Raw genomic sequence first — 72,089 nt, forward strand, 5'->3', positions numbered from 1 at the left:
TAAAGTGGAATTGTTATTCTAACATAGTTTGACACATCACTACAGCTGAATCTTAAATAGTGACATTCGCTGCATTAGACCGTCAAAATTGACGCTTTCAGAGCCAGAAAAACACATAATGAGACAATATGAACACGTGGTTGTTTTCACAGTAACTGCATACAGAATCAAAATAAACTATGTTGTCCTTCAATAATATGCATAAATGAATGTTTCTAAAGTGGAATTGTCATTCTAACATAGTTTGATACATCACCACAGCTGAATCTTAAATAGTGACTTTCGCTGCATTAGACCGTCAAAATTGACGCTTCAAAGCGAGAAAAACACATAATAAGATAATATGAACACATGTTCCTTTTTTCACAGTAAATACATAGGGAATCAAAATAAATTATGTTGTCCTTCAACACTATGCAAAATTGAATCTTTCTAAAGTGGAATTGTTATTCTAACATAGTTTGACACATCACTACAGCTGAATCTTAAATAATGACATTCGTTACATTAGACCGTCAAAATTGACGCTTCAAAGCGAGAAAAACACATAATAAGATAATATGAACACATGTTCTTTTTTCACAGTAAATGCATACGGAATCAAAATAAATTATGTTGTCCTTCAACACTATGCACAAGTGAATGTTTCTAAAGTGGAATTGTTATTCTAACATAATTTGATACATCACTACAGCTGAATCTTAAATAGTGACTTTCGTTACATTAGACCGTCAAAATTGACGCTACAAAGCGAGAAAAACACATAAACAGTAATATGAACACATGTTCCTTTTTTCACAGTAAATACATACAGAATCAAAATAAATTATGTTGTCCTTCAACACTATGCAAAATTGAATCTTTCTAAAGTGGAATTGTTATTCTAACATAGTTTGACACATCACTACAGCTGAATCTTAAACAATGACATTCGTTACATTAGACCGTCAAAATTGACGCTACAGAGCGAGAAAAACACATAATAGGATAATATGAACACATGTTCCTTTTTTCACAGTAAATGCATACGGAATCAAAATAAACTATGTTGTCCTTCAACACTATGCACAAGTGAATGTTTCTAAACTGGAATTGTCATTCTAACATAGTTTGACACATCACTAGAGCTGAATCTTAAATAATGACATTCGTTACATTAGACCGTCAAAATTGACGCTTTCAGAGGGAGAAATGCACATAAAGAGCAATATGAACACATATTCCTTTTTTCACAGTAAATGCAGACGGAATCAAAATAAATTATGTTGTCCTTCAATAATATGCATAAATGAATGTTTCTAAAGTGGAATTGTTATTCTAACATAGTTTGACACATCATTACAGCTGAATCTTAAATAATGACATTCGTTACATTAGACCGTCAAAATTGACGCTTCAAAGCAAGAAAAACACATAATAAGATAATATGAACACATGTTCCTTTTTTCACAGTAAATGCATACGGAATCAAAATAAATTATGTTGTCCTTCAACACTATGCAAAATTGAATGTTTCTAAAGTGGAATTGTTATTCTAACATAGTTTGATACATCACTACAGCTGAATCTTAAATAGCGACTTTCGTTACATTAGACCGTCAAAATTGACGCTACAGAGCAAGAAAAACACATAAACAGTAATAAGAACACATGTTCCTTTTTTCACAGTAAATACATACGGAATCAAAATAAATTATGTTGTCCTTCAACACTATGCACAATTGAATGTTTCTAAAGTGGAATTGTTATTCTAACATAGTTTGACACATCACTACAGCTGAATCTTAAATAATGACATTCGTTACATTAGACCGTCAAAATTGAGGCTTCAGAGCGAGAAATGCACATAATGAGACAATATGAACACATGTTCTTTTTTTCACAGTAAATGCAGACGGAATCAAAATAAATTATGTTGTCCTTCAATAATATGCATAAATGAATGTTTCTAAAGTGGAATTGTTATTCTAACATAGTTTGACACATCATTACAGCTGAATCTTAAATAATGACATTCGTTACATTAGACCGTCAAAATTGACGCTTCAAAGCAAGAAAAACACATAATAAGATAATATGAACACATGTTCCTTTTTTCACAGTAAATGCATACGGAATCAAAATAAATTATGTTGTCCTTCAACACTATGCAAAATTGAATGTTTCTAAAGTGGAATTGTTATTCTAACATAATTTGATACATCACTACAGCTGAATCTTAAATAGTGACTTTCGTTACATTAGACCGTCAAAATTGACGCTACAGAGCGAGAAAAACACATAAACAGTAATATGAACACATGTTCCTTTTTTCACAGTAAATACATACGGAATCAAAATAAATTATGTTGTCCTTCAACACTATGCACAATTGAATGTTTCTAAAGTGGAATTGTTATTCTAACATAGTTTGACACATCACTACAGCTGAATCTTAAATAGTGACATTCGCTGCATTAGACCGTCAAAATTGACGCTTTCAGAGCCAGAAAAACACATAATGAGACAATATGAACACGTGGTTGTTTTCACAGTAGCTGCATACAGAATCAAAATAAACTATGTTGTCCTTCAATAATATGCATAAATGAATGTTTCTAAAGTGGAATTGTCATTCTAACATAGTTTGATACATCACCACAGCTGAATCTTAAATAGTGACTTTCGCTGCATTAGACCGTCAAAATTGACGCTTCAAAGCGAGAAAAACACATAATAAGATAATACGAACACGTTCCTTTTTTCACAGTAAATACATACGGAATCAAAATAAATTATGTTGTCCTTCAACACTATGCAAAATTGAATCTTTCTAAAGTGGAATTGTTATTCTAACATAGTTTGACACATCACTACAGCTGAATCTTAAATAATGACATTCGTTACATTAGACCGTCAAAATTGACGCTTCAAAGCGAGAAAAACACATAATAAGATAATATGAACACATGTTCCTTTTTTCACAGTAAATACATACGGAATCAAAATAAATTATGTTGTCCTTCAACACTATGCAAAATTGAATGTTTCTAAAGTGGAATTGTTATTCTAACATAGTTTGACACATCACTACAGCTGAATCTTAAACAATGACATTCGTTACATTAGACCGTCAAAATTGACGCTACAGAGCGAGAAAAACACATAATAGGATAATATGAACACATGTTCCTTTTTTCACAGTAAATGCATACGGAATCAAAATAAACTATGTTGTCCTTCAACACTATGCACAAGTGAATGTTTCTAAAGTGGAATTGTTATTCTAACATAGTTTGACACATCACTACAGCTGAATCTTAAATAGTGACATTCGCTGCATTAGACCGTCAAAATTGACGCTTTCAGAGCCAGAAAAACACATAATGAGACAATATGAACACGTGGTTGTTTTCACAGTAACTGCATACAGAATCAAAATAAACTATGTTGTCCTTCAATAATATGCATAAATGAATGTTTCTAAAGTGGAATTGTCATTCTAACATAGTTTGATACATCACCACAGCTGAATCTTAAATAGTGACTTTCGCTGCATTAGACCGTCAAAATTGACGCTACAAAGCGAGAAAAACACATAATAAGATAATATGAACACATGTTCCTTTTTTCACAGTAAATACATACGGAATCAAAATAAATTATGTTGTCCTTCAACACTATGCACAATTGAATGTTTCTAAAGTGGAATTGTTATTCTAACATAGTTTGATACATCACCACAGCTGAATCTTAAATAGTGACTTTCGCTGCATTAGACCGTCAAAATTGACGCTTTCAAGGGGAGAAATGCACATAAAGAGCAATATGAACACATGTTCTTTTGTTCACAGTAAATGCATACGGAATCAAAATAAACTATGTTGTCCTTCAACACTATGCACAATTGAATGTTTCTAAAGTGGAATTGTTATTCTAACATAGTTTGACACATCACTACAGCTGAATCTTAAATAATGACATTCGTTAAATTAGACCGTCAAAATTGACGCTTTCAGAGGGAGAAATGCACATAAAGAGCAATATGAACACATGTTCCTTTTTTCACAGTAAATGCAGACAGAATCAAAATAAATTATGTTTTCCTTCAACACTATGCACAAGTGAATGTTTCTAAAGTGGAATTGTTATTCTAACATAATTTGATACATCACTACAGCTGAATCTTAAATAGTGACTTTCGTTACATTAGACCGTCAAAATTGACGCTACAGAGCGAGAAAAACACATAAACAGTAATATGAACACATGTTCCTTTTTTCACAGTAAATACATACGGAATCAAAATAAATTATGTTGTCCTTCAACACTATGCACAATTGAATGTTTCTAAAGTGGAATTGTTATTCTAACATAGTTTGACACATCACTACAGCTGAATCTTAAATAGTGACATTCGCTGCATTAGACCGTCAAAATTGACGCTTTCAGAGCCAGAAAAACACATAATGAGACAATATGAACACGTGGTTGTTTTCACAGTAGCTGCATACAGAATCAAAATAAACTATGTTGTCCTTCAATAATATGCATAAATGAATGTTTCTAAAGTGGAATTGTCATTCTAACATAGTTTGATACATCACCACAGCTGAATCTTAAATAGTGACTTTCGCTGCATTAGACCGTCAAAATTGACGCTTCAAAGCGAGAAAAACACATAATAAGATAATACGAACACGTTCCTTTTTTCACAGTAAATACATACGGAATCAAAATAAATTATGTTGTCCTTCAACACTATGCAAAATTGAATCTTTCTAAAGTGGAATTGTTATTCTAACATAGTTTGACACATCACTACAGCTGAATCTTAAATAATGACATTCGTTACATTAGACCGTCAAAATTGACGCTTCAAAGCGAGAAAAACACATAATAAGATAATATGAACACATGTTCCTTTTTTCACAGTAAATACATACGGAATCAAAATAAATTATGTTGTCCTTCAACACTATGCAAAATTGAATGTTTCTAAAGTGGAATTGTTATTCTAACATAGTTTGACACATCACTACAGCTGAATCTTAAACAATGACATTCGTTACATTAGACCGTCAAAATTGACGCTACAGAGCGAGAAAAACACATAATAGGATAATATGAACACATGTTCCTTTTTTCACAGTAAATGCATACGGAATCAAAATAAACTATGTTGTCCTTCAACACTATGCACAAGTGAATGTTTCTAAAGTGGAATTGTTATTCTAACATAGTTTGACACATCACTACAGCTGAATCTTAAATAGTGACATTCGCTGCATTAGACCGTCAAAATTGACGCTTTCAGAGCCAGAAAAACACATAATGAGACAATATGAACACGTGGTTGTTTTCACAGTAACTGCATACAGAATCAAAATAAACTATGTTGTCCTTCAATAATATGCATAAATGAATGTTTCTAAAGTGGAATTGTCATTCTAACATAGTTTGATACATCACCACAGCTGAATCTTAAATAGTGACTTTCGCTGCATTAGACCGTCAAAATTGACGCTACAAAGCGAGAAAAACACATAATAAGATAATATGAACACATGTTCCTTTTTTCACAGTAAATACATACGGAATCAAAATAAATTATGTTGTCCTTCAACACTATGCACAAGTGAATGTTTCTAAAGTGGAATTGTTATTTTAACATAATTTGATACATCACTACAGCTGAATCTTAAATAGTGACTTTCGTTACATTAGACCGTCAAAATTGACGCTACAGAGCAAGAAAAACACATAAACAGTAATATGAACACATGTTCCTTTTTTCACAGTAAATACATACAGAATCAAAATAAATTATGTTGTCCTTCAACACTATGCACAATTGAATGTTTCTAAAGTGGAATTGTTATTCTAACATAGTTTGACACATCACTACAGCTGAATCTTAAATAATGACATTCGTTACATTAGACCGTCAAAATTGAGGCTTCAGAGCGAGAAATGCACATAATGAGACAATATGAACACATGTTCTTTTTTTCACAGTAAATGCATACGGAATCAAAATAAACTATGTTGTCCTTCAACACTATGCACAAGTGAATGTTTCTAAAGTGGAATTGTCATTCTGACATAATTTGATACATCACTACAGCTGAATCTTAAATAGTGACTTTCGCTGCATTAGACCGTCAAAATTGACGCTACAGAGCGAGAAAAACACATAAACAGTAATATGAACACATGTTCCTTTTTTCACAGTAAATACATACGGAATCAAAATAAATTATGTTGTCCTTCAACACTATGCAAAATTGAATGTTTCTAAACTGGAATTGTCATTCTAACATAGTTTGACACATCACTACAGCTGAATCTTAAATAATGACATTGTTACATTAGACCGTCACAATTGACGCTTCAGAGCGAGAAATGCACATAATGAGACAATATGAACACATGTTCTGTTTTTTCACAGTAAATGCATACGGAATCAAAATAAACTATGTTGTCCTTCAACACTATGCACAAGTGAATGTTTCTAAAGTGGAATTGTTATTCTAACATAGTTTGACACATCACTACAGCTGAATCTTAAATAATGACATTCGTTACATTAGACCGTCAAAATTGAGGCTTCAGAGCGAGAAATGCACATAATAAGATAATATGAACACATGTTCCTTTTTTCACAGTAAATACATACGGAATCAAAATAAATTATGTTGTCCTTCAACACTATGCACAATTGAATGTTTCTAAAGTGGAATTGTTATTCTAACATAGTTTGACACATCACTACAGCTGAATCTTAAATAATGACATTGTTACATTAGACCGTCACAATTGACGCTTCAGAGCGAGAAATGCACATAATGAGACAATATGAACACATGTTCTGTTTTTTCACAGTAAATGCATACGGAATCAAAATAAACTATGTTGTCCTTCAACACTATGCACAAGTGAATGTTTCTAAAGTGGAATTGTCATTCTGACATAATTTGATACATCACTACAGCTGAATCTTAAATAGTGACTTTCGCTGCATTAGACCGTCAAAATTGACGCTACAGAGCGAGAAAAACACATAAACAGTAATATGAACACATGTTCCTTTTTTCACAGTAAATACATACGGAATCAAAATAAATTATGTTGTCCTTCAACACTATGCAAAATTGAATGTTTCTAAACTGGAATTGTCATTCTAACATAGTTTGACACATCACTACAGCTGAATCTTAAATAATGACATTCGTTACATTAGACCGTCAAAATTGACGCTTCAGAGCGAGAAATGCACATAAAGAGCAATATGAACACATGTACCTTTTTTCACAGTAAATGCAGACGGAATCAAAATAAATTATGTTGTCCTTCAACACTATGCACAAGTGAATGTTTCTAAAGTGGAATTGTTATTCTAACATAGTTTGATACATCACCACAGCTGAATCTTAAATAGTGACTTTCGCTGCATTAGACCGTCAAAATTGACGCTTTCAAGGGGAGAAATGCACATAAAGAGCAATATGAACACATGTTCTTTTGTTCACAGTAAATGCATACGGAATCAAAATAAACTATGTTGTCCTTCAACACTATGCACAATTGAATCTTTCTAAAGTGGAATTGTTATTCTAACATAGTTTGACACATCACTACAGCTGAATCTTAAATAATGACATTCGTTACATTAGACCGTCAAAATTGACGCTTTCAGAGGGAGAAATGCACATAAAGAGCAATATGAACACATGTTCCTTTTTTCACAGTAAATGCAGACGGAATCAAAATAAATTATGTTGTCCTTCAACACTATGCACAAGTGAATGTTTCTAAAGTGGAATTGTTATTCTAACATAGTTTGACACATCACTACAGCTGAATCTTAAATAGTGACTTTCGCTGCATTAGACCGTCAAAATTGACGCTTTCAGAGCCAGAAAAACACATAATGAGACAACATGAACACGTGGTTGTTTTCACAGTAACTGCATACAGAATCAAAATAAACTATGTTGTCCTTCAATAATATGCATAAATGAATGTTTCTAAAGTGGAATTGTTATTCTAACATAGTTTGACACATCATTACAGCTGAATCTTAAATAATGACATTCGTTACATTAGACCGTCAAAATTGACGCTTCAAAGCAAGAAAAACACATAATAAGATAATATGAACACATGTTCCTTTTTTCACAGTAAATGCATACGGAATCAAAATAAATTATGTTGTCCTTCAACACTATGCACAATTGAATGTTTCCAAAGTGGAATTGTCATTCTGACATAGTTTGATACATCACCACAGCTGAATCTTAAATAGTGACTTTCGCTGCATTAGGCCGTCAAAATTGACGCTTCAGAGCGAGAAAAACACATAAGATAATATGAACACATGTTCCTTTTTTCACAGTAAATGCATACGGAATCAAAATAAATTATGTTGTCCTTCAACACTATGCACAATTGAATGTTTCTAAAGTGGAATTGTCATTCTGACATAGTTTGATACATCACTACAGCTGAATCTTAAATAGTGACTTTCGCTGCATTAGGCCGTCAAAACTGACGCTACAGAGCGAGAAAAGCACATAAACAGTAATATGAACACATGTTCCTTTTTTCACAGTAAATGCATACGGAATCAAAATAGATTATGTTGTCCTTCAACACTATGCACAATTGAATGTTTCTAAAGTGGAATTGTCATTCTGACATAGTTTGATACATCACCACAGCTGAATCTTAAATAGTGACTTTCGCTGCATTAGGCCGTCAAAATTGACGCTTCAGAGCGAGAAAAACACATAAAAAGATAATATGAACACATGTTCCTTTTTTCACAGTAAATGCATACGGAATCAAAAGAAATTATGTTGTCCTTCAACACTATGCACAATTGAATGTTTCTAAAGTGGAATTGTCATTCTGCCATAGTTTGATACATCACTACAGCTGAATCTTAAATAGTGACTTTCGCTGCATTAGACCGTCAAAATTGACGCTACAAAGCGAGAAAAACACATAATAAGATAATATGAACACATGTTCTTTTTTCACAGTAAATGCATACGGAATCAAAATAAATTATGTTGTCCTTCAACACTATGCACAAGTGAATGTTTCTAAAGTGGAATTGTTATTCTAACATAATTTGATACATCACTACAGCTGAATCTTAAATAGTGACTTTCGTTACATTAGACCGTCAAAATTGACGCTACAAAGCGAGAAAAACACATAAACAGTAATATGAACACATGTTCCTTTTTTCACAGTAAATACATACAGAATCAAAATAAATTATGTTGTCCTTCAACACTATGCAAAATTGAATCTTTCTAAAGTGGAATTGTTATTCTAACATAGTTTGACACATCACTACAGCTGAATCTTAAACAATGACATTCGTTACATTAGACCGTCAAAATTGACGCTACAGAGCGAGAAAAACACATAATAGGATAATATGAACACATGTTCCTTTTTTCACAGTAAATGCATACGGAATCAAAATAAACTATGTTGTCCTTCAACACTATGCACAAGTGAATGTTTCTAAACTGGAATTGTCATTCTAACATAGTTTGACACATCACTACAGCTGAATCTTAAATAATGACATTCGTTAAATTAGACCGTCAAAATTGACGCTTTCAGAGGGAGAAATGCACATAAAGAGCAATATGAACACATGTTCCTTTTTTCACAGTAAATGCAGACAGAATCAAAATAAATTATGTTTTCCTTCAACACTATGCACAAGTGAATGTTTCTAAAGTGGAATTGTTATTCTAACATAATTTGATACATCACTACAGCTGAATCTTAAATAGTGACTTTCGTTACATTAGACCGTCAAAATTGACGCTACAGAGCGAGAAAAACACATAAACAGTAATATGAACACATGTTCCTTTTTTCACAGTAAATACATACGGAATCAAAATAAATTATGTTGTCCTTCAACACTATGCACAATTGAATGTTTCTAAAGTGGAATTGTTATTCTAACATAGTTTGACACATCACTACAGCTGAATCTTAAATAGTGACATTCGCTGCATTAGACCGTCAAAATTGACGCTTTCAGAGCCAGAAAAACACATAATGAGACAATATGAACACGTGGTTGTTTTCACAGTAGCTGCATACAGAATCAAAATAAACTATGTTGTCCTTCAATAATATGCATAAATGAATGTTTCTAAAGTGGAATTGTCATTCTAACATAGTTTGATACATCACCACAGCTGAATCTTAAATAGTGACTTTCGCTGCATTAGACCGTCAAAATTGACGCTTCAAAGCGAGAAAAACACATAATAAGATAATACGAACACGTTCCTTTTTTCACAGTAAATACATACGGAATCAAAATAAATTATGTTGTCCTTCAACACTATGCAAAATTGAATCTTTCTAAAGTGGAATTGTTATTCTAACATAGTTTGACACATCACTACAGCTGAATCTTAAATAATGACATTCGTTACATTAGACCGTCAAAATTGACGCTTCAAAGCGAGAAAAACACATAATAAGATAATATGAACACATGTTCCTTTTTTCACAGTAAATACATACGGAATCAAAATAAATTATGTTGTCCTTCAACACTATGCAAAATTGAATGTTTCTAAAGTGGAATTGTTATTCTAACATAGTTTGACACATCACTACAGCTGAATCTTAAACAATGACATTCGTTACATTAGACCGTCAAAATTGACGCTACAGAGCGAGAAAAACACATAATAGGATAATATGAACACATGTTCCTTTTTTCACAGTAAATGCATACGGAATCAAAATAAACTATGTTGTCCTTCAACACTATGCACAAGTGAATGTTTCTAAAGTGGAATTGTTATTCTAACATAGTTTGACACATCACTACAGCTGAATCTTAAATAGTGACATTCGCTGCATTAGACCGTCAAAATTGACGCTTTCAGAGCCAGAAAAACACATAATGAGACAATATGAACACGTGGTTGTTTTCACAGTAACTGCATACAGAATCAAAATAAACTATGTTGTCCTTCAATAATATGCATAAATGAATGTTTCTAAAGTGGAATTGTCATTCTAACATAGTTTGATACATCACCACAGCTGAATCTTAAATAGTGACTTTCGCTGCATTAGACCGTCAAAATTGACGCTACAAAGCGAGAAAAACACATAATAAGATAATATGAACACATGTTCCTTTTTTCACAGTAAATACATACGGAATCAAAATAAATTATGTTGTCCTTCAACACTATGCACAATTGAATGTTTCTAAAGTGGAATTGTTATTCTAACATAGTTTGATACATCACCACAGCTGAATCTTAAATAGTGACTTTCGCTGCATTAGACCGTCAAAATTGACGCTTTCAAGGGGAGAAATGCACATAAAGAGCAATATGAACACATGTTCTTTTGTTCACAGTAAATGCATACGGAATCAAAATAAACTATGTTGTCCTTCAACACTATGCACAATTGAATGTTTCTAAAGTGGAATTGTTATTCTAACATAGTTTGACACATCACTACAGCTGAATCTTAAATAATGACATTCGTTAAATTAGACCGTCAAAATTGACGCTTTCAGAGGGAGAAATGCACATAAAGAGCAATATGAACACATGTTCCTTTTTTCACAGTAAATGCAGACAGAATCAAAATAAATTATGTTTTCCTTCAACACTATGCACAAGTGAATGTTTCTAAAGTGGAATTGTTATTCTAACATAATTTGATACATCACTACAGCTGAATCTTAAATAGTGACTTTCGTTACATTAGACCGTCAAAATTGACGCTACAGAGCGAGAAAAACACATAAACAGTAATATGAACACATGTTCCTTTTTTCACAGTAAATACATACGGAATCAAAATAAATTATGTTGTCCTTCAACACTATGCACAATTGAATGTTTCTAAAGTGGAATTGTTATTCTAACATAGTTTGACACATCACTACAGCTGAATCTTAAATAGTGACATTCGCTGCATTAGACCGTCAAAATTGACGCTTTCAGAGCCAGAAAAACACATAATGAGACAATATGAACACGTGGTTGTTTTCACAGTAGCTGCATACAGAATCAAAATAAACTATGTTGTCCTTCAATAATATGCATAAATGAATGTTTCTAAAGTGGAATTGTCATTCTAACATAGTTTGATACATCACCACAGCTGAATCTTAAATAGTGACTTTCGCTGCATTAGACCGTCAAAATTGACGCTTCAAAGCGAGAAAAACACATAATAAGATAATACGAACACGTTCCTTTTTTCACAGTAAATACATACGGAATCAAAATAAATTATGTTGTCCTTCAACACTATGCAAAATTGAATCTTTCTAAAGTGGAATTGTTATTCTAACATAGTTTGACACATCACTACAGCTGAATCTTAAATAATGACATTCGTTACATTAGACCGTCAAAATTGACGCTTCAAAGCGAGAAAAACACATAATAAGATAATATGAACACATGTTCCTTTTTTCACAGTAAATACATACGGAATCAAAATAAATTATGTTGTCCTTCAACACTATGCAAAATTGAATGTTTCTAAAGTGGAATTGTTATTCTAACATAGTTTGACACATCACTACAGCTGAATCTTAAACAATGACATTCGTTACATTAGACCGTCAAAATTGACGCTACAGAGCGAGAAAAACACATAATAGGATAATATGAACACATGTTCCTTTTTTCACAGTAAATGCATACGGAATCAAAATAAACTATGTTGTCCTTCAACACTATGCACAAGTGAATGTTTCTAAAGTGGAATTGTTATTCTAACATAGTTTGACACATCACTACAGCTGAATCTTAAATAGTGACATTCGCTGCATTAGACCGTCAAAATTGACGCTTTCAGAGCCAGAAAAACACATAATGAGACAATATGAACACGTGGTTGTTTTCACAGTAACTGCATACAGAATCAAAATAAACTATGTTGTCCTTCAATAATATGCATAAATGAATGTTTCTAAAGTGGAATTGTCATTCTAACATAGTTTGATACATCACCACAGCTGAATCTTAAATAGTGACTTTCGCTGCATTAGACCGTCAAAATTGACGCTACAAAGCGAGAAAAACACATAATAAGATAATATGAACACATGTTCCTTTTTTCACAGTAAATACATACGGAATCAAAATAAATTATGTTGTCCTTCAACACTATGCACAAGTGAATGTTTCTAAAGTGGAATTGTTATTTTAACATAATTTGATACATCACTACAGCTGAATCTTAAATAGTGACTTTCGTTACATTAGACCGTCAAAATTGACGCTACAGAGCAAGAAAAACACATAAACAGTAATATGAACACATGTTCCTTTTTTCACAGTAAATACATACAGAATCAAAATAAATTATGTTGTCCTTCAACACTATGCACAATTGAATGTTTCTAAAGTGGAATTGTTATTCTAACATAGTTTGACACATCACTACAGCTGAATCTTAAATAATGACATTCGTTACATTAGACCGTCAAAATTGAGGCTTCAGAGCGAGAAATGCACATAATGAGACAATATGAACACATGTTCTTTTTTTCACAGTAAATGCATACGGAATCAAAATAAACTATGTTGTCCTTCAACACTATGCACAAGTGAATGTTTCTAAAGTGGAATTGTCATTCTGACATAATTTGATACATCACTACAGCTGAATCTTAAATAGTGACTTTCGCTGCATTAGACCGTCAAAATTGACGCTACAGAGCGAGAAAAACACATAAACAGTAATATGAACACATGTTCCTTTTTTCACAGTAAATACATACGGAATCAAAATAAATTATGTTGTCCTTCAACACTATGCAAAATTGAATGTTTCTAAACTGGAATTGTCATTCTAACATAGTTTGACACATCACTACAGCTGAATCTTAAATAATGACATTGTTACATTAGACCGTCACAATTGACGCTTCAGAGCGAGAAATGCACATAATGAGACAATATGAACACATGTTCTGTTTTTTCACAGTAAATGCATACGGAATCAAAATAAACTATGTTGTCCTTCAACACTATGCACAAGTGAATGTTTCTAAAGTGGAATTGTTATTCTAACATAGTTTGACACATCACTACAGCTGAATCTTAAATAATGACATTCGTTACATTAGACCGTCAAAATTGAGGCTTCAGAGCGAGAAATGCACATAATAAGATAATATGAACACATGTTCCTTTTTTCACAGTAAATACATACGGAATCAAAATAAATTATGTTGTCCTTCAACACTATGCACAATTGAATGTTTCTAAAGTGGAATTGTTATTCTAACATAGTTTGACACATCACTACAGCTGAATCTTAAATAATGACATTGTTACATTAGACCGTCACAATTGACGCTTCAGAGCGAGAAATGCACATAATGAGACAATATGAACACATGTTCTGTTTTTTCACAGTAAATGCATACGGAATCAAAATAAACTATGTTGTCCTTCAACACTATGCACAAGTGAATGTTTCTAAAGTGGAATTGTCATTCTGACATAATTTGATACATCACTACAGCTGAATCTTAAATAGTGACTTTCGCTGCATTAGACCGTCAAAATTGACGCTACAGAGCGAGAAAAACACATAAACAGTAATATGAACACATGTTCCTTTTTTCACAGTAAATACATACGGAATCAAAATAAATTATGTTGTCCTTCAACACTATGCAAAATTGAATGTTTCTAAACTGGAATTGTCATTCTAACATAGTTTGACACATCACTACAGCTGAATCTTAAATAATGACATTCGTTACATTAGACCGTCAAAATTGACGCTTCAGAGCGAGAAATGCACATAAAGAGCAATATGAACACATGTACCTTTTTTCACAGTAAATGCAGACGGAATCAAAATAAATTATGTTGTCCTTCAACACTATGCACAAGTGAATGTTTCTAAAGTGGAATTGTTATTCTAACATAGTTTGATACATCACCACAGCTGAATCTTAAATAGTGACTTTCGCTGCATTAGACCGTCAAAATTGACGCTTTCAAGGGGAGAAATGCACATAAAGAGCAATATGAACACATGTTCTTTTGTTCACAGTAAATGCATACGGAATCAAAATAAACTATGTTGTCCTTCAACACTATGCACAATTGAATCTTTCTAAAGTGGAATTGTTATTCTAACATAGTTTGACACATCACTACAGCTGAATCTTAAATAATGACATTCGTTACATTAGACCGTCAAAATTGACGCTTTCAGAGGGAGAAATGCACATAAAGAGCAATATGAACACATGTTCCTTTTTTCACAGTAAATGCAGACGGAATCAAAATAAATTATGTTGTCCTTCAACACTATGCACAAGTGAATGTTTCTAAAGTGGAATTGTTATTCTAACATAGTTTGACACATCACTACAGCTGAATCTTAAATAGTGACTTTCGCTGCATTAGACCGTCAAAATTGACGCTTTCAGAGCCAGAAAAACACATAATGAGACAACATGAACACGTGGTTGTTTTCACAGTAACTGCATACAGAATCAAAATAAACTATGTTGTCCTTCAATAATATGCATAAATGAATGTTTCTAAAGTGGAATTGTTATTCTAACATAGTTTGACACATCATTACAGCTGAATCTTAAATAATGACATTCGTTACATTAGACCGTCAAAATTGACGCTTCAAAGCAAGAAAAACACATAATAAGATAATATGAACACATGTTCCTTTTTTCACAGTAAATGCATACGGAATCAAAATAAATTATGTTGTCCTTCAACACTATGCACAATTGAATGTTTCCAAAGTGGAATTGTCATTCTGACATAGTTTGATACATCACCACAGCTGAATCTTAAATAGTGACTTTCGCTGCATTAGGCCGTCAAAATTGACGCTTCAGAGCGAGAAAAACACATAAGATAATATGAACACATGTTCCTTTTTTCACAGTAAATGCATACGGAATCAAAATAAATTATGTTGTCCTTCAACACTATGCACAATTGAATGTTTCTAAAGTGGAATTGTCATTCTGACATAGTTTGATACATCACTACAGCTGAATCTTAAATAGTGACTTTCGCTGCATTAGGCCGTCAAAACTGACGCTACAGAGCGAGAAAAGCACATAAACAGTAATATGAACACATGTTCCTTTTTTCACAGTAAATGCATACGGAATCAAAATAGATTATGTTGTCCTTCAACACTATGCACAATTGAATGTTTCTAAAGTGGAATTGTCATTCTGACATAGTTTGATACATCACCACAGCTGAATCTTAAATAGTGACTTTCGCTGCATTAGGCCGTCAAAATTGACGCTTCAGAGCGAGAAAAACACATAAAAAGATAATATGAACACATGTTCCTTTTTTCACAGTAAATGCATACGGAATCAAAAGAAATTATGTTGTCCTTCAACACTATGCACAATTGAATGTTTCTAAAGTGGAATTGTCATTCTGCCATAGTTTGATACATCACTACAGCTGAATCTTAAATAGTGACTTTCGCTGCATTAGACCGTCAAAATTGACGCTTCAGAGCGAGAAAAACACATAATCAGATAATATGTACAGAGTGAGAAAAATACATAATCAGATAATATGAACACATGTTCCTTTTTTCACAGTAAATACATACGGAATCAAAATAAATTATGTTGTCCTTCAACACTATGCAAAATTGAATGTTTCTAAACTGGGATTGTCATTCTAACATAGTTTGACACATCACTAGAGCTGAATCTTAAATAATGACATTGTTACATTAGACCGTCAAAATTGACGCTTTCAGAGGGAGAAATGCACATAAAGAGCAATATGAACACATGTTCCTTTTTCCACAGTAAATGCAGACGGAATCAAAATAAATTATGTTGTCCTTCAATAATATGCATAAATGAATGTTTCTAAAGTGGAATTGTCATTCTAACATAGTTTGATACATCACCACAGCTGAATCTTAAATAGTGACATTCGCTGCATTAGACCGTCAAAATTGACGCTTTCAAGGGGAGAAATGCACATAAAGAGCAATATGAACACATGTTCTTTTGTTCACAGTAAATGCATACGGAATCAAAATAAACTATGTTGTCCTTCAACACTATGCACAATTGAATCTTTCTAAAGTGGAATTGTTATTCTAACATAGTTTGACACATCACTACAGCTGAATCTTAAATAATGACATTCGTTACATTAGACCGTCAAAATTGACGCTTTCAGAGGGAGAAATGCACATAAAGAGCAATATGAACACATGTTCCTTTTTTCACAGTAAATGCAGACGGAATCAAAATAAATTATGTTGTCCTTCAACACTATGCACAAGTGAATGTTTCTAAAGTGGAATTGTTATTCTAACATAGTTTGACACATCACTACAGCTGAATCTTAAATAGTGACATTCGCTGCATTAGACCGTCAAAATTGACGCTTTCAGAGCCAGAAAAACACATAATGAGACAATATGAACACGTGGTTGTTTTCACAGTAACTGCATACAGAATCAAAATAAACTATGTTGTCCTTCAATAATATGCATAAATGAATGTTTCTAAAGTGGAATTGTCATTCTAACATAGTTTGACACATCACTACAGCTGAATCTTAAATAATGACATTCGTTACATTAGACCGTCAAAATTGACGCTTCAAAGCGAGAAAAACACATAATAAGATAATATGAACACATGTTCTTTTTTCACAGTAAATGCATACGGAATCAAAATAAATTATGTTGTCCTTCAACACTATGCACAAGTGAATGTTTCTAAAGTGGAATTGTTATTCTAACATAATTTGATACATCACTACAGCTGAATCTTAAATAGTGACTTTCGTTACATTAGACCGTCAAAATTGACGCTACAAAGCAAGAAAAACACATAAACAGTAATATGAACACATGTTCCTTTTTTCACAGTAAATACATACAGAATCAAAATAAATTATGTTGTCCTTCAACACTATGCACAATTGAATGTTTCTAAAGTGGAATTGTTATTCTAACATAGTTTGACACATCACTACAGCTGAATCTTAAACAATGACATTCGTTACATTAGACCGTCAAAATTGACGCTAAAGAGCGAGAAAAACACATAATAGGATAATATGAACACATGTTCCTTTTTTCACAGTAAATGCATACGGAATCAAAATAAACTATGTTGTCCTTCAACACTATGCACAAGTGAATGTTTCTAAACTGGAATTGTCATTCTAACATAGTTTGACACATCACTAGAGCTGAATCTTAAATAATGACATTCGTTACATTAGACCGTCAAAATTGACGCTTTCAGAGGGAGAAATGCACATAAAGAGCAATATGAACACATATTCCTTTTTTCACAGTAAATGCAGACGGAATCAAAATAAATTATGTTGTCCTTCAATAATATGCATAAATGAATGTTTCTAAAGTGGAATTGTTATTCTAACATAGTTTGACACATCATTACAGCTGAATCTTAAATAATGACATTCGTTACATTAGACCGTCAAAATTGACGCTTCAAAGCAAGAAAAACACATAATAAGATAATATGAACACATGTTCCTTTTTTCACAGTAAATGCATACGGAATCAAAATAAATTATGTTGTCCTTCAACACTATGCAAAATTGAATGTTTCTAAAGTGGAATTGTTATTCTAACATAGTTTGATACATCACTACAGCTGAATCTTAAATAGCGACTTTCGTTACATTAGACCGTCAAAATTGACGCTACAGAGCAAGAAAAACACATAAACAGTAATAAGAACACATGTTCCTTTTTTCACAGTAAATACATACGGAATCAAAATAAATTATGTTGTCCTTCAACACTATGCACAATTGAATGTTTCTAAAGTGGAATTGTTATTCTAACATAGTTTGACACATCACTACAGCTGAATCTTAAATAATGACATTCGTTACATTAGACCGTCAAAATTGAGGCTTCAGAGCGAGAAATGCACATAATGAGACAATATGAACACATGTTCTTTTTTTCACAATAAATACATACGGAATCAAAATAAATTATGTTGTCCTTCAACACTATGCACAAGTGAATGTTTCTAAACTGGAATTGTTATTCTAACATAGTTTGATACATCACCACAGCTGAATCTTAAATAGTGACTTTCGCTGCATTAGACCGTCAAAATTGACGCTTTCAAGGGGAGAAATGCACATAAAGAGCAATATGAACACATGTTCTTTTGTTCACAGTAAATGCATACGGAATCAAAATAAACTATGTTGTCCTTCAACACTATGCACAATTGAATGTTTCTAAAGTGGAATTGTTATTCTAACATAATTTGATACATCACTACAGCTGAATCTTAAATAATGACATTCGTTAAATTAGACCGTCAAAATTGACGCTTTCAGAGGGAGAAATGCACATAAAGAGCAATATGAACACATGTTCCTTTTTTCACAGTAAATGCAGACAGAATCAAAATAAATTATGTTTTCCTTCAACACTATGCACAAGTGAATGTTTCTAAAGTGGAATTGTTATTCTAACATAATTTGATACATCACTACAGCTGAATCTTAAATAGTGACTTTCGTTACATTAGACCGTCAAAATTGACGCTACAGAGCGAGAAAAACACATAAACAGTAATATGAACACATGTTCCTTTTTTCACAGTAAATACATACGGAATCAAAATAAATTATGTTGTCCTTCAACACTATGCACAATTGAATGTTTCTAAAGTGGAATTGTTATTCTAACATAGTTTGACACATCACTACAGCTGAATCTTAAATAGTGACATTCGCTGCATTAGACCGTCAAAATTGACGCTTTCAGAGCCAGAAAAACACATAATGAGACAATATGAACACGTGGTTGTTTTCACAGTAGCTGCATACAGAATCAAAATAAACTATGTTGTCCTTCAATAATATGCATAAATGAATGTTTCTAAAGTGGAATTGTCATTCTAACATAGTTTGATACATCACCACAGCTGAATCTTAAATAGTGACTTTCGCTGCATTAGACCGTCAAAATTGACGCTTCAAAGCGAGAAAAACACATAATAAGATAATACGAACACGTTCCTTTTTTCACAGTAAATACATACGGAATCAAAATAAATTATGTTGTCCTTCAACACTATGCAAAATTGAATCTTTCTAAAGTGGAATTGTTATTCTAACATAGTTTGACACATCACTACAGCTGAATCTTAAATAATGACATTCGTTACATTAGACCGTCAAAATTGACGCTTCAAAGCGAGAAAAACACATAATAAGATAATATGAACACATGTTCCTTTTTTCACAGTAAATACATACGGAATCAAAATAAATTATGTTGTCCTTCAACACTATGCAAAATTGAATGTTTCTAAAGTGGAATTGTTATTCTAACATAGTTTGACACATCACTACAGCTGAATCTTAAACAATGACATTCGTTACATTAGACCGTCAAAATTGACGCTACAGAGCGAGAAAAACACATAATAGGATAATATGAACACATGTTCCTTTTTTCACAGTAAATGCATACGGAATCAAAATAAACTATGTTGTCCTTCAACACTATGCACAAGTGAATGTTTCTAAAGTGGAATTGTTATTCTAACATAGTTTGACACATCACTACAGCTGAATCTTAAATAGTGACATTCGCTGCATTAGACCGTCAAAATTGACGCTTTCAGAGCCAGAAAAACACATAATGAGACAATATGAACACGTGGTTGTTTTCACAGTAACTGCATACAGAATCAAAATAAACTATGTTGTCCTTCAATAATATGCATAAATGAATGTTTCTAAAGTGGAATTGTCATTCTAACATAGTTTGATACATCACCACAGCTGAATCTTAAATAGTGACTTTCGCTGCATTAGACCGTCAAAATTGACGCTACAAAGCGAGAAAAACACATAATAAGATAATATGAACACATGTTCCTTTTTTCACAGTAAATACATACGGAATCAAAATAAATTATGTTGTCCTTCAACACTATGCACAAGTGAATGTTTCTAAAGTGGAATTGTTATTTTAACATAATTTGATACATCACTACAGCTGAATCTTAAATAGTGACTTTCGTTACATTAGACCGTCAAAATTGACGCTACAGAGCAAGAAAAACACATAAACAGTAATATGAACACATGTTCCTTTTTTCACAGTAAATACATACAGAATCAAAATAAATTATGTTGTCCTTCAACACTATGCACAATTGAATGTTTCTAAAGTGGAATTGTTATTCTAACATAGTTTGACACATCACTACAGCTGAATCTTAAATAATGACATTCGTTACATTAGACCGTCAAAATTGAGGCTTCAGAGCGAGAAATGCACATAATGAGACAATATGAACACATGTTCTTTTTTTCACAGTAAATGCATACGGAATCAAAATAAACTATGTTGTCCTTCAACACTATGCACAAGTGAATGTTTCTAAAGTGGAATTGTCATTCTGACATAATTTGATACATCACTACAGCTGAATCTTAAATAGTGACTTTCGCTGCATTAGACCGTCAAAATTGACGCTACAGAGCGAGAAAAACACATAAACAGTAATATGAACACATGTTCCTTTTTTCACAGTAAATACATACGGAATCAAAATAAATTATGTTGTCCTTCAACACTATGCAAAATTGAATGTTTCTAAACTGGAATTGTCATTCTAACATAGTTTGACACATCACTACAGCTGAATCTTAAATAATGACATTGTTACATTAGACCGTCACAATTGACGCTTCAGAGCGAGAAATGCACATAATGAGACAATATGAACACATGTTCTGTTTTTTCACAGTAAATGCATACGGAATCAAAATAAACTATGTTGTCCTTCAACACTATGCACAAGTGAATGTTTCTAAAGTGGAATTGTTATTCTAACATAGTTTGACACATCACTACAGCTGAATCTTAAATAATGACATTCGTTACATTAGACCGTCAAAATTGAGGCTTCAGAGCGAGAAATGCACATAATAAGATAATATGAACACATGTTCCTTTTTTCACAGTAAATACATACGGAATCAAAATAAATTATGTTGTCCTTCAACACTATGCACAATTGAATGTTTCTAAAGTGGAATTGTTATTCTAACATAGTTTGACACATCACTACAGCTGAATCTTAAATAATGACATTGTTACATTAGACCGTCACAATTGACGCTTCAGAGCGAGAAATGCACATAATGAGACAATATGAACACATGTTCTGTTTTTTCACAGTAAATGCATACGGAATCAAAATAAACTATGTTGTCCTTCAACACTATGCACAAGTGAATGTTTCTAAAGTGGAATTGTCATTCTGACATAATTTGATACATCACTACAGCTGAATCTTAAATAGTGACTTTCGCTGCATTAGACCGTCAAAATTGACGCTACAGAGCGAGAAAAACACATAAACAGTAATATGAACACATGTTCCTTTTTTCACAGTAAATACATACGGAATCAAAATAAATTATGTTGTCCTTCAACACTATGCAAAATTGAATGTTTCTAAACTGGAATTGTCATTCTAACATAGTTTGACACATCACTACAGCTGAATCTTAAATAATGACATTCGTTACATTAGACCGTCAAAATTGACGCTTCAGAGCGAGAAATGCACATAAAGAGCAATATGAACACATGTACCTTTTTTCACAGTAAATGCAGACGGAATCAAAATAAATTATGTTGTCCTTCAACACTATGCACAAGTGAATGTTTCTAAAGTGGAATTGTTATTCTAACATAGTTTGATACATCACCACAGCTGAATCTTAAATAGTGACTTTCGCTGCATTAGACCGTCAAAATTGACGCTTTCAAGGGGAGAAATGCACATAAAGAGCAATATGAACACATGTTCTTTTGTTCACAGTAAATGCATACGGAATCAAAATAAACTATGTTGTCCTTCAACACTATGCACAATTGAATCTTTCTAAAGTGGAATTGTTATTCTAACATAGTTTGACACATCACTACAGCTGAATCTTAAATAATGACATTCGTTACATTAGACCGTCAAAATTGACGCTTTCAGAGGGAGAAATGCACATAAAGAGCAATATGAACACATGTTCCTTTTTTCACAGTAAATGCAGACGGAATCAAAATAAATTATGTTGTCCTTCAACACTATGCACAAGTGAATGTTTCTAAAGTGGAATTGTTATTCTAACATAGTTTGACACATCACTACAGCTGAATCTTAAATAGTGACTTTCGCTGCATTAGACCGTCAAAATTGACGCTTTCAGAGCCAGAAAAACACATAATGAGACAACATGAACACGTGGTTGTTTTCACAGTAACTGCATACAGAATCAAAATAAACTATGTTGTCCTTCAATAATATGCATAAATGAATGTTTCTAAAGTGGAATTGTTATTCTAACATAGTTTGACACATCATTACAGCTGAATCTTAAATAATGACATTCGTTACATTAGACCGTCAAAATTGACGCTTCAAAGCAAGAAAAACACATAATAAGATAATATGAACACATGTTCCTTTTTTCACAGTAAATGCATACGGAATCAAAATAAATTATGTTGTCCTTCAACACTATGCACAATTGAATGTTTCCAAAGTGGAATTGTCATTCTGACATAGTTTGATACATCACCACAGCTGAATCTTAAATAGTGACTTTCGCTGCATTAGGCCGTCAAAATTGACGCTTCAGAGCGAGAAAAACACATAAGATAATATGAACACATGTTCCTTTTTTCACAGTAAATGCATACGGAATCAAAATAAATTATGTTGTCCTTCAACACTATGCACAATTGAATGTTTCTAAAGTGGAATTGTCATTCTGACATAGTTTGATACATCACTACAGCTGAATCTTAAATAGTGACTTTCGCTGCATTAGGCCGTCAAAACTGACGCTACAGAGCGAGAAAAGCACATAAACAGTAATATGAACACATGTTCCTTTTTTCACAGTAAATGCATACGGAATCAAAATAGATTATGTTGTCCTTCAACACTATGCACAATTGAATGTTTCTAAAGTGGAATTGTCATTCTGACATAGTTTGATACATCACCACAGCTGAATCTTAAATAGTGACTTTCGCTGCATTAGGCCGTCAAAATTGACGCTTCAGAGCGAGAAAAACACATAAAAAGATAATATGAACACATGTTCCTTTTTTCACAGTAAATGCATACGGAATCAAAAGAAATTATGTTGTCCTTCAACACTATGCACAATTGAATGTTTCTAAAGTGGAATTGTCATTCTGCCATAGTTTGATACATCACTACAGCTGAATCTTAAATAGTGACTTTCGCTGCATTAGACCGTCAAAATTGACGCTTCAGAGCGAGAAAAACACATAATCAGATAATATGTACAGAGTGAGAAAAATACATAATCAGATAATATGAACACATGTTCCTTTTTTCACAGTAAATACATACGGAATCAAAATAAATTATGTTGTCCTTCAACACTATGCAAAATTGAATGTTTCTAAACTGGGATTGTCATTCTAACATAGTTTGACACATCACTAGAGCTGAATCTTAAATAATGACATTGTTACATTAGACCGTCAAAATTGACGCTTTCAGAGGGAGAAATGCACATAAAGAGCAATATGAACACATGTTCCTTTTTCCACAGTAAATGCAGACGGAATCAAAATAAATTATGTTGTCCTTCAATAATATGCATAAATGAATGTTTCTAAAGTGGAATTGTCATTCTAACATAGTTTGATACATCACCACAGCTGAATCTTAAATAGTGACATTCGCTGCATTAGACCGTCAAAATTGACGCTTTCAAGGGGAGAAATGCACATAAAGAGCAATATGAACACATGTTCTTTTGTTCACAGTAAATGCATACGGAATCAAAATAAACTATGTTGTCCTTCAACACTATGCACAATTGAATCTTTCTAAAGTGGAATTGTTATTCTAACATAGTTTGACACATCACTACAGCTGAATCTTAAATAATGACATTCGTTACATTAGACCGTCAAAATTGACGCTTTCAGAGGGAGAAATGCACATAAAGAGCAATATGAACACATGTTCCTTTTTTCACAGTAAATGCAGACGGAATCAAAATAAATTATGTTGTCCTTCAACACTATGCACAAGTGAATGTTTCTAAAGTGGAATTGTTATTCTAACATAGTTTGACACATCACTACAGCTGAATCTTAAATAGTGACATTCGCTGCATTAGACCGTCAAAATTGACGCTTTCAGAGCCAGAAAAACACATAATGAGACAATATGAACACGTGGTTGTTTTCACAGTAACTGCATACAGAATCAAAATAAACTATGTTGTCCTTCAATAATATGCATAAATGAATGTTTCTAAAGTGGAATTGTCATTCTAACATAGTTTGACACATCACTACAGCTGAATCTTAAATAATGACATTCGTTACATTAGACCGTCAAAATTGACGCTTCAAAGCGAGAAAAACACATAATAAGATAATATGAACACATGTTCTTTTTTCACAGTAAATGCATACGGAATCAAAATAAATTATGTTGTCCTTCAACACTATGCACAAGTGAATGTTTCTAAAGTGGAATTGTTATTCTAACATAATTTGATACATCACTACAGCTGAATCTTAAATAGTGACTTTCGTTACATTAGACCGTCAAAATTGACGCTACAAAGCAAGAAAAACACATAAACAGTAATATGAACACATGTTCCTTTTTTCACAGTAAATACATACAGAATCAAAATAAATTATGTTGTCCTTCAACACTATGCACAATTGAATGTTTCTAAAGTGGAATTGTTATTCTAACATAGTTTGACACATCACTACAGCTGAATCTTAAACAATGACATTCGTTACATTAGACCGTCAAAATTGACGCTAAAGAGCGAGAAAAACACATAATAGGATAATATGAACACATGTTCCTTTTTTCACAGTAAATGCATACGGAATCAAAATAAACTATGTTGTCCTTCAACACTATGCACAAGTGAATGTTTCTAAACTGGAATTGTCATTCTAACATAGTTTGACACATCACTAGAGCTGAATCTTAAATAATGACATTCGTTACATTAGACCGTCAAAATTGACGCTTTCAGAGGGAGAAATGCACATAAAGAGCAATATGAACACATATTCCTTTTTTCACAGTAAATGCAGACGGAATCAAAATAAATTATGTTGTCCTTCAATAATATGCATAAATGAATGTTTCTAAAGTGGAATTGTTATTCTAACATAGTTTGACACATCATTACAGCTGAATCTTAAATAATGACATTCGTTACATTAGACCGTCAAAATTGACGCTTCAAAGCAAGAAAAACACATAATAAGATAATATGAACACATGTTCCTTTTTTCACAGTAAATGCATACGGAATCAAAATAAATTATGTTGTCCTTCAACACTATGCAAAATTGAATGTTTCTAAAGTGGAATTGTTATTCTAACATAGTTTGATACATCACTACAGCTGAATCTTAAATAGCGACTTTCGTTACATTAGACCGTCAAAATTGACGCTACAGAGCAAGAAAAACACATAAACAGTAATAAGAACACATGTTCCTTTTTTCACAGTAAATACATACGGAATCAAAATAAATTATGTTGTCCTTCAACACTATGCACAATTGAATGTTTCTAAAGTGGAATTGTTATTCTAACATAGTTTGACACATCACTACAGCTGAATCTTAAATAATGACATTCGTTACATTAGACCGTCAAAATTGAGGCTTCAGAGCGAGAAATGCACATAATGAGACAATATGAACACATGTTCTTTTTTTCACAATAAATACATACGGAATCAAAATAAATTATGTTGTCCTTCAACACTATGCACAAGTGAATGTTTCTAAACTGGAATTGTTATTCTAACATAGTTTGATACATCACCACAGCTGAATCTTAAATAGTGACTTTCGCTGCATTAGACCGTCAAAATTGACGCTTTCAAGGGGAGAAATGCACATAAAGAGCAATATGAACACATGTTCTTTTGTTCACAGTAAATGCATACGGAATCAAAATAAACTATGTTGTCCTTCAACACTATGCACAATTGAATGTTTCTAAAGTGGAATTGTTATTCTAACATAATTTGATACATCACTACAGCTGAATCTTAAATAATGACATTCGTTAAATTAGACCGTCAAAATTGACGCTTTCAGAGGGAGAAATGCACATAAAGAGCAATATGAACACATGTTCCTTTTTTCACAGTAAATGCAGACAGAATCAAAATAAATTATGTTTTCCTTCAACACTATGCACAAGTGAATGTTTCTAAAGTGGAATTGTTATTCTAACATAATTTGATACATCACTACAGCTGAATCTTAAATAGTGACTTTCGTTACATTAGACCGTCAAAATTGACGCTACAGAGCGAGAAAAACACATAAACAGTAATATGAACACATGTTCCTTTTTTCACAGTAAATACATACGGAATCAAAATAAATTATGTTGTCCTTCAACACTATGCACAATTGAATGTTTCTAAAGTGGAATTGTTATTCTAACATAGTTTGACACATCACTACAGCTGAATCTTAAATAGTGACATTCGCTGCATTAGACCGTCAAAATTGACGCTTTCAGAGCCAGAAAAACACATAATGAGACAATATGAACACGTGGTTGTTTTCACAGTAGCTGCATACAGAATCAAAATAAACTATGTTGTCCTTCAATAATATGCATAAATGAATGTTTCTAAAGTGGAATTGTCATTCTAACATAGTTTGATACATCACCACAGCTGAATCTTAAATAGTGACTTTCGCTGCATTAGACCGTCAAAATTGACGCTTCAAAGCGAGAAAAACACATAATAAGATAATACGAACACGTTCCTTTTTTCACAGTAAATACATACGGAATCAAAATAAATTATGTTGTCCTTCAACACTATGCAAAATTGAATCTTTCTAAAGTGGAATTGTTATTCTAACATAGTTTGACACATCACTACAGCTGAATCTTAAATAATGACATTCGTTACATTAGACCGTCAAAATTGACGCTTCAAAGCGAGAAAAACACATAATAAGATAATATGAACACATGTTCCTTTTTTCACAGTAAATACATACGGAATCAAAATAAATTATGTTGTCCTTCAACACTATGCAAAATTGAATGTTTCTAAAGTGGAATTGTTATTCTAACATAGTTTGACACATCACTACAGCTGAATCTTAAACAATGACATTCGTTACATTAGACCGTCAAAATTGACGCTACAGAGCGAGAAAAACACATATGAACACATGTTCCTTTTTTCACAGTAAATGCATACGGAATCAAAATAAACTATGTTGTCCTTCAACACTATGCACAAGTGAATGTTTCTAAACTGGAATTGTCATTCTAACATAGTTTGACACATCACTAGAGCTGAATCTTAAATAATGACATTCGTTACATTAGACCGTCAAAATTGACGCTTTCAGAGGGAGAAATGCACATAAAGAGCAATATGAACACATGTTCCTTTTTTCACAGTAAATGCAGACGGAATCAAAATAAATTATGTTGTCCTTCAATAATATGCATAAATGAATGTTTCTAAAGTGGAATTGTTATTCTAACATAGTTTGACACATCATTACAGCTGAATCTTAAATAATGACATTCGTTACATTAGACCGTCAAAATTGACGCTTCAAAGCAAGAAAAACACATAATAAGATAATATGAACACATGTTCCTTTTTTCACAGTAAATGCATACGGAATCAAAATAAATTATGTTGTCCTTTAACACTATGCACAATTGAATGTTTCTAAAGTGGAATTGTTATTCTAACATAGTTTGACACATCACTAGAGCTGAATCTTAAATAATGACATTCGTTACATTAGACCGTCAAAATTGACGCTTTCAGAGGGAGAAATGCACATAAAGAGCAATATGAACACATGTTCCTTTTTTCACAGTAAATGCAGACGGAATCAAAATAAATTATGTTGTCCTTCAACACTATGCACAAGTGAATGTTTCTAAAGTGGAATTGTTATTCTAACATAGTTTGACACATCACTACAGCTGAATCTTAAATAGTGACATTCGCTGCATTAGACCGTCAAAATTGACGCTTTCAGAGCCAGAAAAACACATAATGAGACAATATGAACACGTGGTTGTTTTCACAGTAACTGCATACAGAATCAAAATAAACTATGTTGTCCTTCAATAATATGCATAAATGAATGTTTCTAAAGTGGAATTGTCATTCTAACATAGTTTGACACATCACTACAGCTGAATCTTAAATAATGACATTCGTTACATTAGACCGTCAAAATTGAGGCTTCAGAGCGAGAAATGCACATAATGAGACAATATGAACACATGTTCTTTTTTTCACAGTAAATGCATACGGAATCAAAATAAACTATGTTGTCCTTCAACACTATGCACAAGTGAATGTTTCTAAAGTGGAATTGTCATTCTGACATAATTTGATACATCACTACAGCTGAATCTTAAATAATGACATTCGTTACATTAGACCGTCAAAATTGACGCTTCAAAGAGAGAAAAACACATAATAAGATAATATGAACACATGTTCTTTTTTCACAGTAAATGCATACGGAATCAAAATAAATTATGTTGTCCTTCAACACTATGCACAAGTGAATGTTTCTAAAGTGGAATTGTTATTCTAACATAATTTGATACATCACTACAGCTGAATCTTAAATAGTGACTTTCGTTACATTAGACCGTCAAAATTGACGCTACAAAGCGAGAAAAACACATAAACAGTAATATGAACACATGTTCCTTTTTTCACAGTAAATACATACAGAATCAAAATAAATTATGTTGTCCTTCAACACTATGCAAAATTGAATCTTTCTAAAGTGGAATTGTTATTCTAACATAGTTTGACACATCACTACAGCTGAATCTTAAACAATGACATTCGTTACATTAGACCGTCAAAATTGACGCTACAGAGCGAGAAAAACACATAATAGGATAATATGAACACATGTTCCTTTTTTCACAGTAAATGCATACGGAATCAAAATAAACTATGTTGTCCTTCAACACTATGCACAAGTGAATGTTTCTAAACTGGAATTGTCATTCTAACATAGTTTGACACATCACTAGAGCTGAATCTTAAATAATGACATTCGTTACATTAGACCGTCAAAATTGACGCTTTCAGAGGGAGAAATGCACATAAAGAGCAATATGAACACATGTTCCTTTTTTCACAGTAAATGAAGACGGAATCAAAATAAATTATGTTGTCCTTCAATAATATGCATAAATGAATGTTTCTAAAGTGGAATTGTTATTCTAACATAGTTTGACACATCATTACAGCTGAATCTTAAATAATGACATTCGTTACATTAGACCGTCAAAATTGACGCTTCAAAGCAAGAAAAACACATAATAAGATAATATGAACACATGTTCCTTTTTTCACAGTAAATGCATACGGAATCAAAATAAATTATGTTGTCCTTCAACACTATGCAAAATTGAATGTTTCTAAAGTGGAATTGTTATTCTAACATAGTTTGATACATCACTACAGCTGAATCTTAAATAGCGACTTTCGTTACATTAGACCGTCAAAATTGACGCTACAGAGCAAGAAAAACACATAAACAGTAATATGAACACATGTTCCTTTTTTCACAGTAAATACATACGGAATCAAAATAAATTATGTTGTCCTTCAACACTATGCACAATTGAATGTTTCTAAAGTGGAATTGTTATTCTAACATAGTTTGACACATCACTACAGCTGAATCTTAAATAATGACATTCGTTACATTAGACCGTCAAAATTGAGGCTTCAGAGCGAGAAATGCACATAATGAGACAATATGAACACATGTTCTTTTTTTCACAATAAATACATACGGAATCAAAATAAATTATGTTGTCCTTCAACACTATGCACAAGTGAATGTTTCTAAACTGGAATTGTTATTCTAACATAGTTTGATACATCACCACAGCTGAATCTTAAATAGTGACTTTCGCTGCATTAGACCGTCAAAATTGACGCTTTCAAGGGGAGAAATGCACATAAAGAGCAATATGAACACATGTTCTTTTGTTCACAGTAAATGCATACGGAATCAAAATAAACTATGTTGTCCTTCAACACTATGCACAATTGAATGTTTCTAAAGTGGAATTGTTATTCTAACATAGTTTGACACATCACTACAGCTGAATCTTAAATAATGACATTCGTTAAATTAGACCGTCAAAATTGACGCTTTCAGAGGGAGAAATGCACATAAAGAGCAATATGAACACATGTTCCTTTTTTCACAGTAAATGCAGACAGAATCAAAATAAATTATGTTTTCCTTCAACACTATGCACAAGTGAATGTTTCTAAAGTGGAATTGTTATTCTAACATAATTTGATACATCACTACAGCTGAATCTTAAATAGTGACTTTCGTTACATTAGACCGTCAAAATTGACGCTACAGAGCGAGAAAAACACATAAACAGTAATATGAACACATGTTCCTTTTTTCACAGTAAATGCATACGGAATCAAAATAAACTATGTTGTCCTTCAACACTATGCACAAGTGAATGTTTCTAAAGTGGAATTGTTATTCTAACATAGTTTGACACATCACTACAGCTGAATCTTAAATAGTGACATTCGCTGCATTAGACCGTCAAAATTGACGCTTTCAGAGCCAGAAAAACACATAATGAGACAATATGAACACGTGGTTGTTTTCACAGTAACTGCATACAGAATCAAAATAAACTATGTTGTCCTTCAATAATATGCATAAATGAATGTTTCTAAAGTGGAATTGTCATTCTAACATAGTTTGATACATCACCACAGCTGAATCTTAAATAGTGACTTTCGCTGCATTAGACCGTCAAAATTGACGCTACAAAGCGAGAAAAACACATAATAAGATAATATGAACACATGTTCTTTTTTCACAGTAAATGCATACGGAATCAAAATAAATTATGTTGTCCTTCAACACTATGCACAAGTGAATGTTTCTAAAGTGGAATTGTTATTCTAACATAATTTGATACATCACTACAGCTGAATCTTAAATAGTGACTTTCGTTACATTAGACCGTCAAAATTGACGCTACAAAGCGAGAAAAACACATAAACAGTAATATGAACACATGTTCCTTTTTTCACAGTAAATACATACAGAATCAAAATAAATTATGTTGTCCTTCAACACTATGCAAAATTGAATCTTTCTAAAGTGGAATTGTTATTCTAACATAGTTTGACACATCACTACAGCTGAATCTTAAACAATGACATTCGTTACATTAGACCGTCAAAATTGACGCTACAGAGCGAGAAAAACACATAATAGGATAATATGAACACATGTTCCTTTTTTCACAGTAAATGCATACGGAATCAAAATAAACTATGTTGTCCTTCAACACTATGCACAAGTGAATGTTTCTAAACTGGAATTGTCATTCTAACATAGTTTGACACATCACTAGAGCTGAATCTTAAATAATGACATTCGTTACATTAGACCGTCAAAATTGACGCTTTCAGAGGGAGAAATGCACATAAAGAGCAATATGAACACATGTTCCTTTTTTCACAGTAAATGAAGACGGAATCAAAATAAATTATGTTGTCCTTCAATAATATGCATAAATGAATGTTTCTAAAGTGGAATTGTTATTCTAACATAGTTTGACACATCATTACAGCTGAATCTTAAATAATGACATTCGTTACATTAGACCGTCAAAATTGACGCTTCAAAGCAAGAAAAACACATAATAAGATAATATGAACACATGTTCCTTTTTTCACAGTAAATGCATACGGAATCAAAATAAATTATGTTGTCCTTCAACACTATGCAAAATTGAATGTTTCTAAAGTGGAATTGTTATTCTAACATAGTTTGATACATCACTACAGCTGAATCTTAAATAGCGACTTTCGTTACATTAGACCGTCAAAATTGACGCTACAGAGCAAGAAAAACACATAAACAGTAATATGAACACATGTTCCTTTTTTCACAGTAAATACATACGGAATCAAAATAAATTATGTTGTCCTTCAACACTATGCACAATTGAATGTTTCTAAAGTGGAATTGTTATTCTAACATAGTTTGACACATCACTACAGCTGAATCTTAAATAATGACATTCGTTACATTAGACCGTCAAAATTGAGGCTTCAGAGCGAGAAATGCACATAATGAGACAATATGAACACATGTTCTTTTTTTCACAATAAATACATACGGAATCAAAATAAATTATGTTGTCCTTCAACACTATGCACAAGTGAATGTTTCTAAACTGGAATTGTTATTCTAACATAGTTTGATACATCACCACAGCTGAATCTTAAATAGTGACTTTCGCTGCATTAGACCGTCAAAATTGACGCTTTCAAGGGGAGAAATGCACATAAAGAGCAATATGAACACATGTTCTTTTGTTCACAGTAAATGCATACGGAATCAAAATAAACTATGTTGTCCTTCAACACTATGCACAATTGAATGTTTCTAAAGTGGAATTGTTATTCTAACATAGTTTGACACATCACTACAGCTGAATCTTAAATAATGACATTCGTTAAATTAGACCGTCAAAATTGACGCTTTCAGAGGGAGAAATGCACATAAAGAGCAATATGAACACATGTTCCTTTTTTCACAGTAAATGCAGACAGAATCAAAATAAATTATGTTTTCCTTCAACACTATGCACAAGTGAATGTTTCTAAAGTGGAATTGTTATTCTAACATAATTTGATACATCACTACAGCTGAATCTTAAATAGTGACTTTCGTTACATTAGACCGTCAAAATTGACGCTACAGAGCGAGAAAAACACATAAACAGTAATATGAACACATGTTCCTTTTTTCACAGTAAATACATACGGAATCAAAATAAATTATGTTGTCCTTCAACACTATGCACAATTGAATGTTTCTAAAGTGGAATTGTTATTCTAACATAGTTTGACACATCACTACAGCTGAATCTTAAATAGTGACATTCGCTGCATTAGACCGTCAAAATTGACGCTTTCAGAGCCAGAAAAACACATAATGAGACAATATGAACACGTGGTTGTTTTCACAGTAGCTGCATACAGAATCAAAATAAACTATGTTGTCCTTCAATAATATGCATAAATGAATGTTTCTAAAGTGGAATTGTCATTCTAACATAGTTTGATACATCACCACAGCTGAATCTTAAATAGTGACTTTCGCTGCATTAGACCGTCAAAATTGACGCTTCAAAGCGAGAAAAACACATAATAAGATAATACGAACACGTTCCTTTTTTCACAGTAAATACATACGGAATCAAAATAAATTATGTTGTCCTTCAACACTATGCAAAATTGAATCTTTCTAAAGTGGAATTGTTATTCTAACATAGTTTGACACATCACTACAGCTGAATCTTAAACAATGACATTCGTTACATTAGACCGTCAAAATTGACGCTACAGAGCGAGAAAAACACATAATAGGATAATATGAACACATGTTCCTTTTTTCACAGTAAATGCATACGGAATCAAAATAAACTATGTTGTCCTTCAACACTATGCACAAGTGAATGTTTCTAAAGTGGAATTGTTATTCTAACATAGTTTGACACATCACTACAGCTGAATCTTAAATAGTGACATTCGCTGCATTAGACCGTCAAAATTGACGCTTTCAGAGCCAGAAAAACACATAATGAGACAATATGAACACGTGGTTGTTTTCACAGTAACTGCATACAGAATCAAAATAAACTATGTTGTCCTTCAATAATATGCATAAATGAATGTTTCTAAAGTGGAATTGTCATTCTAACATAGTTTGATACATCATCACAGCTGAATCTTAAATAGTGACTTTCGCTGCATTAGACCGTCAAAATTGACGCTACAAAGCGAGAAAAACACATAATAAGATAATATGAACACATGTTCTTTTTTCACAGTAAATGCATACGGAATCAAAATAAATTATGTTGTCCTTCAACACTATGCACAAGTGAATGTTTCTAAAGTGGAATTGTTATTCTAACATAATTTGATACATCACTACAGCTGAATCTTAAATAGTGACTTTCGTTACATTAGACCGTCAAAATTGACGCTACAAAGCGAGAAAAACACATAAACAGTAATATGAACACATGTTCCTTTTTTCACAGTAAATACATACAGAATCAAAATAAATTATGTTGTCCTTCAACACTATGCAAAATTGAATCTTTCTAAAGTGGAATTGTTATTCTAACATAGTTTGACACATCACTACAGCTGAATCTTAAACAATGACATTCGTTACATTAGACCGTCAAAATTGACGCTACAGAGCGAGAAAAACACATAATAGGATAATATGAACACATGTTCCTTTTTTCACAGTAAATGCATACGGAATCAAAATAAACTATGTTGTCCTTCAACACTATGCACAAGTGAATGTTTCTAAACTGGAATTGTCATTCTAACATAGTTTGACACATCACTACAGCTGAATCTTAAATAATGACATTCGTTAAATTAGACCGTCAAAATTGACGCTTTCAGAGGGAGAAATGCACATAAAGAGCAATATGAACACATGTTCCTTTTTTCACAGTAAATGCAGACAGAATCAAAATAAATTATGTTTTCCTTCAACACTATGCACAAGTGAATGTTTCTAAAGTGGAATTGTTATTCTAACATAATTTGATACATCACTACAGCTGAATCTTAAATAGTGACTTTCGTTACATTAGACCGTCAAAATTGACGCTACAGAGCGAGAAAAACACATAAACAGTAATATGAACACATGTTCCTTTTTTCACAGTAAATACATACGGAATCAAAATAAATTATGTTGTCCTTCAACACTATGCACAATTGAATGTTTCTAAAGTGGAATTGTTATTCTAACATAGTTTGACACATCACTACAGCTGAATCTTAAATAGTGACATTCGCTGCATTAGACCGTCAAAATTGACGCTTTCAGAGCCAGAAAAACACATAATGAGACAATATGAACACGTGGTTGTTTTCACAGTAGCTGCATACAGAATCAAAATAAACTATGTTGTCCTTCAATAATATGCATAAATGAATGTTTCTAAAGTGGAATTGTCATTCTAACATAGTTTGATACATCACCACAGCTGAATCTTAAATAGTGACTTTCGCTGCATTAGACCGTCAAAATTGACGCTTCAAAGCGAGAAAAACACATAATAAGATAATACGAACACGTTCCTTTTTTCACAGTAAATACATACGGAATCAAAATAAATTATGTTGTCCTTCAACACTATGCAAAATTGAATCTTTCTAAAGTGGAATTGTTATTCTAACATAGTTTGACACATCACTACAGCTGAATCTTAAATAATGACATTCGTTACATTAGACCGTCAAAATTGACGCTTCAAAGCGAGAAAAACACATAATAAGATAATATGAACACATGTTCCTTTTTTCACAGTAAATACATACGGAATCAAAATAAATTATGTTGTCCTTCAACACTATGCAAAATTGAATGTTTCTAAAGTGGAATTGTTATTCTAACATAGTTTGACACATCACTACAGCTGAATCTTAAACAATGACATTCGTTACATTAGACCGTCAAAATTGACGCTACAGAGCGAGAAAAACACATAATAGGATAATATGAACACATGTTCCTTTTTTCACAGTAAATGCATACGGAATCAAAATAAACTATGTTGTCCTTCAACACTATGCACAAGTGAATGTTTCTAAAGTGGAATTGTTATTCTAACATAGTTTGACACATCACTACAGCTGAATCTTAAATAGTGACATTCGCTGCATTAGACCGTCAAAATTGACGCTTTCAGAGCCAGAAAAACACATAATGAGACAATATGAACACGTGGTTGTTTTCACAGTAACTGCATACAGAATCAAAATAAACTATGTTGTCCTTCAATAATATGCATAAATGAATGTTTCTAAAGTGGAATTGTCATTCTAACATAGTTTGATACATCACCACAGCTGAATCTTAAATAGTGACTTTCGCTGCATTAGACCGTCAAAATTGACGCTACAAAGCGAGAAAAACACATAATAAGATAATATGAACACATGTTCCTTTTTTCACAGTAAATACATACGGAATCAAAATAAATTATGTTGTCCTTCAACACTATGCACAATTGAATGTTTCTAAAGTGGAATTGTTATTCTAACATAGTTTGATACATCACCACAGCTGAATCTTAAATAGTGACTTTCGCTGCATTAGACCGTCAAAATTGACGCTTTCAAGGGGAGAAATGCACATAAAGAGCAATATGAACACATGTTCTTTTGTTCACAGTAAATGCATACGGAATCAAAATAAACTATGTTGTCCTTCAACACTATGCACAATTGAATGTTTCTAAAGTGGAATTGTTATTCTAACATAGTTTGACACATCACTACAGCTGAATCTTAAATAATGACATTCGTTAAATTAGACCGTCAAAATTGACGCTTTCAGAGGGAGAAATGCACATAAAGAGCAATATGAACACATGTTCCTTTTTTCACAGTAAATGCAGACAGAATCAAAATAAATTATGTTTTCCTTCAACACTATGCACAAGTGAATGTTTCTAAAGTGGAATTGTTATTCTAACATAATTTGATACATCACTACAGCTGAATCTTAAATAGTGACTTTCGTTACATTAGACCGTCAAAATTGACGCTACAGAGCGAGAAAAACACATAAACAGTAATATGAACACATGTTCCTTTTTTCACAGTAAATACATACGGAATCAAAATAAATTATGTTGTCCTTCAACACTATGCACAATTGAATGTTTCTAAAGTGGAATTGTTATTCTAACATAGTTTGACACATCACTACAGCTGAATCTTAAATAGTGACATTCGCTGCATTAGACCGTCAAAATTGACGCTTTCAGAGCCAGAAAAACACATAATGAGACAATATGAACACGTGGTTGTTTTCACAGTAGCTGCATACAGAATCAAAATAAACTATGTTGTCCTTCAATAATATGCATAAATGAATGTTTCTAAAGTGGAATTGTCATTCTAACATAGTTTGATACATCACCACAGCTGAATCTTAAATAGTGACTTTCGCTGCATTAGACCGTCAAAATTGACGCTTCAAAGCGAGAAAAACACATAATAAGATAATACGAACACGTTCCTTTTTTCACAGTAAATACATACGGAATCAAAATAAATTATGTTGTCCTTCAACACTATGCAAAATTGAATCTTTCTAAAGTGGAATTGTTATTCTAACATAGTTTGACACATCACTACAGCTGAATCTTAAATAATGACATTCGTTACATTAGACCGTCAAAATTGACGCTTCAAAGCGAGAAAAACACATAATAAGATAATATGAACACATGTTCCTTTTTTCACAGTAAATACATACGGAATCAAAATAAATTATGTTGTCCTTCAACACTATGCAAAATTGAATGTTTCTAAAGTGGAATTGTTATTCTAACATAGTTTGACACATCACTACAGCTGAATCTTAAACAATGACATTCGTTACATTAGACCGTCAAAATTGACGCTACAGAGCGAGAAAAACACATAATAGGATAATATGAACACATGTTCCTTTTTTCACAGTAAATGCATACGGAATCAAAATAAACTATGTTGTCCTTCAACACTATGCACAAGTGAATGTTTCTAAAGTGGAATTGTTATTCTAACATAGTTTGACACATCACTACAGCTGAATCTTAAATAGTGACATTCGCTGCATTAGACCGTCAAAATTGACGCTTTCAGAGCCAGAAAAACACATAATGAGACAATATGAACACGTGGTTGTTTTCACAGTAACTGCATACAGAATCAAAATAAACTATGTTGTCCTTCAATAATATGCATAAATGAATGTTTCTAAAGTGGAATTGTCATTCTAACATAGTTTGATACATCACCACCGCTGAATCTTAAATAGTGACTTTCGCTGCATTAGACCGTCAAAATTGACGCTACAAAGCGAGAAAAACACATAATAAGATAATATGAACACATGTTCCTTTTTTCACAGTAAATACATACGGAATCAAAATAAATTATGTTGTCCTTCAACACTATGCACAAGTGAATGTTTCTAAAGTGGAATTGTTATTTTAACATAATTTGATACATCACTACAGCTGAATCTTAAATAGTGACTTTCGTTACATTAGACCGTCAAAATTGACGCTACAGAGCAAGAAAAACACATAAACAGTAATATGAACACATGTTCCTTTTTTCACAGTAAATACATACAGAATCAAAATAAATTATGTTGTCCTTCAACACTATGCACAATTGAATGTTTCTAAAGTGGAATTGTTATTCTAACATAGTTTGACACATCACTACAGCTGAATCTTAAATAATGACATTCGTTACATTAGACCGTCAAAATTGAGGCTTCAGAGCGAGAAATGCACATAATGAGACAATATGAACACATGTTCTTTTTTTCACAGTAAATGCATACGGAATCAAAATAAACTATGTTGTCCTTCAACACTATGCACAAGTGAATGTTTCTAAAGTGGAATTGTTATTCTAACATAATTTGATACATCACTACAGCTGAATCTTAAATAGTGACTTTCGTTACATTAGACCGTCAAAATTGACGCTACAGAGCGAGAAAAACACATAAACAGTAATATGAACACATGTTCCTTTTTTCACAGTAAATACATACGGAATCAAAATAAATTATGTTGTCCTTCAACACTATGCACAATTGAATGTTTCTAAAGTGGAATTGTTATTCTAACATAGTTTGACACATCACTACAGCTGAATCTTAAATAGTGACATTCGCTGCATTAGACCGTCAAAATTGACGCTTTCAGAGCCAGAAAAACACATAATGAGACAATATGAACACGTGGTTGTTTTCACAGTAGCTGCATACAGAATCAAAATAAACTATGTTGTCCTTCAATAATATGCATAAATGAATGTTTCTAAAGTGGAATTGTCATTCTAACATAGTTTGATACATCACCACAGCTGAATCTTAAATAGTGACTTTCGCTGCATTAGACCGTCAAAATTGACGCTTCAAAGCGAGAAAAACACATAATAAGATAATACGAACACGTTCCTTTTTTCACAGTAAATACATACGGAATCAAAATAAATTATGTTGTCCTTCAACACTATGCAAAATTGAATCTTTCTAAAGTGGAATTGTTATTCTAACATAGTTTGACACATCACTACAGCTGAATCTTAAATAATGACATTCGTTACATTAGACCGTCAAAATTGACGCTTCAAAGCGAGAAAAACACATAATAAGATAATATGAACACATGTTCCTTTTTTCACAGTAAATACATACGGAATCAAAATAAATTATGTTGTCCTTCAACACTATGCAAAATTGAATGTTTCTAAAGTGGAATTGTTATTCTAACATAGTTTGACACATCACTACAGCTGAATCTTAAACAATGACATTCGTTACATTAGACCGTCAAAATTGACGCTACAGAGCGAGAAAAACACATATGAACACATGTTCCTTTTTTCACAGTAAATGCATACGGAATCAAAATAAACTATGTTGTCCTTCAACACTATGCACAAGTGAATGTTTCTAAACTGGAATTGTCATTCTAACATAGTTTGACACATCACTAGAGCTGAATCTTAAATAATGACATTCGTTACATTAGACCGTCAAAATTGACGCTTTCAGAGGGAGAAATGCACATAAAGAGCAATATGAACACATGTTCCTTTTTTCACAGTAAATGCAGACGGAATCAAAATAAATTATGTTGTCCTTCAATAATATGCATAAATGAATGTTTCTAAAGTGGAATTGTTATTCTAACATAGTTTGACACATCATTACAGCTGAATCTTAAATAATGACATTCGTTACATTAGACCGTCAAAATTGACGCTTCAAAGCAAGAAAAACACATAATAAGATAATATGAACACATGTTCCTTTTTTCACAGTAAATGCATACGGAATCAAAATAAATTATGTTGTCCTTTAACACTATGCACAATTGAATGTTTCTAAAGTGGAATTGTTATTCTAACATAGTTTGACACATCACTAGAGCTGAATCTTAAATAATGACATTCGTTACATTAGACCGTCAAAATTGACGCTTTCAGAGGGAGAAATGCACATAAAGAGCAATATGAACACATGTTCCTTTTTTCACAGTAAATGCAGACGGAATCAAAATAAATTATGTTGTCCTTCAACACTATGCACAAGTGAATGTTTCTAAAGTGGAATTGTTATTCTAACATAGTTTGACACATCACTACAGCTGAATCTTAAATAGTGACATTCGCTGCATTAGACCGTCAAAATTGACGCTTTCAGAGCCAGAAAAACACATAATGAGACAATATGAACACGTGGTTGTTTTCACAGTAACTGCATACAGAATCAAAATAAACTATGTTGTCCTTCAATAATATGCATAAATGAATGTTTCTAAAGTGGAATTGTCATTCTAACATAGTTTGACACATCACTACAGCTGAATCTTAAATAATGACATTCGTTACATTAGACCGTCAAAATTGAGGCTTCAGAGCGAGAAATGCACATAATGAGACAATATGAACACATGTTCTTTTTTTCACAGTAAATGCATACGGAATCAAAATAAACTATGTTGTCCTTCAACACTATGCACAAGTGAATGTTTCTAAAGTGGAATTGTCATTCTGACATAATTTGATACATCACTACAGCTGAATCTTAAATAATGACATTCGTTACATTAGACCGTCAAAATTGACGCTTCAAAGAGAGAAAAACACATAATAAGATAATATGAACACATGTTCTTTTTTCACAGTAAATGCATACGGAATCAAAATAAATTATGTTGTCCTTCAACACTATGCACAAGTGAATGTTTCTAAAGTGGAATTGTTATTCTAACATAATTTGATACATCACTACAGCTGAATCTTAAATAGTGACTTTCGTTACATTAGACCGTCAAAATTGACGCTACAAAGCGAGAAAAACACATAAACAGTAATATGAACACATGTTCCTTTTTTCACAGTAAATACATACAGAATCAAAATAAATTATGTTGTCCTTCAACACTATGCAAAATTGAATCTTTCTAAAGTGGAATTGTTATTCTAACATAGTTTGACACATCACTACAGCTGAATCTTAAACAATGACATTCGTTACATTAGACCGTCAAAATTGACGCTACAGAGCGAGAAAAACACATAATAGGATAATATGAACACATGTTCCTTTTTTCACAGTAAATGCATACGGAATCAAAATAAACTATGTTGTCCTTCAACACTATGCACAAGTGAATGTTTCTAAACTGGAATTGTCATTCTAACATAGTTTGACACATCACTAGAGCTGAATCTTAAATAATGACATTCGTTACATTAGACCGTCAAAATTGACGCTTTCAGAGGGAGAAATGCACATAAAGAGCAATATGAACACATGTTCCTTTTTTCACAGTAAATGAAGACGGAATCAAAATAAATTATGTTGTCCTTCAATAATATGCATAAATGAATGTTTCTAAAGTGGAATTGTTATTCTAACATAGTTTGACACATCATTACAGCTGAATCTTAAATAATGACATTCGTTACATTAGACCGTCAAAATTGACGCTTCAAAGCAAGAAAAACACATAATAAGATAATATGAACACATGTTCCTTTTTTCACAGTAAATGCATACGGAATCAAAATAAATTATGTTGTCCTTCAACACTATGCAAAATTGAATGTTTCTAAAGTGGAATTGTTATTCTAACATAGTTTGATACATCACTACAGCTGAATCTTAAATAGCGACTTTCGTTACATTAGACCGTCAAAATTGACGCTACAGAGCAAGAAAAACACATAAACAGTAATATGAACACATGTTCCTTTTTTCACAGTAAATACATACGGAATCAAAATAAATTATGTTGTCCTTCAACACTATGCACAATTGAATGTTTCTAAAGTGGAATTGTTATTCTAACATAGTTTGACACATCACTACAGCTGAATCTTAAATAATGACATTCGTTACATTAGACCGTCAAAATTGAGGCTTCAGAGCGAGAAATGCACATAATGAGACAATATGAACACATGTTCTTTTTTTCACAATAAATACATACGGAATCAAAATAAATTATGTTGTCCTTCAACACTATGCACAAGTGAATGTTTCTAAACTGGAATTGTTATTCTAACATAGTTTGATACATCACCACAGCTGAATCTTAAATAGTGACTTTCGCTGCATTAGACCGTCAAAATTGACGCTTTCAAGGGGAGAAATGCACATAAAGAGCAATATGAACACATGTTCTTTTGTTCACAGTAAATGCATACGGAATCAAAATAAACTATGTTGTCCTTCAACACTATGCACAATTGAATGTTTCTAAAGTGGAATTGTTATTCTAACATAGTTTGACACATCACTACAGCTGAATCTTAAATAATGACATTCGTTAAATTAGACCGTCAAAATTGACGCTTTCAGAGGGAGAAATGCACATAAAGAGCAATATGAACACATGTTCCTTTTTTCACAGTAAATGCAGACAGAATCAAAATAAATTATGTTTTCCTTCAACACTATGCACAAGTGAATGTTTCTAAAGTGGAATTGTTATTCTAACATAATTTGATACATCACTACAGCTGAATCTTAAATAGTGACTTTCGTTACATTAGACCGTCAAAATTGACGCTACAGAGCGAGAAAAACACATAAACAGTAATATGAACACATGTTCCTTTTTTCACAGTAAATGCATACGGAATCAAAATAAACTATGTTGTCCTTCAACACTATGCACAAGTGAATGTTTCTAAAGTGGAATTGTTATTCTAACATAGTTTGACACATCACTACAGCTGAATCTTAAATAGTGACATTCGCTGCATTAGACCGTCAAAATTGACGCTTTCAGAGCCAGAAAAACACATAATGAGACAATATGAACACGTGGTTGTTTTCACAGTAACTGCATACAGAATCAAAATAAACTATGTTGTCCTTCAATAATATGCATAAATGAATGTTTCTAAAGTGGAATTGTCATTCTAACATAGTTTGATACATCACCACAGCTGAATCTTAAATAGTGACTTTCGCTGCATTAGACCGTCAAAATTGACGCTACAAAGCGAGAAAAACACATAATAAGATAATATGAACACATGTTCTTTTTTCACAGTAAATGCATACGGAATCAAAATAAATTATGTTGTCCTTCAACACTATGCACAAGTGAATGTTTCTAAAGTGGAATTGTTATTCTAACATAATTTGATACATCACTACAGCTGAATCTTAAATAGTGACTTTCGTTACATTAGACCGTCAAAATTGACGCTACAAAGCGAGAAAAACACATAAACAGTAATATGAACACATGTTCCTTTTTTCACAGTAAATACATACAGAATCAAAATAAATTATGTTGTCCTTCAACACTATGCAAAATTGAATCTTTCTAAAGTGGAATTGTTATTCTAACATAGTTTGACACATCACTACAGCTGAATCTTAAACAATGACATTCGTTACATTAGACCGTCAAAATTGACGCTACAGAGCGAGAAAAACACATAATAGGATAATATGAACACATGTTCCTTTTTTCACAGTAAATGCATACGGAATCAAAATAAACTATGTTGTCCTTCAACACTATGCACAAGTGAATGTTTCTAAACTGGAATTGTCATTCTAACATAGTTTGACACATCACTAGAGCTGAATCTTAAATAATGACATTCGTTACATTAGACCGTCAAAATTGACGCTTTCAGAGGGAGAAATGCACATAAAGAGCAATATGAACACATGTTCCTTTTTTCACAGTAAATGAAGACGGAATCAAAATAAATTATGTTGTCCTTCAATAATATGCATAAATGAATGTTTCTAAAGTGGAATTGTTATTCTAACATAGTTTGACACATCATTACAGCTGAATCTTAAATAATGACATTCGTTACATTAGACCGTCAAAATTGACGCTTCAAAGCAAGAAAAACACATAATAAGATAATATGAACACATGTTCCTTTTTTCACAGTAAATGCATACGGAATCAAAATAAATTATGTTGTCCTTCAACACTATGCAAAATTGAATGTTTCTAAAGTGGAATTGTTATTCTAACATAGTTTGATACATCACTACAGCTGAATCTTAAATAGCGACTTTCGTTACATTAGACCGTCAAAATTGACGCTACAGAGCAAGAAAAACACATAAACAGTAATATGAACACATGTTCCTTTTTTCACAGTAAATACATACGGAATCAAAATAAATTATGTTGTCCTTCAACACTATGCACAATTGAATGTTTCTAAAGTGGAATTGTTATTCTAACATAGTTTGACACATCACTACAGCTGAATCTTAAATAATGACATTCGTTACATTAGACCGTCAAAATTGAGGCTTCAGAGCGAGAAATGCACATAATGAGACAATATGAACACATGTTCTTTTTTTCACAATAAATACATACGGAATCAAAATAAATTATGTTGTCCTTCAACACTATGCACAAGTGAATGTTTCTAAACTGGAATTGTTATTCTAACATAGTTTGATACATCACCACAGCTGAATCTTAAATAGTGACTTTCGCTGCATTAGACCGTCAAAATTGACGCTTTCAAGGGGAGAAATGCACATAAAGAGCAATATGAACACATGTTCTTTTGTTCACAGTAAATGCATACGGAATCAAAATAAACTATGTTGTCCTTCAACACTATGCACAATTGAATGTTTCTAAAGTGGAATTGTTATTCTAACATAGTTTGACACATCACTACAGCTGAATCTTAAATAATGACATTCGTTAAATTAGACCGTCAAAATTGACGCTTTCAGAGGGAGAAATGCACATAAAGAGCAATATGAACACATGTTCCTTTTTTCACAGTAAATGCAGACAGAATCAAAATAAATTATGTTTTCCTTCAACACTATGCACAAGTGAATGTTTCTAAAGTGGAATTGTTATTCTAACATAATTTGATACATCACTACAGCTGAATCTTAAATAGTGACTTTCGTTACATTAGACCGTCAAAATTGACGCTACAGAGCGAGAAAAACACATAAACAGTAATATGAACACATGTTCCTTTTTTCACAGTAAATACATACGGAATCAAAATAAATTATGTTGTCCTTCAACACTATGCACAATTGAATGTTTCTAAAGTGGAATTGTTATTCTAACATAGTTTGACACATCACTACAGCTGAATCTTAAATAGTGACATTCGCTGCATTAGACCGTCAAAATTGACGCTTTCAGAGCCAGAAAAACACATAATGAGACAATATGAACACGTGGTTGTTTTCACAGTAGCTGCATACAGAATCAAAATAAACTATGTTGTCCTTCAATAATATGCATAAATGAATGTTTCTAAAGTGGAATTGTCATTCTAACATAGTTTGATACATCACCACAGCTGAATCTTAAATAGTGACTTTCGCTGCATTAGACCGTCAAAATTGACGCTTCAAAGCGAGAAAAACACATAATAAGATAATACGAACACGTTCCTTTTTTCACAGTAAATACATACGGAATCAAAATAAATTATGTTGTCCTTCAACACTATGCAAAATTGAATCTTTCTAAAGTGGAATTGTTATTCTAACATAGTTTGACACATCACTACAGCTGAATCTTAAACAATGACATTCGTTACATTAGACCGTCAAAATTGACGCTACAGAGCGAGAAAAACACATAATAGGATAATATGAACACATGTTCCTTTTTTCACAGTAAATGCATACGGAATCAAAATAAACTATGTTGTCCTTCAACACTATGCACAAGTGAATGTTTCTAAAGTGGAATTGTTATTCTAACATAGTTTGACACATCACTACAGCTGAATCTTAAATAGTGACATTCGCTGCATTAGACCGTCAAAATTGACGCTTTCAGAGCCAGAAAAACACATAATGAGACAATATGAACACGTGGTTGTTTTCACAGTAACTGCATACAGAATCAAAATAAACTATGTTGTCCTTCAATAATATGCATAAATGAATGTTTCTAAAGTGGAATTGTCATTCTAACATAGTTTGATACATCATCACAGCTGAATCTTAAATAGTGACTTTCGCTGCATTAGACCGTCAAAATTGACGCTACAAAGCGAGAAAAACACATAATAAGATAATATGAACACATGTTCTTTTTTCACAGTAAATGCATACGGAATCAAAATAAATTATGTTGTCCTTCAACACTATGCACAAGTGAATGTTTCTAAAGTGGAATTGTTATTCTAACATAATTTGATACATCACTACAGCTGAATCTTAAATAGTGACTTTCGTTACATTAGACCGTCAAAATTGACGCTACAAAGCGAGAAAAACACATAAACAGTAATATGAACACATGTTCCTTTTTTCACAGTAAATACATACAGAATCAAAATAAATTATGTTGTCCTTCAACACTATGCAAAATTGAATCTTTCTAAAGTGGAATTGTTATTCTAACATAGTTTGACACATCACTACAGCTGAATCTTAAACAATGACATTCGTTACATTAGACCGTCAAAATTGACGCTACAGAGCGAGAAAAACACATAATAGGATAATATGAACACATGTTCCTTTTTTCACAGTAAATGCATACGGAATCAAAATAAACTATGTTGTCCTTCAACACTATGCACAAGTGAATGTTTCTAAACTGGAATTGTCATTCTAACATAGTTTGACACATCACTACAGCTGAATCTTAAATAATGACATTCGTTAAATTAGACCGTCAAAATTGACGCTTTCAGAGGGAGAAATGCACATAAAGAGCAATATGAACACATGTTCCTTTTTTCACAGTAAATGCAGACAGAATCAAAATAAATTATGTTTTCCTTCAACACTATGCACAAGTGAATGTTTCTAAAGTGGAATTGTTATTCTAACATAATTTGATACATCACTACAGCTGAATCTTAAATAGTGACTTTCGTTACATTAGACCGTCAAAATTGACGCTACAGAGCGAGAAAAACACATAAACAGTAATATGAACACATGTTCCTTTTTTCACAGTAAATACATACGGAATCAAAATAAATTATGTTGTCCTTCAACACTATGCACAATTGAATGTTTCTAAAGTGGAATTGTTATTCTAACATAGTTTGACACATCACTACAGCTGAATCTTAAATAGTGACATTCGCTGCATTAGACCGTCAAAATTGACGCTTTCAGAGCCAGAAAAACACATAATGAGACAATATGAACACGTGGTTGTTTTCACAGTAGCTGCATACAGAATCAAAATAAACTATGTTGTCCTTCAATAATATGCATAAATGAATGTTTCTAAAGTGGAATTGTCATTCTAACATAGTTTGATACATCACCACAGCTGAATCTTAAATAGTGACTTTCGCTGCATTAGACCGTCAAAATTGACGCTTCAAAGCGAGAAAAACACATAATAAGATAATACGAACACGTTCCTTTTTTCACAGTAAATACATACGGAATCAAAATAAATTATGTTGTCCTTCAACACTATGCAAAATTGAATCTTTCTAAAGTGGAATTGTTATTCTAACATAGTTTGACACATCACTACAGCTGAATCTTAAATAATGACATTCGTTACATTAGACCGTCAAAATTGACGCTTCAAAGCGAGAAAAACACATAATAAGATAATATGAACACATGTTCCTTTTTTCACAGTAAATACATACGGAATCAAAATAAATTATGTTGTCCTTCAACACTATGCAAAATTGAATGTTTCTAAAGTGGAATTGTTATTCTAACATAGTTTGACACATCACTACAGCTGAATCTTAAACAATGACATTCGTTACATTAGACCGTCAAAATTGACGCTACAGAGCGAGAAAAACACATAATAGGATAATATGAACACATGTTCCTTTTTTCACAGTAAATGCATACGGAATCAAAATAAACTATGTTGTCCTTCAACACTATGCACAAGTGAATGTTTCTAAAGTGGAATTGTTATTCTAACATAGTTTGACACATCACTACAGCTGAATCTTAAATAGTGACATTCGCTGCATTAGACCGTCAAAATTGACGCTTTCAGAGCCAGAAAAACACATAATGAGACAATATGAACACGTGGTTGTTTTCACAGTAACTGCATACAGAATCAAAATAAACTATGTTGTCCTTCAATAATATGCATAAATGAATGTTTCTAAAGTGGAATTGTCATTCTAACATAGTTTGATACATCACCACAGCTGAATCTTAAATAGTGACTTTCGCTGCATTAGACCGTCAAAATTGACGCTACAAAGCGAGAAAAACACATAATAAGATAATATGAACACATGTTCCTTTTTTCACAGTAAATACATACGGAATCAAAATAAATTATGTTGTCCTTCAACACTATGCACAATTGAATGTTTCTAAAGTGGAATTGTTATTCTAACATAGTTTGATACATCACCACAGCTGAATCTTAAATAGTGACTTTCGCTGCATTAGACCGTCAAAATTGACGCTTTCAAGGGGAGAAATGCACATAAAGAGCAATATGAACACATGTTCTTTTGTTCACAGTAAATGCATACGGAATCAAAATAAACTATGTTGTCCTTCAACACTATGCACAATTGAATGTTTCTAAAGTGGAATTGTTATTCTAACATAGTTTGACACATCACTACAGCTGAATCTTAAATAATGACATTCGTTAAATTAGACCGTCAAAATTGACGCTTTCAGAGGGAGAAATGCACATAAAGAGCAATATGAACACATGTTCCTTTTTTCACAGTAAATGCAGACAGAATCAAAATAAATTATGTTTTCCTTCAACACTATGCACAAGTGAATGTTTCTAAAGTGGAATTGTTATTCTAACATAATTTGATACATCACTACAGCTGAATCTTAAATAGTGACTTTCGTTACATTAGACCGTCAAAATTGACGCTACAGAGCGAGAAAAACACATAAACAGTAATATGAACACATGTTCCTTTTTTCACAGTAAATACATACGGAATCAAAATAAATTATGTTGTCCTTCAACACTATGCACAATTGAATGTTTCTAAAGTGGAATTGTTATTCTAACATAGTTTGACACATCACTACAGCTGAATCTTAAATAGTGACATTCGCTGCATTAGACCGTCAAAATTGACGCTTTCAGAGCCAGAAAAACACATAATGAGACAATATGAACACGTGGTTGTTTTCACAGTAGCTGCATACAGAATCAAAATAAACTATGTTGTCCTTCAATAATATGCATAAATGAATGTTTCTAAAGTGGAATTGTCATTCTAACATAGTTTGATACATCACCACAGCTGAATCTTAAATAGTGACTTTCGCTGCATTAGACCGTCAAAATTGACGCTTCAAAGCGAGAAAAACACATAATAAGATAATACGAACACGTTCCTTTTTTCACAGTAAATACATACGGAATCAAAATAAATTATGTTGTCCTTCAACACTATGCAAAATTGAATCTTTCTAAAGTGGAATTGTTATTCTAACATAGTTTGACACATCACTACAGCTGAATCTTAAATAATGACATTCGTTACATTAGACCGTCAAAATTGACGCTTCAAAGCGAGAAAAACACATAATAAGATAATATGAACACATGTTCCTTTTTTCACAGTAAATACATACGGAATCAAAATAAATTATGTTGTCCTTCAACACTATGCAAAATTGAATGTTTCTAAAGTGGAATTGTTATTCTAACATAGTTTGACACATCACTACAGCTGAATCTTAAACAATGACATTCGTTACATTAGACCGTCAAAATTGACGCTACAGAGCGAGAAAAACACATAATAGGATAATATGAACACATGTTCCTTTTTTCACAGTAAATGCATACGGAATCAAAATAAACTATGTTGTCCTTCAACACTATGCACAAGTGAATGTTTCTAAAGTGGAATTGTTATTCTAACATAGTTTGACACATCACTACAGCTGAATCTTAAATAGTGACATTCGCTGCATTAGACCGTCAAAATTGACGCTTTCAGAGCCAGAAAAACACATAATGAGACAATATGAACACGTGGTTGTTTTCACAGTAACTGCATACAGAATCAAAATAAACTATGTTGTCCTTCAATAATATGCATAAATGAATGTTTCTAAAGTGGAATTGTCATTCTAACATAGTTTGATACATCACCACCGCTGAATCTTAAATAGTGACTTTCGCTGCATTAGACCGTCAAAATTGACGCTACAAAGCGAGAAAAACACATAATAAGATAATATGAACACATGTTCCTTTTTTCACAGTAAATACATACGGAATCAAAATAAATTATGTTGTCCTTCAACACTATGCACAAGTGAATGTTTCTAAAGTGGAATTGTTATTTTAACATAATTTGATACATCACTACAGCTGAATCTTAAATAGTGACTTTCGTTACATTAGACCGTCAAAATTGACGCTACAGAGCAAGAAAAACACATAAACAGTAATATGAACACATGTTCCTTTTTTCACAGTAAATACATACAGAATCAAAATAAATTATGTTGTCCTTCAACACTATGCACAATTGAATGTTTCTAAAGTGGAATTGTTATTCTAACATAGTTTGACACATCACTACAGCTGAATCTTAAATAATGACATTCGTTACATTAGACCGTCAAAATTGAGGCTTCAGAGCGAGAAATGCACATAATGAGACAATATGAACACATGTTCTTTTTTTCACAGTAAATGCATACGGAATCAAAATAAACTATGTTGTCCTTCAACACTATGCACAAGTGAATGTTTCTAAAGTGGAATTGTCATTCTGACATAATTTGATACATCACTACAGCTGAATCTTAAATAGTGACTTTCGCTGCATTAGACCGTCAAAATTGACGCTACAGAGCGAGAAAAACACATAAACAGTAATATGAACACATGTTCCTTTTTTCACAGTAAATACATACGGAATCAAAATAAATTATGTTGTCCTTCAACACTATGCAAAATTGAATGTTTCTAAACTGGAATTGTCATTCTAACATAGTTTGACACATCACTACAGCTGAATCTTAAATAATGACATTGTTACATTAGACCGTCACAATTGACGCTTCAGAGCGAGAAATGCACATAATGAGACAATATGAACACATGTTCTGTTTTTTCACAGTAAATGCATACGGAATCAAAATAAACTATGTTGTCCTTCAACACTATGCACAAGTGAATGTTTCTAAAGTGGAATTGTTATTCTAACATAGTTTGACACATCACTACAGCTGAATCTTAAATAATGACATTCGTTACATTAGACCGTCAAAATTGAGGCTTCAGAGCGAGAAATGCACATAATAAGATAATATGAACACATGTTCCTTTTTTCACAGTAAATACATACGGAATCAAAATAAATTATGTTGTCCTTCAACACTATGCACAATTGAATGTTTCTAAAGTGGAATTGTTATTCTAACATAGTTTGACACATCACTACAGCTGAATCTTAAATAATGACATTGTTACATTAGACCGTCACAATTGACGCTTCAGAGCGAGAAATGCACATAATGAGACAATATGAACACATGTTCTGTTTTTTCACAGTAAATGCATACGGAATCAAAATAAACTATGTTGTCCTTCAACACTATGCACAAGTGAATGTTTCTAAAGTGGAATTGTCATTCTGACATAATTTGATACATCACTACAGCTGAATCTTAAATAGTGACTTTCGCTGCATTAGACCGTCAAAATTGACGCTACAGAGCGAGAAAAACACATAAACAGTAATATGAACACATGTTCCTTTTTTCACAGTAAATACATACGGAATCAAAATAAATTATGTTGTCCTTCAACACTATGCAAAATTGAATGTTTCTAAACTGGAATTGTCATTCTAACATAGTTTGACACATCACTACAGCTGAATCTTAAATAATGACATTCGTTACATTAGACCGTCAAAATTGACGCTTCAGAGCGAGAAATGCACATAAAGAGCAATATGAACACATGTACCTTTTTTCACAGTAAATGCAGACGGAATCAAAATAAATTATGTTGTCCTTCAACACTATGCACAAGTGAATGTTTCTAAAGTGGAATTGTTATTCTAACATAGTTTGATACATCACCACAGCTGAATCTTAAATAGTGACTTTCGCTGCATTAGACCGTCAAAATTGACGCTTTCAAGGGGAGAAATGCACATAAAGAGCAATATGAACACATGTTCTTTTGTTCACAGTAAATGCATACGGAATCAAAATAAACTATGTTGTCCTTCAACACTATGCACAATTGAATCTTTCTAAAGTGGAATTGTTATTCTAACATAGTTTGACACATCACTACAGCTGAATCTTAAATAATGACATTCGTTACATTAGACCGTCAAAATTGACGCTTTCAGAGGGAGAAATGCACATAAAGAGCAATATGAACACATGTTCCTTTTTTCACAGTAAATGCAGACGGAATCAAAATAAATTATGTTGTCCTTCAACACTATGCACAAGTGAATGTTTCTAAAGTGGAATTGTTATTCTAACATAGTTTGACACATCACTACAGCTGAATCTTAAATAGTGACTTTCGCTGCATTAGACCGTCAAAATTGACGCTTTCAGAGCCAGAAAAACACATAATGAGACAACATGAACACGTGGTTGTTTTCACAGTAACTGCATACAGAATCAAAATAAACTATGTTGTCCTTCAATAATATGCATAAATGAATGTTTCTAAAGTGGAATTGTTATTCTAACATAGTTTGACACATCATTACAGCTGAATCTTAAATAATGACATTCGTTACATTAGACCGTCAAAATTGACGCTTCAAAGCAAGAAAAACACATAATAAGATAATATGAACACATGTTCCTTTTTTCACAGTAAATGCATACGGAATCAAAATAAATTATGTTGTCCTTCAACACTATGCACAATTGAATGTTTCCAAAGTGGAATTGTCATTCTGACATAGTTTGATACATCACCACAGCTGAATCTTAAATAGTGACTTTCGCTGCATTAGGCCGTCAAAATTGACGCTTCAGAGCGAGAAAAACACATAAGATAATATGAACACATGTTCCTTTTTTCACAGTAAATGCATACGGAATCAAAATAAATTATGTTGTCCTTCAACACTATGCACAATTGAATGTTTCTAAAGTGGAATTGTCATTCTGACATAGTTTGATACATCACTACAGCTGAATCTTAAATAGTGACTTTCGCTGCATTAGGCCGTCAAAACTGACGCTACAGAGCGAGAAAAGCACATAAACAGTAATATGAACACATGTTCCTTTTTTCACAGTAAATGCATACGGAATCAAAATAGATTATGTTGTCCTTCAACACTATGCACAATTGAATGTTTCCAAAGTGGAATTGTCATTCTGACATAGTTTGATACATCACCACAGCTGAATCTTAAATAGTGACTTTCGCTGCATTAGGCCGTCAAAATTGACGCTTCAGAGCGAGAAAAACACATAAAAAGATAATATGAACACATGTTCCTTTTTTCACAGTAAATGCATACGGAATCAAAAGAAATTATGTTGTCCTTCAACACTATGCACAATTGAATGTTTCTAAAGTGGAATTGTCATTCTGCCATAGTTTGATACATCACTACAGCTGAATCTTAAATAGTGACTTTCGCTGCATTAGACCGTCAAAATTGACGCTTCAGAGCGAGAAAAACACATAATCAGATAATATGTACAGAGTGAGAAAAATACATAATCAGATAATATGAACACATGTTCCTTTTTTCACAGTAAATACATACGGAATCAAAATAAATTATGTTGTCCTTCAACACTATGCAAAATTGAATGTTTCTAAACTGGGATTGTCATTCTAACATAGTTTGACACATCACTAGAGCTGAATCTTAAATAATGACATTGTTACATTAGACCGTCAAAATTGACGCTTTCAGAGGGAGAAATGCACATAAAGAGCAATATGAACACATGTTCCTTTTTCCACAGTAAATGCAGACGGAATCAAAATAAATTATGTTGTCCTTCAATAATATGCATAAATGAATGTTTCTAAAGTGGAATTGTCATTCTAACATAGTTTGATACATCACCACAGCTGAATCTTAAATAGTGACATTCGCTGCATTAGACCGTCAAAATTGACGCTTTCAAGGGGAGAAATGCACATAAAGAGCAATATGAACACATGTTCTTTTGTTCACAGTAAATGCATACGGAATCAAAATAAACTATGTTGTCCTTCAACACTATGCACAATTGAATCTTTCTAAAGTGGAATTGTTATTCTAACATAGTTTGACACATCACTACAGCTGAATCTTAAATAATGACATTCGTTACATTAGACCGTCAAAATTGACGCTTTCAGAGGGAGAAATGCACATAAAGAGCAATATGAACACATGTTCCTTTTTTCACAGTAAATGCAGACGGAATCAAAATAAATTATGTTGTCCTTCAACACTATGCACAAGTGAATGTTTCTAAAGTGGAACTGTTATTCTAACATAGTTTGACACATCACTACAGCTGAATCTTAAATAGTGACATTCGCTGCATTAGACCGTCAAAATTGACGCTTTCAGAGCCAGAAAAACACATAATGAGACAATATGAACACGTGGTTGTTTTCACAGTAACTGCATACAGAATCAAAATAAACTATGTTGTCCTTCAATAATATGCATAAATGAATGTTTCTAAAGTGGAATTGTCATTCTAACATAGTTTGACACATCACTACAGCTGAATCTTAAATAATGACATTCGTTACATTAGACCGTCAAAATTGACGCTTCAAAGCGAGAAAAACACATAATAAGATAATATGAACACATGTTCTTTTTTCACAGTAAATGCATACGGAATCAAAATAAATTATGTTGTCCTTCAACACTATGCACAAGTGAATGTTTCTAAAGTGGAATTGTTATTCTAACATAATTTGATACATCACTACAGCTGAATCTTAAATAGTGACTTTCGTTACATTAGACCGTCAAAATTGACGCTACAAAGCAAGAAAAACACATAAACAGTAATATGAACACATGTTCCTTTTTTCACAGTAAATACATACAGAATCAAAATAAATTATGTTGTCCTTCAACACTATGCACAATTGAATGTTTCTAAAGTGGAATTGTTATTCTAACATAGTTTGACACATCACTACAGCTGAATCTTAAACAATGACATTCGTTACATTAGACCGTCAAAATTGACGCTAAAGAGCGAGAAAAACACATAATAGGATAATATGAACACATGTTCCTTTTTTCACAGTAAATGCATACGGAATCAAAATAAACTATGTTGTCCTTCAACACTATGCACAAGTGAATGTTTCTAAACTGGAATTGTCATTCTAACATAGTTTGACACATCACTAGAGCTGAATCTTAAATAATGACATTCGTTACATTAGACCGTCAAAATTGACGCTTTCAGAGGGAGAAATGCACATAAAGAGCAATATGAACACATATTCCTTTTTTCACAGTAAATGCAGACGGAATCAAAATAAATTATGTTGTCCTTCAATAATATGCATAAATGAATGTTTCTAAAGTGGAATTGTTATTCTAACATAGTTTGACACATCATTACAGCTGAATCTTAAATAATGACATTCGTTACATTAGACCGTCAAAATTGACGCTTCAAAGCAAGAAAAACACATAATAAGATAATATGAACACATGTTCCTTTTTTCACAGTAAATGCATACGGAATCAAAATAAATTATGTTGTCCTTCAACACTATGCAAAATTGAATGTTTCTAAAGTGGAATTGTTATTCTAACATAGTTTGATACATCACTACAGCTGAATCTTAAATAGCGACTTTCGTTACATTAGACCGTCAAAATTGACGCTACAGAGCAAGAAAAACACATAAACAGTAATAAGAACACATGTTCCTTTTTTCACAGTAAATACATACGGAATCAAAATAAATTATGTTGTCCTTCAACACTATGCACAATTGAATGTTTCTAAAGTGGAATTGTTATTCTAACATAGTTTGACACATCACTACAGCTGAATCTTAAATAATGACATTCGTTACATTAGACCGTCAAAATTGAGGCTTCAGAGCGAGAAATGCACATAATGAGACAATATGAACACATGTTCTTTTTTTCACAATAAATACATACGGAATCAAAATAAATTATGTTGTCCTTCAACACTATGCACAAGTGAATGTTTCTAAACTGGAATTGTTATTCTAACATAGTTTGATACATCACCACAGCTGAATCTTAAATAGTGACTTTCGCTGCATTAGACCGTCAAAATTGACGCTTTCAAGGGGAGAAATGCACATAAAGAGCAATATGAACACATGTTCTTTTGTTCACAGTAAATGCATACGGAATCAAAATAAACTATGTTGTCCTTCAACACTATGCACAATTGAATGTTTCTAAAGTGGAATTGTTATTCTAACATAGTTTGACACATCACTACAGCTGAATCTTAAATAATGACATTCGTTACATTAGACCGTCAAAATTGACGCTTTCAGAGGGAGAAATGCACATAAAGAGCAATATGAACACATGTTCCTTTTTTCACAGTAAATGCAGACAGAATCAAAATAAATTATGTTGTCCTTCAACACTATGCACAAGTGAATGTTTCTAAAGTGGAATTGTTATTCTAACATAATTTGATACATCACTACAGCTGAATCTTAAATAGTGACTTTCGTTACATTAGACCGTCAAAATTGACGCTACAGAGCGAGAAAAACACATAAACAGTAATATGAACACATGTTCCTTTTTTCACAGTAAATACATACGGAATCAAAATAAATTATGTTGTCCTTCAACACTATGCACAATTGAATGTTTCTAAAGTGGAATTGTTATTCTAACATAGTTTGACACATCACTACAGCTGAATCTTAAATAATGACATTCGTTACATTAGACCGTCAAAATTGACGCTTTCAGAGGGAGAAATGCACATAAAGAGCAATATGAACACATGTTCCTTTTTTCACAGTAAATGCAGACGGAATCAAAATAAATTATGTTGTCCTTCAACACTATGCACAAGTGAATGTTTCTAAAGTGGAATTGTTATTCTAACATAGTTTGACACATCACTACAGCTGAATCTTAAATAGTGACATTCGCTGCATTAGACCGTCAAAATTGACGCTTTCAGAGCCAGAAAAACACATAATGAGACAATATGAACACGTGGTTGTTTTCACAGTAACTGCATACAGAATCAAAATAAACTATGTTGTCCTTCAATAATATGCATAAATGAATGTTTCTAAAGTGGAATTGTCATTCTAACATAGTTTGATACATCACCACAGCTGAATCTTAAATAGTGACTTTCGCTGCATTAGACCGTCAAAATTGACGCTTCAAAGCGAGAAAAACACATAATAAGATAATATGAACACATGTTCCTTTTTTCACAGTAAATACATAGGGAATCAAAATAAATTATGTTGTCCTTCAACACTATGCAAAATTGAATCTTTCTAAAGTGGAATTGTTATTCTAACATAGTTTGACACATCACTACAGCTGAATCTTAAATAATGACATTCGTTACATTAGACCGTCAAAATTGACGCTTCAAAGCGAGAAAAACACATAATAAGATAATATGAACACATGTTCTTTTTTCACAGTAAATGCATACGGAATCAAAATAAATTATGTTGTCCTTCAACACTATGCACAAGTGAATGTTTCTAAAGTGGAATTGTTATTCTAACATAATTTGATACATCACTACAGCTGAATCTTAAATAGTGACTTTCGTTACATTAGACCGTCAAAATTGACGCTACAAAGCGAGAAAAACACATAAACAGTAATATGAACACATGTTCCTTTTTTCACAGTAAATACATACAGAATCAAAATAAATTATGTTGTCCTTCAACACTATGCAAAATTGAATCTTTCTAAAGTGGAATTGTTATTCTAACATAGTTTGACACATCACTACAGCTGAATCTTAAACAATGACATTCGTTACATTAGACCGTCAAAATTGACGCTACAGAGCGAGAAAAACACATAATAGGATAATATGAACACATGTTCCTTTTTTCACAGTAAATGCATACGGAATCAAAATAAACTATGTTGTCCTTCAACACTATGCACAAGTGAATGTTTCTAAACTGGAATTGTCATTCTAACATAGTTTGACACATCACTAGAGCTGAATCTTAAATAATGACATTCGTTACATTAGACCGTCAAAATTGACGCTTTCAGAGGGAGAAATGCACATAAAGAGCAATATGAACACATATTCCTTTTTTCACAGTAAATGCAGACGGAATCAAAATAAATTATGTTGTCCTTCAATAATATGCATAAATGAATGTTTCTAAAGTGGAATTGTTATTCTAACATAGTTTGACACATCATTACAGCTGAATCTTAAATAATGACATTCGTTACATTAGACCGTCAAAATTGACGCTTCAAAGCAAGAAAAACACATAATAAGATAATATGAACACATGTTCCTTTTTTCACAGTAAATGCATACGGAATCAAAATAAATTATGTTGTCCTTCAACACTATGCAAAATTGAATGTTTCTAAAGTGGAATTGTTATTCTAACATAGTTTGATACATCACTACAGCTGAATCTTAAATAGCGACTTTCGTTACATTAGACCGTCAAAATTGACGCTACAGAGCAAGAAAAACACATAAACAGTAATAAGAACACATGTTCCTTTTTTCACAGTAAATACATACGGAATCAAAATAAATTATGTTGTCCTTCAACACTATGCACAATTGAATGTTTCTAAAGTGGAATTGTTATTCTAACATAGTTTGACACATCACTACAGCTGAATCTTAAATAATGACATTCGTTACATTAGACCGTCAAAATTGAGGCTTCAGAGCGAGAAATGCACATAATGAGACAATATGAACACATGTTCTTTTTTTCACAGTAAATGCAGACGGAATCAAAATAAATTATGTTGTCCTTCAATAATATGCATAAATGAATGTTTCTAAAGTGGAATTGTTATTCTAACATAGTTTGACACATCATTACAGCTGAATCTTAAATAATGACATTCGTTACATTAGACCGTCAAAATTGACGCTTCAAAGCAAGAAAAACACATAATAAGATAATATGAACACATGTTCCTTTTTTCACAGTAAATGCATACGGAATCAAAATAAATTATGTTGTCCTTCAACACTATGCAAAATTGAATGTTTCTAAAGTGGAATTGTTATTCTAACATAATTTGATACATCACTACAGCTGAATCTTAAATAGTGACTTTCGTTACATTAGACCGTCAAAATTGACGCTACAGAGCGAGAAAAACACATAAACAGTAATATGAACACATGTTCCTTTTTTCACAGTAAATACATACGGAATCAAAATAAATTATGTTGTCCTTCAACACTATGCACAATTGAATGTTTCTAAAGTGGAATTGTTATTCTAACATAGTTTGACACATCACTACAGCTGAATCTTAAATAGTGACATTCGCTGCATTAGACCGTCAAAATTGACGCTTTCAGAGCCAGAAAAACACATAATGAGACAATATGAACACGTGGTTGTTTTCACAGTAGCTGCATACAGAATCAAAATAAACTATGTTGTCCTTCAATAATATGCATAAATGAATGTTTCTAAAGTGGAATTGTCATTCTAACATAGTTTGATACATCACCACAGCTGAATCTTAAATAGTGACTTTCGCTGCATTAGACCGTCAAAATTGACGCTTCAAAGCGAGAAAAACACATAATAAGATAATACGAACACGTTCCTTTTTTCACAGTAAATACATACGGAATCAAAATAAATTATGTTGTCCTTCAACACTATGCAAAATTGAATCTTTCTAAAGTGGAATTGTTATTCTAACATAGTTTGACACATCACTACAGCTGAATCTTAAATAATGACATTCGTTACATTAGACCGTCAAAATTGACGCTTCAAAGCGAGAAAAACACATAATAAGATAATATGAACACATGTTCCTTTTTTCACAGTAAATACATACGGAATCAAAATAAATTATGTTGTCCTTCAACACTATGCAAAATTGAATGTTTCTAAAGTGGAATTGTTATTCTAACATAGTTTGACACATCACTACAGCTGAATCTTAAACAATGACATTCGTTACATTAGACCGTCAAAATTGACGCTACAGAGCGAGAAAAACACATAATAGGATAATATGAACACATGTTCCTTTTTTCACAGTAAATGCATACGGAATCAAAATAAACTATGTTGTCCTTCAACACTATGCACAAGTGAATGTTTCTAAAGTGGAATTGTTATTCTAACATAGTTTGACACATCACTACAGCTGAATCTTAAATAGTGACATTCGCTGCATTAGACCGTCAAAATTGACGCTTTCAGAGCCAGAAAAACACATAATGAGACAATATGAACACGTGGTTGTTTTCACAGTAACTGCATACAGAATCAAAATAAACTATGTTGTCCTTCAATAATATGCATAAATGAATGTTTCTAAAGTGGAATTGTCATTCTAACATAGTTTGATACATCACCACAGCTGAATCTTAAATAGTGACTTTCGCTGCATTAGACCGTCAAAATTGACGCTACAAAGCGAGAAAAACACATAATAAGATAATATGAACACATGTTCCTTTTTTCACAGTAAATACATACGGAATCAAAATAAATTATGTTGTCCTTCAACACTATGCACAATTGAATGTTTCTAAAGTGGAATTGTTATTCTAACATAGTTTGATACATCACCACAGCTGAATCTTAAATAGTGACTTTCGCTGCATTAGACCGTCAAAATTGACGCTTTCAAGGGGAGAAATGCACATAAAGAGCAATATGAACACATGTTCTTTTGTTCACAGTAAATGCATACGGAATCAAAATAAACTATGTTGTCCTTCAACACTATGCACAATTGAATGTTTCTAAAGTGGAATTGTTATTCTAACATAGTTTGACACATCACTACAGCTGAATCTTAAATAATGACATTCGTTAAATTAGACCGTCAAAATTGACGCTTTCAGAGGGAGAAATGCACATAAAGAGCAATATGAACACATGTTCCTTTTTTCACAGTAAATGCAGACAGAATCAAAATAAATTATGTTTTCCTTCAACACTATGCACAAGTGAATGTTTCTAAAGTGGAATTGTTATTCTAACATAATTTGATACATCACTACAGCTGAATCTTAAATAGTGACTTTCGTTACATTAGACCGTCAAAATTGACGCTACAGAGCGAGAAAAACACATAAACAGTAATATGAACACATGTTCCTTTTTTCACAGTAAATACATACGGAATCAAAATAAATTATGTTGTCCTTCAACACTATGCACAATTGAATGTTTCTAAAGTGGAATTGTTATTCTAACATAGTTTGACACATCACTACAGCTGAATCTTAAATAGTGACATTCGCTGCATTAGACCGTCAAAATTGACGCTTTCAGAGCCAGAAAAACACATAATGAGACAATATGAACACGTGGTTGTTTTCACAGTAGCTGCATACAGAATCAAAATAAACTATGTTGTCCTTCAATAATATGCATAAATGAATGTTTCTAAAGTGGAATTGTCATTCTAACATAGTTTGATACATCACCACAGCTGAATCTTAAATAGTGACTTTCGCTGCATTAGACCGTCAAAATTGACGCTTCAAAGCGAGAAAAACACATAATAAGATAATACGAACACGTTCCTTTTTTCACAGTAAATACATACGGAATCAAAATAAATTATGTTGTCCTTCAACACTATGCAAAATTGAATCTTTCTAAAGTGGAATTGTTATTCTAACATAGTTTGACACATCACTACAGCTGAATCTTAAATAATGACATTCGTTACATTAGACCGTCAAAATTGACGCTTCAAAGCGAGAAAAACACATAATAAGATAATATGAACACATGTTCCTTTTTTCACAGTAAATACATACGGAATCAAAATAAATTATGTTGTCCTTCAACACTATGCAAAATTGAATGTTTCTAAAGTGGAATTGTTATTCTAACATAGTTTGACACATCACTACAGCTGAATCTTAAACAATGACATTCGTTACATTAGACCGTCAAAATTGACGCTACAGAGCGAGAAAAACACATAATAGGATAATATGAACACATGTTCCTTTTTTCACAGTAAATGCATACGGAATCAAAATAAACTATGTTGTCCTTCAACACTATGCACAAGTGAATGTTTCTAAAGTGGAATTGTTATTCTAACATAGTTTGACACATCACTACAGCTGAATCTTAAATAGTGACATTCGCTGCATTAGACCGTCAAAATTGACGCTTTCAGAGCCAGAAAAACACATAATGAGACAATATGAACACGTGGTTGTTTTCACAGTAACTGCATACAGAATCAAAATAAACTATGTTGTCCTTCAATAATATGCATAAATGAATGTTTCTAAAGTGGAATTGTCATTCTAACATAGTTTGATACATCACCACAGCTGAATCTTAAATAGTGACTTTCGCTGCATTAGACCGTCAAAATTGACGCTACAAAGCGAGAAAAACACATAATAAGATAATATGAACACATGTTCCTTTTTTCACAGTAAATACATACGGAATCAAAATAAATTATGTTGTCCTTCAACACTATGCACAAGTGAATGTTTCTAAAGTGGAATTGTTATTTTAACATAATTTGATACATCACTACAGCTGAATCTTAAATAGTGACTTTCGTTACATTAGACCGTCAAAATTGACGCTACAGAGCAAGAAAAACACATAAACAGTAATATGAACACATGTTCCTTTTTTCACAGTAAATACATACAGAATCAAAATAAATTATGTTGTCCTTCAACACTATGCACAATTGAATGTTTCTAAAGTGGAATTGTTATTCTAACATAGTTTGACACATCACTACAGCTGAATCTTAAATAATGACATTCGTTACATTAGACCGTCAAAATTGAGGCTTCAGAGCGAGAAATGCACATAATGAGACAATATGAACACATGTTCTTTTTTTCACAGTAAATGCATACGGAATCAAAATAAACTATGTTGTCCTTCAACACTATGCACAAGTGAATGTTTCTAAAGTGGAATTGTCATTCTGACATAATTTGATACATCACTACAGCTGAATCTTAAATAGTGACTTTCGCTGCATTAGACCGTCAAAATTGACGCTACAGAGCGAGAAAAACACATAAACAGTAATATGAACACATGTTCCTTTTTTCACAGTAAATACATACGGAATCAAAATAAATTATGTTGTCCTTCAACACTATGCAAAATTGAATGTTTCTAAACTGGAATTGTCATTCTAACATAGTTTGACACATCACTACAGCTGAATCTTAAATAATGACATTGTTACATTAGACCGTCACAATTGACGCTTCAGAGCGAGAAATGCACATAATGAGACAATATGAACACATGTTCTGTTTTTTCACAGTAAATGCATACGGAATCAAAATAAACTATGTTGTCCTTCAACACTATGCACAAGTGAATGTTTCTAAAGTGGAATTGTTATTCTAACATAGTTTGACACATCACTACAGCTGAATCTTAAATAATGACATTCGTTACATTAGACCGTCAAAATTGAGGCTTCAGAGCGAGAAATGCACATAATAAGATAATATGAACACATGTTCCTTTTTTCACAGTAAATACATACGGAATCAAAATAAATTATGTTGTCCTTCAACACTATGCACAATTGAATGTTTCTAAAGTGGAATTGTTATTCTAACATAGTTTGACACATCACTACAGCTGAATCTTAAATAATGACATTGTTACATTAGACCGTCACAATTGACGCTTCAGAGCGAGAAATGCACATAATGAGACAATATGAACACATGTTCTGTTTTTTCACAGTAAATGCATACGGAATCAAAATAAACTATGTTGTCCTTCAACACTATGCACAAGTGAATGTTTCTAAAGTGGAATTGTCATTCTGACATAATTTGATACATCACTACAGCTGAATCTTAAATAGTGACTTTCGCTGCATTAGACCGTCAAAATTGACGCTACAGAGCGAGAAAAACACATAAACAGTAATATGAACACATGTTCCTTTTTTCACAGTAAATACATACGGAATCAAAATAAATTATGTTGTCCTTCAACACTATGCAAAATTGAATGTTTCTAAACTGGAATTGTCATTCTAACATAGTTTGACACATCACTACAGCTGAATCTTAAATAATGACATTCGTTACATTAGACCGTCAAAATTGACGCTTCAGAGCGAGAAATGCACATAAAGAGCAATATGAACACATGTACCTTTTTTCACAGTAAATGCAGACGGAATCAAAATAAATTATGTTGTCCTTCAACACTATGCACAAGTGAATGTTTCTAAAGTGGAATTGTTATTCTAACATAGTTTGATACATCACCACAGCTGAATCTTAAATAGTGACTTTCGCTGCATTAGACCGTCAAAATTGACGCTTTCAAGGGGAGAAATGCACATAAAGAGCAATATGAACACATGTTCTTTTGTTCACAGTAAATGCATACGGAATCAAAATAAACTATGTTGTCCTTCAACACTATGCACAATTGAATCTTTCTAAAGTGGAATTGTTATTCTAACATAGTTTGACACATCACTACAGCTGAATCTTAAATAATGACATTCGTTACATTAGACCGTCAAAATTGACGCTTTCAGAGGGAGAAATGCACATAAAGAGCAATATGAACACATGTTCCTTTTTTCACAGTAAATGCAGACGGAATCAAAATAAATTATGTTGTCCTTCAACACTATGCACAAGTGAATGTTTCTAAAGTGGAATTGTTATTCTAACATAGTTTGACACATCACTACAGCTGAATCTTAAATAGTGACTTTCGCTGCATTAGACCGTCAAAATTGACGCTTTCAGAGCCAGAAAAACACATAATGAGACAACATGAACACGTGGTTGTTTTCACAGTAACTGCATACAGAATCAAAATAAACTATGTTGTCCTTCAATAATATGCATAAATGAATGTTTCTAAAGTGGAATTGTTATTCTAACATAGTTTGACACATCATTACAGCTGAATCTTAAATAATGACATTCGTTACATTAGACCGTCAAAATTGACGCTTCAAAGCAAGAAAAACACATAATAAGATAATATGAACACATGTTCCTTTTTTCACAGTAAATGCATACGGAATCAAAATAAATTATGTTGTCCTTCAACACTATGCACAATTGAATGTTTCCAAAGTGGAATTGTCATTCTGACATAGTTTGATACATCACCACAGCTGAATCTTAAATAGTGACTTTCGCTGCATTAGGCCGTCAAAATTGACGCTTCAGAGCGAGAAAAACACATAAGATAATATGAACACATGTTCCTTTTTTCACAGTAAATGCATACGGAATCAAAATAAATTATGTTGTCCTTCAACACTATGCACAATTGAATGTTTCTAAAGTGGAATTGTCATTCTGACATAGTTTGATACATCACTACAGCTGAATCTTAAATAGTGACTTTCGCTGCATTAGGCCGTCAAAACTGACGCTACAGAGCGAGAAAAGCACATAAACAGTAATATGAACACATGTTCCTTTTTTCACAGTAAATGCATACGGAATCAAAATAGATTATGTTGTCCTTCAACACTATGCACAATTGAATGTTTCTAAAGTGGAATTGTCATTCTGACATAGTTTGATACATCACCACAGCTGAATCTTAAATAGTGACTTTCGCTGCATTAGGCCGTCAAAATTGACGCTTCAGAGCGAGAAAAACACATAAAAAGATAATATGAACACATGTTCCTTTTTTCACAGTAAATGCATACGGAATCAAAAGAAATTATGTTGTCCTTCAACACTATGCACAATTGAATGTTTCTAAAGTGGAATTGTCATTCTGCCATAGTTTGATACATCACTACAGCTGAATCTTAAATAGTGACTTTCGCTGCATTAGACCGTCAAAATTGACGCTTCAGAGCGAGAAAAACACATAATCAGATAATATGTACAGAGTGAGAAAAATACATAATCAGATAATATGAACACATGTTCCTTTTTTCACAGTAAATACATACGGAATCAAAATAAATTATGTTGTCCTTCAACACTATGCAAAATTGAATGTTTCTAAACTGGGATTGTCATTCTAACATAGTTTGACACATCACTAGAGCTGAATCTTAAATAATGACATTGTTACATTAGACCGTCAAAATTGACGCTTTCAGAGGGAGAAATGCACATAAAGAGCAATATGAACACATGTTCCTTTTTCCACAGTAAATGCAGACGGAATCAAAATAAATTATGTTGTCCTTCAATAATATGCATAAATGAATGTTTCTAAAGTGGAATTGTCATTCTAACATAGTTTGATACATCACCACAGCTGAATCTTAAATAGTGACATTCGCTGCATTAGACCGTCAAAATTGACGCTTTCAAGGGGAGAAATGCACATAAAGAGCAATATGAACACATGTTCTTTTGTTCACAGTAAATGCATACGGAATCAAAATAAACTATGTTGTCCTTCAACACTATGCACAATTGAATCTTTCTAAAGTGGAATTGTTATTCTAACATAGTTTGACACATCACTACAGCTGAATCTTAAATAATGACATTCGTTACATTAGACCGTCAAAATTGACGCTTTCAGAGGGAGAAATGCACATAAAGAGCAATATGAACACATGTTCCTTTTTTCACAGTAAATGCAGACGGAATCAAAATAAATTATGTTGTCCTTCAACACTATGCACAAGTGAATGTTTCTAAAGTGGAACTGTTATTCTAACATAGTTTGACACATCACTACAGCTGAATCTTAAATAGTGACATTCGCTGCATTAGACCGTCAAAATTGACGCTTTCAGAGCCAGAAAAACACATAATGAGACAATATGAACACGTGGTTGTTTTCACAGTAACTGCATACAGAATCAAAATAAACTATGTTGTCCTTCAATAATATGCATAAATGAATGTTTCTAAAGTGGAATTGTCATTCTAACATAGTTTGACACATCACTACAGCTGAATCTTAAATAATGACATTCGTTACATTAGACCGTCAAAATTGACGCTTCAAAGCGAGAAAAACACATAATAAGATAATATGAACACATGTTCTTTTTTCACAGTAAATGCATACGGAATCAAAATAAATTATGTTGTCCTTCAACACTATGCACAAGTGAATGTTTCTAAAGTGGAATTGTTATTCTAACATAATTTGATACATCACTACAGCTGAATCTTAAATAGTGACTTTCGTTACATTAGACCGTCAAAATTGACGCTACAAAGCAAGAAAAACACATAAACAGTAATATGAACACATGTTCCTTTTTTCACAGTAAATACATACAGAATCAAAATAAATTATGTTGTCCTTCAACACTATGCACAATTGAATGTTTCTAAAGTGGAATTGTTATTCTAACATAGTTTGACACATCACTACAGCTGAATCTTAAACAATGACATTCGTTACATTAGACCGTCAAAATTGACGCTAAAGAGCGAGAAAAACACATAATAGGATAATATGAACACATGTTCCTTTTTTCACAGTAAATGCATACGGAATCAAAATAAACTATGTTGTCCTTCAACACTATGCACAAGTGAATGTTTCTAAACTGGAATTGTCATTCTAACATAGTTTGACACATCACTAGAGCTGAATCTTAAATAATGACATTCGTTACATTAGACCGTCAAAATTGACGCTTTCAGAGGGAGAAATGCACATAAAGAGCAATATGAACACATATTCCTTTTTTCACAGTAAATGCAGACGGAATCAAAATAAATTATGTTGTCCTTCAATAATATGCATAAATGAATGTTTCTAAAGTGGAATTGTTATTCTAACATAGTTTGACACATCATTACAGCTGAATCTTAAATAATGACATTCGTTACATTAGACCGTCAAAATTGACGCTTCAAAGCAAGAAAAACACATAATAAGATAATATGAACACATGTTCCTTTTTTCACAGTAAATGCATACGGAATCAAAATAAATTATGTTGTCCTTCAACACTATGCAAAATTGAATGTTTCTAAAGTGGAATTGTTATTCTAACATAGTTTGATACATCACTACAGCTGAATCTTAAATAGCGACTTTCGTTACATTAGACCGTCAAAATTGACGCTACAGAGCAAGAAAAACACATAAACAGTAATAAGAACACATGTTCCTTTTTTCACAGTAAATACATACGGAATCAAAATAAATTATGTTGTCCTTCAACACTATGCACAATTGAATGTTTCTAAAGTGGAATTGTTATTCTAACATAGTTTGACACATCACTACAGCTGAATCTTAAATAATGACATTCGTTACATTAGACCGTCAAAATTGAGGCTTCAGAGCGAGAAATGCACATAATGAGACAATATGAACACATGTTCTTTTTTTCACAATAAATACATACGGAATCAAAATAAATTATGTTGTCCTTCAACACTATGCACAAGTGAATGTTTCTAAACTGGAATTGTTATTCTAACATAGTTTGATACATCACCACAGCTGAATCTTAAATAGTGACTTTCGCTGCATTAGACCGTCAAAATTGACGCTTTCAAGGGGAGAAATGCACATAAAGAGCAATATGAACACATGTTCTTTTGTTCACAGTAAATGCATACGGAATCAAAATAAACTATGTTGTCCTTCAACACTATGCACAATTGAATGTTTCTAAAGTGGAATTGTTATTCTAACATAGTTTGACACATCACTACAGCTGAATCTTAAATAATGACATTCGTTACATTAGACCGTCAAAATTGACGCTTTCAGAGGGAGAAATGCACATAAAGAGCAATATGAACACATGTTCCTTTTTTCACAGTAAATGCAGACAGAATCAAAATAAATTATGTTGTCCTTCAACACTATGCACAAGTGAATGTTTCTAAAGTGGAATTGTTATTCTAACATAATTTGATACATCACTACAGCTGAATCTTAAATAGTGACTTTCGTTACATTAGACCGTCAAAATTGACGCTACAGAGCGAGAAAAACACATAAACAGTAATATGAACACATGTTCCTTTTTTCACAGTAAATACATACGGAATCAAAATAAATTATGTTGTCCTTCAACACTATGCACAATTGAATGTTTCTAAAGTGGAATTGTTATTCTAACATAGTTTGACACATCACTACAGCTGAATCTTAAATAATGACATTCGTTACATTAGACCGTCAAAATTGACGCTTTCAGAGGGAGAAATGCACATAAAGAGCAATATGAACACATGTTCCTTTTTTCACAGTAAATGCAGACGGAATCAAAATAAATTATGTTGTCCTTCAACACTATGCACAAGTGAATGTTTCTAAAGTGGAATTGTTATTCTAACATAGTTTGACACATCACTACAGCTGAATCTTAAATAGTGACATTCGCTGCATTAGACCGTCAAAATTGACGCTTTCAGAGCCAGAAAAACACATAATGAGACAATATGAACACGTGGTTGTTTTCACAGTAACTGCATACAGAATCAAAATAAACTATGTTGTCCTTCAATAATATGCATAAATGAATGTTTCTAAAGTGGAATTGTCATTCTAACATAGTTTGATACATCACCACAGCTGAATCTTAAATAGTGACTTTCGCTGCATTAGACCGTCAAAATTGACGCTTCAAAGCGAGAAAAACACATAATAAGATAATATGAACACATGTTCCTTTTTTCACAGTAAATACATAGGGAATCAAAATAAATTATGTTGTCCTTCAACACTATGCAAAATTGAATCTTTCTAAAGTGGAATTGTTATTCTAACATAGTTTGACACATCACTACAGCTGAATCTTAAATAATGACATTCGTTACATTAGACCGTCAAAATTGACGCTTCAAAGCGAGAAAAACACATAATAAGATAATATGAACACATGTTCTTTTTTCACAGTAAATGCATACGGAATCAAAATAAATTATGTTGTCCTTCAACACTATGCACAAGTGAATGTTTCTAAAGTGGAATTGTTATTCTAACATAATTTGATACATCACTACAGCTGAATCTTAAATAGTGACTTTCGTTACATTAGACCGTCAAAATTGACGCTACAAAGCGAGAAAAACACATAAACAGTAATATGAACACATGTTCCTTTTTTCACAGTAAATACATACAGAATCAAAATAAATTATGTTGTCCTTCAACACTATGCAAAATTGAATCTTTCTAAAGTGGAATTGTTATTCTAACATAGTTTGACACATCACTACAGCTGAATCTTAAACAATGACATTCGTTACATTAGACCGTCAAAATTGACGCTACAGAGCGAGAAAAACACATAATAGGATAATATGAACACATGTTCCTTTTTTCACAGTAAATGCATACGGAATCAAAATAAACTATGTTGTCCTTCAACACTATGCACAAGTGAATGTTTCTAAACTGGAATTGTCATTCTAACATAGTTTGACACATCACTAGAGCTGAATCTTAAATAATGACATTCGTTACATTAGACCGTCAAAATTGACGCTTTCAGAGGGAGAAATGCACATAAAGAGCAATATGAACACATATTCCTTTTTTCACAGTAAATGCAGACGGAATCAAAATAAATTATGTTGTCCTTCAATAATATGCATAAATGAATGTTTCTAAAGTGGAATTGTTATTCTAACATAGTTTGACACATCATTACAGCTGAATCTTAAATAATGACATTCGTTACATTAGACCGTCAAAATTGACGCTTCAAAGC

This window comes from Chaetodon trifascialis, chromosome 1 (assembly GCF_039877785.1).
Source record: "Chaetodon trifascialis isolate fChaTrf1 chromosome 1, fChaTrf1.hap1, whole genome shotgun sequence".
NCBI classification, from domain to species: domain Eukaryota; kingdom Metazoa; phylum Chordata; class Actinopteri; order Chaetodontiformes; family Chaetodontidae; genus Chaetodon; species Chaetodon trifascialis.